The following is a 72,089-nucleotide window of genomic DNA, read 5'->3' on the forward strand; positions in this document are numbered from 1 at the left end:
CAGAGCACGCGCAGTTGGCGCACTGGACAGTCTACAGGACCTGTCCAGTGCACCACCGGACAGCCCAGAGGCCCCACCTGTCAGAGCTCCAACGGTCGAACCCCAACGGCTGGCTGACGTGGCTGGCGCACCGGACTGTCCGGTGCGCCATGCGACAGCAGCCTTCCAACAGCCATATTTTGGTGGTTGGGGCTATAAATACCTCAACCACCCCACATTCAATGTCATCCAAGTTTCCAACCTTCAATACATTACAAGAGCTATAGCATTCAATTCTAGACACTCCAAAGAGATCAAATCCTCTCCCAAGTCCGGAATCACTCCAAATCAAATAGTGACTAGAGAGAGCGACATTTGTGTTCATTTGAGCTCTTGCGCTTGGATCGCTTCTTTTCTTTCTCATTCTTCTTGTGATCAAACTCAATTGTAACCAAGGCAAGAGACACCAATTGTGTGGTGGTCCTTGCGGGAACTTTGTGTTCCGTTTGATTGAGAAGAGAAGCTCACTCGGTCTAAGTGACTGTTTGAGAGAGGGAAAGGGTTGAAAGAGACCCGGTCTTTGTGACCACCTCAACGGGGAGTAGGTTTGCAAGAACCGAACCTCGGTAAAACAAATCATCGTGTCTCGCTCTTTATTTGCTCATGATTTGTTTTGCGCCCTCTCTCTCGGACTCGTTTATATTTCTAACGCTAACCCGGCTTGTGGTTGTGCTTAAGTTTATAAATTTCAGATTCGCCCTATTCACCCCCCCCCCCCTCTAGGCGACTTTCAATCAACTCATGAGAGTAATACAATAAATTGCCTCAGATTTGTATGAATAAACACCTCATTTGACCATACATGGGAGAACATAGGGCAGGTGGACAAATCATATTAAAGGATAGAGTATGTTTGGTTGTCTGACCCAAAATAAAACATAGATAGGAAGAAAACCAAGAGCAAGAAAAACAAAGCAGTAAGTCAACCTCCCATGAGTGGTCATCAGTCAAATATATTTCATCACAGGAAAAATTCACAAAATGAGCAAGGAAAACAAAGCAACAAGTCATACTCCCTTGATTGATCATCATTATAAAACATATCATCATAGGCAAGTAAAGGCAACAGTTAAATATAAAATCATCACAGACCGGTAGAAAAGTCTCAGAATTATTAATTATCATCCACAGTTCCAGATTCAGTGTCATAGGCATAGAGCAAAGTATTAGGCATAGATCAAAGTATTACGCATAAAGCAAGGTATTAGGCATCATAGACATAAGACTGGTCTGCTCAAATCTTTGCAAGGTGCTGCCTTAGCCAAAGCACACGGTGTTTAGGCTCCATCTTCACAAAGCCATCACCTTGCCTTTTGTTGTCCAATAGGTAGGTAAGGCAAGTCATCAAGTCCTCATCAGTGAAACCTGGAATACTCATGCAAATTTGATACAGATCAGAGTGGACATCTGTGGTCTGGACTACAACAGGTGCTTGGACAGCTTCAGCCAATTTGTTCACAACTCTAGTAAGTCCTGTCATAATCCCCAGCTCTTCATCACTGAGTCTCCTTTTCTTTCCATATGATCCATAGGAACTACCAGCACCACTATGAGAAGGGCTGGCACCAGCAGAACCAGAAGCAGTAGTACCAACAAGACATGGTTCTTCAGATGCACTAGCACCTTCAGTGATATCCGAGATGGTGCCAAGGGGCTCATTTGAGGCCATGGCATACCTGCCAGTAGCCTGCCCAGCTCCAAATATAATTTGCATCTGCACATAGTTTTCAATTGGCACATTGAGGAATCAGCATCCTTTGGGTTGTCTTTTGTATGGCCCAGCAGGTGTTCATCATCAAGGATGATTGTGAATGTATTATCATCCCAATGAGCACCACTTAGGTCCTTGAGCCTACAAACCCTGATCCATTTTTGACGCCACTTCCTCAAATGATTGTAGACCTGGGTGCCTGTGACTTCTTGGCCACTGAATTCAGTCAATGCCTTGGCAACAGAGTTGACATGTACCTCCTTGAACCCTTTATCCGTTTTTACTCCTTGTCCAACCAAGTCTGCAAACTTCCTCAGGATAAAGGCTGACATCACAGGGGTCCAGCGCATGGCAGTCCTTGAGGTACTACCAGCAGCAACTTGCTCAACTTCCATAGTCTATATACAATTGATAGGACATTTATAGAATTGAAGTCATAAGAAGAGGTAATGAAATGGCATCATAGCATAGGACCAGTTTTCTCAGCATATAAAAAATAATTAAGCTTCAAAGCAGAAAGTACAATGTTTCTCAGATTGTAAGGCTGATAACAAAAAACATCACTGCAGATCACAATTTCTCTCAGCATATAAAAATGATACAGTTTCAAGACAACAAACAAAAAACATCACTACAGATCACAATTTCTCTCATCATATAAAAATAATTAAGTTCCATCACTGCAGAGTACAATGTTTCTCAGATTGTAAGGCCGATAAAAAAACATTATTGTAGAGTACAATGTTTCTTAGAATAAAACCACAAAGAAATTACACACAGCTAGACCCCCTATATCGCCACATTTGAGTTGATATAGCATCTCTTTGTTGGGTCAAAGTTTGGTTATCATGAACTACATCAATGGCACCTTCCACATTGGCAATGTTTGTAGCCCAAGTGTTTTCCGAAGGAAAATGTGAATCCAGCCCATATCTAAGAATCCAGTTGTGAAGGATGGTGCATGCTAACACAAGCTTAACTTGTGTCGGATATGGATGAAAAGGCTTGTTGTATAGAATCTTGAATCTATTCTTCAAGGCACCGAAAGCTCTCTCAATTGTTACTCGGAGGGAAGAATGCCTTCGATTGAAGAGTTCTCTTGGATTGAGTGGATGATTTCCTCCACCAAATTCTCTTAGATGATATCTTGTGCTACGGTATGGAGGTAGAAATCCAGGTCTAATAGCATAACCAGCGTCAACTAAATAGAATTTTCCTAGTTCAAAGAATTCTAGTTAGTTTGATTGTGAAGTAATTTAAAAGCATATTCAAACATGTTATGGAATTACCTGGTGGCACAATGAGGCCATCAGATCTTTCCAATGCATCCGATAGAATCAAGGCATCATGAGCTGAACCTTCCCAGCCAGCAAGAACATATGTAAATCTCAAATCAAAATCAACAGCTGCTAGAACATTTTGTGTCGTTGTATGCTTTCTACCCATGAAGGCTGCTCTCATTGAACTAGGAACCCTAGCCAATACATGTGTGCCATCAATGGCACCAACGCAATCCTAAATGTTTAAGTTAAAATGATTAAAACAAAGACCTCGTGAAATTAAATGGTTAATGTGCAATCCTAAATGGAATGGAAAGTACATTGAAGTATGGGTACCATCTTCTACTAACATGAATTTTGGGATGGACAGAGGTGGGAGGAGGGGTGATCATCTCAGTGCGTAGCTCACCAATTGCACTTACACACCTCGTGAAAATATCTACTAATGTCTCAGTAGATCTTCGGAAGGTGAATTTGAGAACCCTAAACCTTTGATTATGACCAACATGTAGAAACATTGCAACTTGTTCTTCTACAAAACTGTGAATACTATCCCTTAGCAAGTGTCGAGACCGAAACAAACCACAAAGCTCAAAGAAAGGGACCTTAGACATTCTAAGCAGCTCCATACATTGGATATCATCAGATTCATAGATAAATCTAAGATTTGCCTACCTCTCAATGTCCTTTTGAAACATTGGACCATATGTGACATGAGGATGAAAGAGTCTACGCCTAAGGCATGCAAACAACCAACAAGATATAGCAACAACCAATGACGATGCTCTCAACTTCAGCAAATGACGATTTGGACCCAACATATCTGAATAAATAAGATAAGGGAAAAAATTGTTGAATGAGAAAAAATTGTACTCTGCTCAGACTAAAAAAACAAGCCAGGGTTGCTACATCTAATGATGTTCCTCCAAACTGGCTTGGTAACATCAATGAAAAATTGTACTCTGCTCAGATTAAAAAAACATCACTGAGAAATTGAGATATGCTCAGATTGAACCAAAAAACATCACTGAAAAATTGTGGTCTGCTCAGATTGAAAAAAAAACATCACTGAAAAATTGTGGTCTGCTCAAATTTACAGAAAACATCACTGAAATCTAGTCCTAAGCTCAGACTTTAAATAAATTCATCACTGAAAATGATCAGAATAAAAGAAGAGAGTTATGGAGGTAGCAGCATAATATAATGCATTAACTACCTGCATAGTATAAAAAGAAGATAGTTATGGAGGTAGCTGCATAATATAATGCATTAATCCATTAAATTAAACAAGACAAGAGGCTAAAGAGGGGGAGAAGAAAGGAGGAACAAAAGGTAAGATTGTTGTAAGGGAAGAGGAAAACAGGAATAGATGAAGGTAAGAGGGGGAGAAGAAAAGAGGAACAACTAGCTACTTAATATAATAGACAGATTATGCTAGTTGCATAATCCATTAAATTAAACAAGACAAGACAAGCATGACAAACATGTTAAATTTAGTTAAGTCAATAAATAAACATGGCAAAACATGGACCAAGCAATTGAGAGATGGCTTAACTGAAAATTTGAAAGCACGTCACTGAAAAGCACATCACTGAAAAACTATGCAGGTAGTTCAGTTAATTCAGTTAAGTCAAGAATATTGAAAAGTTCAATTAAGTTCAGGTAGTCAAGAATATTGAAAGCATATCACTGAAAAGTTCAGTTAAGCACATCACTAAAAAAATTCAGGTTAGAACATATGCAAAACATGGCAAAACATGGACCAAGCAATTATATACTAATATTGAAAGATGGCTTAACTGAAAATTGAAAACACATCACTGAAAAACTATGCAGGTAGTTCAGTTAAGTCAGTTATATACTAATCAGATCATTGAAAGCACATCACTGAAAAGTTCAGTTAAGCACATCACTAAAAAAATTAGGTTATTAAGGTATACTATGCAGAAAGAACATATGCAAAACATGGCAATACATGGACCAAGCAATTATATACTAATATTGAAAGATGGCTTAACTGAAAATTGAAAGCACATCACTGAAAAACTATGCAGGTAGTTCAGTTAAGTCAGTTATATACTAATCAGATCATTGAAAGCACATCACTCAAAATTGAAAGCACATCATTGAAAGCAATCAGATATATACTAATCAGATCTAGAATTTTACGAGGAAACTACAACAGCAAGACAAGAGTTTGGTACTAGACAGCACATCATCAAGACAAGTATACTAATCAAATATATAAACAAAGACAAGAATTTTACGAGGAATCTACAACAGCAAGACAAGAGTTTGGTACTAGACATCAGATCAGCAAGACAAGTATACTAATCAGATATATAAACAAAGACAAGAATTTTACGAGGAATCCTCCAAATTCTAGACAGCATATCAGTAATCGGGGGCCTAGGAGGACAAACGAGAAGATCTAGAGGGGTACTAACCTGAGAAGAGGGAGACGACACAGCTAGGGTTCACTCGCAGCTGAGAACCGATCGAGGTCGTAGGAGAGCGATCTAACCTGAGGAGAGGGAGACCACACAACTAGGGTTCACCTGCGGTTGAGAACCGATCGAGGTCGTAGGAGAGTGATCCTTGCGAAGCAGATGAAATCAAATGAGAAGATAAAGCAGATGAAAGTAGATAAGCAACCAAGAAAGGGGCTAACCTCTCGTCGCCGACAGCGAAGCAGATGAACCTGAGAGGCGAGAGCAAAGCAGATCGACAGAGAAGCAGATCGAGCTCGTCCGCAGGCGCGGTGTCGTCACCACGGGTCGAGAGAGATGACGGCGGCGAGCCCATGAGCACGACGACTGCAAGTGAACCCAAGAGGCGAGAGCAAGTCGAGAGGCGAGAGCGAGTGAACCCTAGAGAGAGGCAAGAGCCACGGCGGCGGCTACGAGTGGCGAGAGCAAAGAACCCTAGCACTTTCACCAGGCGAGCGCGGGCCAGGCTCACCCGCGAAGGAAAAAACTTGTGTTCCAAATGGGCCTGACCACAAAATGAGATATAGTTCACCTCAACCAGGCTGCCAAGCTGGGCCAGGATACCAAACATGTCGACCTTTTCAAATGGGCCTGGTCGTGCACTAGACCAGGCAACCAAACATATCCAAATTGACCGAGCCAAGTCAGGCTCAACTCGTTTCCAACCCTAGTGACACTTATTTTGGAACTATATAGCGGCACTTATATTGGATTATTTTACGACTGTGGGAGTACATGCTTGCATCTTACATGTATATCATTTTTTTCAAACACAATAGCATCCTTCTTTGAAATAATGCTAAACATAACATCTTGCAATACACGGTGCCTCCTAATAAACATCCTCAAGCTATCTACTACGCTGAAGAATACATCTTCCCTGGATTTTGTTGTCATGGTTCATTGACAAAATTTTCTCCTGGACTTTTTCCGAAGTTCCATAATTCATAAAGCTCACCTCTTAACCAACCAAGAATAACAATAACCCCTGGCATAAAAAACAAGATGCATCATTAAACACAATGTAGGGTAGAATGAAACTAGGATTCTGGAACACGTCCATACTTACCCAATGTACATGGCACAAGGTACAACAACGCAGGTTGACCATGCCCGTCCATCAAGAACAGCGCAAGATACGTAATGAAAAGGCCTACATGGAGAAAATATGTAATTCACCATGTATTTTTTTGCAACAATGCAACTATTTCTCTATAGTCAAATAACATGTTCACAATGCACCTATAGCAACATGAACTTAGTTTGTGCTGGTTATAGAGATCAGAAAAAAGATTGCTTAGAACAAAATGACATGAACTCGTACAAAATGCCCAACGAGGTAACGATCAATGACATGATGACTCAATCAACAAGTGGCTCTGGATCAAATGTTAACCAATATATTAGTATAACAATAGCCAGTTCATGTTGGTTCAAGGAACAAATGTTTAACCAAAAGGTTCAAAACATTTAGACACCCATACGTTACCCACATGTCGAGAAACTTGGAAATTTTCAATTTTGTTATCTAATTCAGCTACATATTAAGGCTTAAGGTTTGATTCAGGCTAGCTGATAATATTTCTGGAAGGGCTACCCATAATCCATTCTTGAATCTAAAATAGTAGGGCTGCCAGTGGGACGGGCAGTCAACCCGCACACCACAGCTGTCTGCTTCGTCGGTTTGCAGGTTTTGCAGCCACGGCTGGAATTTACACAGATGATCGCGTCAATCCAGTAGGCCTGGCTGGAATTTACTTAGCAGGCACTATTGGAGCCCGCTACGTCCATCTGCAAGCCGCTACACGTGGCAGACCCCTCTGACATGGACACAGGCACCCGGCGCCACTGCCTCGGCAAGACTCGATTATTGTTGTAGACAAGTACCTCATGCTGCTGCAATGCTCCCTGCCACCAACCCTGAGCAAGAGAACGCGCTACCTGCACGAGCTGCTCTGCCCCGCAGCCACACAGGGAGGCCACCCATGTGTTCTTGGGCTGCCGCAGCGAAGCCCCCATTCTTCTGCTACGCACTTACCTCCTCAATCATGTTTGCTTCCTCGTCTTGCTCCTCTATGGCATCCCCACAGGACACACCGCCGCCGACGTTACAAAACATGGGCGACACTGCCTCTACACACGCGGTCGCTCACCGTCACCATTGTATGGCTCATCTAGTCAGCCTCCATCAAGTTATGGCTCGACGAGTTCACCGTGAAGGACGACGTCCATACCAAATACGACCAGCCAGCAGGTGCCAGGTCGCATCGCTTGTCCTCTATCAGCATAGCGATCTAGCGCAGACTTGAAGTGGGCCTTGCAGTTGCAGGTATGACTGGTGTTTCATGACACCACTGATCACCCACTGGGCTTTGCAGGTCAGCCTGCTCCAAACCGCAATAGCTATGATGGCTGGCTGCATTGCCGAATAGGACTTTCTTGCGGGGCGGGCAAAGAGGTGTTGGTCGGCACCGCTTGCATTCCCGCTAAGGCCTTATTTGGATAATCTCGTATTCACCTCAATCCATGTGTATACCTCAATCCACATCAATACACATGGATTGAGGTGAATACAAGAGTATCCAAACAAGGCCTAAATAGTAGTATTCTTGTAGTCTGTAGATCTGGAGGAGATTATTTGACCAAATATTACCAACAATATTTTTGAAAGGTGCAAAGGGCTCCCAATAAATATTGCCATACTTGAACCTAAACAGTAGCATTCCATTAGAAAGGAGGTATAGTTTGTTCCAATACTAACTAAACTGAAAAGATCTAAATGTTGGAAACCCTAGCCCTAATTAAGGTAGGCATTAGTATATATATAGAGGAGGTACATGGTCTGGACCAAAGCCCGTTACAGCAGAGACACGCACAGTCTAACACTCTCCGCAGTCACAACTCTAGCTATGCCCGCGGACGAAGGTGGTGATGTGCGGGATTGGTGGAGAGGTAGACCATGTTAACGTTATCATAGCAAACAAGGGTAGCGCGAGCGGGAGGGCGATTAAGCTCGTAGAGTAGCTGACAGAGCCAAGAAGCCTTGGGCACAGCGTGGTACTTGGCCTCAGGGTTGGAGTGGGAGACGACGAACTGCCAGGACCAGGAGATAAGGTTGGTGCCCAATAACACGGTATAGCTTGAGGTGGACCAGTGCGTGTTGGGGCAACCGACTCAACTAGCCTGGCGTGTAGACAACAAGCTTAGAAGCTGGAGAGGGCCAAAGAATAGGTCGTGGTCGAGGGTGTCGTGGAGGTAGCGACGTATGCGCTTCGCAGCAGTAAGGTGTGGCTCTTGCGGAGTGTGCATGTGAAGGCACACCTACTAGATAGCGTCGGCGATGTCGAGTCAAAAGGTGAGGTACTGGAGAGCCCCAGCTGCTCTCCAGCGAGGCTCCGGTAGGCTGTCACGTCCCCGACCGGGGCGCCTGTCATTGTTGGAGACCTTCGATTCGGTGTCAACAGACATGGATCAAGGCTTGCAATCAGAAATGTCAGCCCGCTGCAGAATGTCAATGGTGTATTGGTGCTGATTTAAGAAGAGGCCCTGTGGACGACGCTCCACAATGACCCCGAAGAAGTGGAGAGAGCCCAAGTCCTTCATAGCAAACTCGCGTTGTATGGAGGCGATCGTGCACTGGAGAAGGGAGAAACTGTACACTGTGAGCACGATGTCGTCTGCGTGGAGCGAGAGGTAGACAGTGTCGTCACTGCGTTCAAGGATAAGTAGGGACGTGTTCCACTTGGCCTCGACGAAACCGTGGGAGGCCAAGTAGGAAAGCGACTGTAACAGGCCCATGAAGCCTACTTAAGGCCATACAAGGAGCGGCTAAGCTTGCACACCATACCAGGGTCGACAAACCTGGCGAGCAAGCTGCAGTACACCATCCTGGTCAGAGTGTTGTGAAGAAAGGCATTCTTAACGTTCAGCTAGTGGACGCTCGATCCCCAGAGAGTGCTAGGGAGAGGATGGTCCGGATGGTGGCGGTCCTCACGATGGGACTAAAGGTCTTGTCGTAATCCACTCCAGGACGTTGAGTGAAGCCCAAAGGACCCAACGGGCCTTGTACTGATCCAAGGTATCATCGTCCTTGAGCTTGTGCCGGAGGATATGTGCCAGGGGGACACGGCACTAGGTCCCACGTGTGGTTAGCCAGCAGGGCCTCATATTCCTCCTCCATAGCACGGCGCTAGTCGGGGTCGGCAAGCTTGCTACGAACCGAGGATGGTACAGGCGAGGGAGACGAAGTGGTGAGGCTATGAGCACCAGCCGATAGACAGGACGAAGAACATCGGGTGACCGTCGTGTGACCATAGGGTAGACGTGGAGAGGATCATGGTGGATGGCGACAGGGTAGTACACGACAGGGTCGGCAAGCTTGCTACGAACCGAGGATGGTACAGGCGAGGGAGACGAAGTGGTGAGGCTATGAGCACCAGCCGATAGACAGGACAAAGAACATCGGGTGACCGTCGTGTGACCATAGGGTAGACGTGGAGAGGGTCATGGTGGATGGCGACAGGGTAGTACACCGGCGGCGGGTCACGAGAGAGGACAAGTGCACTGGGCCGCACACGTTGCTGGTAGACACAAGCGGGCGGCAAAGTGAGTCGTAGGCGTCCCGAAAAGTGGGGTCGCGTGGCATGGGCGTAGGTGACAGGGCTGAGTGTGGCACAGTCAGAAGCGACGGGGCTGCATGTGGCGCGGTCGGAAGCGACAGGGCCATGTGTCGCACGGTCGAAAGTGGCGGGGCCGCACGTGGCGTGGACGATGGTGGTAGGAACAAAGGTAAAGGAAGAGGTGTGATATCCTAGCTCGGGTGGATTGTGTGATATCCTGGCCTAAGGCTTAATAGAATTAATAGAGTACTCATATCAACAAGGTGCATCTAATTTTTCGAAAGCCTATCTCGAACAAACCTCTGAGTTAAGCGTGCTTGGCATAGAGCAATCTTGGGATGTGTGACTGACCGGAAAGTCTTCTCAGGTGCGTATGAGTGGGGACAAAGTTGCACATAAAAGACTCATATTGGCATGTCGGGATGGTCTATGATCCTAGAGGACTATCAGAAGTATCGCCGGTCCGGGAATGGACGAGGATTTGTAACACCCAAAATCCACTTTTGAGATTTATAAAAGTTTCTTCAAAAGATGAGATAAAATGGCTACTAGTAATAATTTCCTTCCTTTATAAAGTATATCTCTCTAAATTAAATGAATAATAAGAAGAATAAGTAAGAATTTGGTATTCAAACTCAGATCCAAAACTTAAAGCTAAAAGTTGGAGCGACAAATAAAAAGAGAGACTTTCAATCCATTTATTATTTCCTTTTAAATAAAACACTCTTTAAAAAAACATTTGGAATAAAGTAATTCATGGTAAAAAATTATATACTGACTTGTCCTCTAGTAAATGAGTAATTAGTATTAATTTTTGAATATATATCTCTAATAGGGCTACACATTCAAAATCACCTTTTCTTAAAAGGAAACATGTGAAAGGGCCTCTAGTCGAGTTGGTTAGGTGGTCTGAGTAGCACTCCTCAGGTCCTGGGTTCGACTCCCCGTGGGAGCGAATTTCAGACTGTGGTTAAAAAAATCCCCCCGTCTGTCCCACGCCAAAGCATGGGTTCTAAGGCTCAGCCCCGGTCGTGGTCGTTCTCACATGGGCTTCGATGTCGCTGTGTATGGGTGGGGCAGGGGTTCGAGGATTTTCTCGGCCTGTGTGAGAAGGTCTTCTTATTAATACAATACTCGGGGGCTGTCTTACCCCCCGCAGGTCGAGTTTTTAAAAGGAAACATTTATGTGCATTTCATACTTAAAAGCATTTGTGCTTAACAAATAAGATAATAAATGAATAGACCTATACTTACATCATGATGGGTCTCTTGTTTTGTAGCATTTATATTTTAACTGCTAGCTCATATTTGAATTGGTTTGAAAATAGAAAACAAAATAAAAACAGAAATAAGAAATAAGAGGAGAAAAGAAGAAAGCAATCCTGCCTTATGTGGACCGAAACCACCCATAGCCATCTGCTCAGCCCACTCCGGCCTTCCTTCGCGCGGCCCATCACAAGATGGTAGCTCGCCCGCTATCGCACTGACTGGCGGAGCCCGCACGCCAGCCCATGCTCCCCCTACGGCGCCGACACACAGGTCCCATTGGCTGGCCTCACCCTCAGGCACTGCTCACGGCATTGACTAGTGGGGCACCAAGGTAAGCACCTCCATTGGTTTCTACGAAAATCTGTTGCAAAAGAAACGTGTGGATCCCGGGCAGACCCCCCCTCATTGCGACCCAACAAGCTCGCACCCAGCCTCCTTCCGCCCGGGGTATAAAACCAAGTCGCAGGCACCTCCCCTCCCATCTCGTCTTCATAGACCAGCGCCGAGCGTCATGGCCGAGAGAGAATTAATAGAGTATCCTGACCCCTGAGATGGTGATATCCTGGCCCAAGACTTAATAGAATTAATAGAGTATCCATACCAACAAGGTGCATCTTCTTTTTCGGAAGCCTGTCTCGAAAGAACCTCCAAGTTAAGCATGCTTGGCTTGGAGCAATTTGGGATGGGTGACCGACCGGAAGTTTTCTCAGGTGCGCATGAATGAGGACAAAGTGCGCACAAAAGACTTGTGTTGGTCTGTGGTGACGATATATGATCGCGCATGAATGAGGACAAAGCGCGCACAAAAGACTTGTGTTGGTCTGTGGTGACGATATATGATCCTAGAGAGCTGCCAGGAGTAAGTACTGCTAGTCCAGGGATTGGACGGGGTGTTACAGAATGGAACGTCCTTGAATGATTAATTAGGAAAGCTAGTGGAGGACTACCTTACCCGAAAGGGGCAACCGTGGTATGAGCTGCCGGTATAGAGAGGTTCTCGGGTCAATCATGTTAAGATGGCTTTTCGGATGAGAGATTCCTATATCGCCCCCTTCTCGCAGAAACCGTAGCGGGTTTTCTCAAGCTAGTGGAACTTTGTAAATGCCTCATAGTAGGATCCTGCCTCGTCTCCTCAGTAGAGATGAATGGAAAGTTGTGATCCCTTGACAAATGGGTAACACGACTTGTGGGTAAATATGCGCAACCTCTGCAAAGTGTAAAACTGGTATATCAGTCGTGCTCACGGTCAAGAGCGGTTCGGACCCTCACATGAGTAATATGGAATTTTTTTCTTAAACGCGCAGGAGAGCTGCGCATCATTAAATTTAGAGAAGAAAACAGTCCAAAATGGACCAAAGTACAATGCCAAAATAGGCAAAACACAAAACCACCAACTTCTGCTGCGCACAAAACTGCAGCCTCCATAAATGCGCCTGGAAACAGCAGCACGCAATAGGAGACCGAACAGCAAAAAGTGCCAGCAGACCACACATACCTGCTCTTCACTAATCACCCAAAAGAACCCTTGACCTAAAAATTCCAGCACCAGGAACCAAAGCCTCAAGATGCCTAGCACCGGCAAGCCTCCAGAATTCAACTTCATCCAGAAAATTGCCTTTATGCCAATAATTGAAGGACTGACACCATCAAAAACCACCTTATTACGATGAAGACATAAACACCAAGCCCCCAAGATGATGATACTGTTAAAGCCTCTTCTTTTAGATTTGTGCACTTGCTTACTTACTTTCGCCCACCAGTCAGCAAAACTGGACTCATTAGAGTCAGGAGAAAGATTAGCCATCCCCAACGAAGAAAGAATGTAATACCAAAACTGCCGCGAAAAAACGCAAGTGCAAAGGAGGTGTTGGATATTTTCTGGCTCTTGATCACACAACGGACAGACCTCAAGATGATCTAACCCTCTTTTCTGCAGTCTATCAGCAGTCCAACATTTATTCCTTATTGCCAACCAAATAAAAAATTTGCATTTGGGTGGAGCCCAAGACTTCCACAGCCTCTTCCACGGTTCAAAAGTAATCGAACCCAAGAAAAAAGCCTTATAACATGATTTAGAAGAGAACTGTCCAGAGGAAGAATGAATCCACACATGTCTATCAGCCTCCTGAGTCAGCACCACTCCCCTCAATGTGTCCCAAAGGTTCAGATATTGCTGCAGCCCAGACAAATTAAGAGGGGTCACAATGTCGCTGACCCACTGCCAGTTCTCAAGAGCATGGGCCACTGTCCTGGAAGAAAGGGCCCTTTTTCCAACATTAGCCACCACGGCAGGGGCAAAATCCTGGATACGAGACCCATCCACCCACCGATCTGTCCAGTAATATGGAATTAAATTTAACCTAATATGGAATTAAATTTAACCTGTCATACATTACATTGAATTGTGGGATTTATTCATCATTGATCAATTATTTAATTGGGTTGATATGCACTTATACATAGTAATAGCTAATAAAATTTTGACCAACTTATTTAAAAGCGATGCTCAGCCTTAACCATTTTCCTTAGTAAGTCTTACACTACACATGAGCCCCCACCGTAAGTGAGCATACACATTATTCCCCACACTTGTTAACCGATGACCGTATAGGAGCTCACCCTTGCTATAATCACACCAAGTCAAGAACAGGTACCGCTGGAGGAGCATGAAGGATGATGCGATGAGTTTGGAGAGATCTAGGCCAGTCAACTATGGTTGCGGAGGATCGTTGTCGTCATATATATATTTACTTAGCTATTTTGTACAGAACTTCTATTATATAATAAAGATGTGACATTGATTTCTATATCATGAGTCATCATATGTGTGAGACTTGATCCTAGCACACATTTGAGACGCACCCAGGTTTGCCCTTAAATCCGAGTGTGACAAGAGGGATGGCCATAGGTCAAGAGGCAAGGAGCCGGCAAGGAAAAGACATCGTCGATGAAGAGCACATGACGGGAGATGATGACGAGGTGGGTTAGGAGATCGAGGCACCGATATCCCTTGTGCTCAGAGGAGTACCCAAGGAAAATACAGCGAGTGGGCTAGGGCGCAACTTTGTGGGGAGCGTGGTGGAGGTGTTGGGGTAGCAAGCACACCCAAATTAGAAAAATGCTAGTACACCTACACCTAGTAGCTGACGAGAAGAGAAGCCTGGAAGAGAAGGCAACACAGCATATTGGTGGTAGTGCGAATCATGTGCACGGCCTGGCTGTTCTAAAGGGAGGTGTAGGGACATGAGAGCCGCAACTAAATACCATGAGAAAGGAATAAGGAACGGGAGGTGGAATGGTCGACTCGCGGCCGTTGTCGCATTGGAGAGCACGGATAGTGTGGCCGAACTGGGTGGAGACCCAAGCAAAGAAGTGTGAGAGCGTGGTGAAAGTACCAGATTTCAAACACAATGGGAAAGTCCAAAGAAAATAAGAGAACATTCAGAATCAACAAATAATATTTATACCTTGAGAGGCTAAAAACAAGTCATGTCCATAGATCACAGTGTGCAAGATCAAAAGCATGGATAGCCCGGGAGGACGAAATGGAGGAAGATGATCATGGCGGCCTAACTGATAAGCATGACACAGACTATTAAAATGGCCCCTACTATAAGAGATGACAACTGCTAGAGCTTGGACATGACATCGGACCTAATATGTCCGAGACAATGATGCTAGATGATGAACGAAGTAGTTGCAACCAAGGCATGCGGAAAGGACGTGGCAGTGGAGAAAGCAGATAGCCGGAGTGTGTACAGCAGCCCCGAGCTATCACATCGAACGAGAAGGGTCCTGGTAGCCAGATCCTTCACAGATAAACCCAAAGGGAACAAACTCCATAGAACGAGTTGTCGATGGTGAACCGTTGAACAGAAAGAGGATTTCAATGATGTTGGGAGCAACAAGAACGTGTTTGAGGTGAAACGGCCCTGGAAGAACCGAGTCACTCAATGAGATAACGAGGAGGGTGGAACTGTTCCCCAGAATAATAAGGGACGAAAAAGATGGGTGAAGGGGATGGGAGTGAGATAGCGTGTCGACATCAGGTGTGGTGTGGCAAGAGGCTCCGGAGTCCGCCACCCAATCCGACAGGGTGGGTGGTGGTGTCAGCGCCATGGTGCTAAACGAGCCAGCGAGTGACGGCCGATCCTCGTCATCACCCCACGGGGACCAAGTGTGGCGAGGTGGGGGTCCCCATGAGTGGAAGGAGAGGCGGAGGCGACGACTGGTGCTGAAGGGGCACTTAAGGTGGAGGGGCATTGTAGTGAAGTGTGGTCATCAGAGTTGGCTATGGAGGATGCGTTGAGGAAGCACCCATGCCTGGGCCCGACCACATGGAGATGGTCCCAGTCCATGGGTTGTAGAAGGACGACTACACGGGACCGCCACGCCAGGAGGGCCACCACCCTTGTGGGGTTGGCGACCGCCTCTAGAGCTAGGAGCCTGATGAGAAACTCAAAAAGGAGTGGAGGTATGAGGGCGCAAAGGAGTCCCCCCGGTGACAATGGACAAGGGGGGGTGGCAAGCGCGGTGGACGCAGCGTCAAGGGTGAGCTCCTGGGGAAGTAGCTCGTTGTGGACGTCGTGGAATGACAGGAAGGGCATAGAGCGCTTTAACGAAGGCCTTCAAGTGGTTGTAGCGCCGACTGAGACCACATAGAAGGTTGAGGACAAGTGTGCGATCGGAGACAGGCTCGCCAAGAACCCAGAGATAGTCAATCATGCTCTACATCTTGCGACAGTACTCGATGACAGAGAGGTCACCCTGGATCTTAGAAGAAGAGAATAAAAGGGGAGTCAAGGTGGAGAGCGTGAGCCTCCCAGTTGCTGAGGAACTAGGTCTCGAGGGCAACCTAGGCCTAGTGAGTGGTGCCCCCCCCCCATTTGTGGACAACGTCCTAGAGCTCGACGACGAGGGTGCCAAAAAGCCACAACAGGGCCACGTTGTCCATTTGGTGCCGAGACGAGAGCAGGTGGGTAGCGTCTTCAACAAGAATGTGGTCGCGCCAGGGGGCGTAGTGTGGGGATGTGAGGTCGAGGATGACGAAAACAAGCGCGGTGGACTACATGTTCTGGACACCCACCGCCTAAACTTGGAGGTTAGCAATGACTACGGCCTCATACTCCGAGGGAAGGGGAACCACAGAAGAGGGGGGCGCCGAGGCCAGTGTGATCGAGCAGCTGACGCTTCGCCTCGGCGAGTTGCCTGGCGAGAGTATCAACCGCAGTGCACTCGTGCTCCCATGTCAGAGCAGCAAGCCACGATGGCCTTGGCCATCAAGATAGCCACAACAAGGGTGGACTGGGCCACAGCAACCTCAGAAGAGGACACGATAGGCGACGGAGATATGAAGCGGGTGCTCTGGGCTTTGAAGGGGTACGAGCAGAGGCCAGTAGTTGCGCCGAGGCTAGCCAATCCACTAGCAAGAACCCAATGGAGATCTCCGGTGGCAGTCGAGCTGGGCGCGGCTGTGAGAAGTGAGGCCCGACAGCAAGGAGGTTAGCGACGGTGGATTGTGTGACAAGGGAAGTCACGACCGGAGGAGGGAGGCCACCCGCCGGTGGAGGCCCGAAGGGCGACGCTCCCTGGAGATCTCGCCGGCGCTAGGGGCGCCAATAGTGAAGGCGACCTCGGGTCCAGTGGTCGGGGTAGGCAGCGCATGGGGCCATGCTGGGGAGGCCACGTCGAGGAGGGTAGGCGGCATAGCGTTGAGGAGGGTGGACGGCTCTGCACACGCAGTAGCTGGGGCGGCGCCTGCGCCCGCAACGAGAGGATGGGCTACGGCGGCTGGGGCGTCGCTTGCGCCCGCAGCAAGAGGACGGGCGGGTGGGTCCACCACGACGGCACTCCAGTGACGAGATAGAGGGGAGGGAGAGGAGTGGAGAGGGAAGGGGAAGGTCGTCGCCATCCATGGTTGCAGCAGCCGGCGGGTAGGGAGAGGGAAACAGCGGCTAGGAGAGGAGGAATAGAGAAAAGGAAAACTGACTAGATACCATGTTCGAAACCCTAACCCTAATTAAGGTAGGCATTAGTATATGCTACCTCCGTTCTCGAATATTTGTCGCCTGCTAGTTCATTTTTGAACTAAACCGCAACAAACAAAAAATAATGGAGTATAATGAGAGCAAAATAGCCTTCAGCTGAGTTGGTTAGGTGGTCTGAGTAGCACTCCTCGGGTCCTGGGTTCAACTCCCATGAGAGCAAATTTTAGGCTATGGTTACAAAAATCCTCTCGTTTGTCACACGCCAAAGCATAGGTCTAAGGCCCGGTTCCGGTCACGGTCATCTTCTCACATGGGCTACGGTACCGCTATGTATGGGTGGGGTAGAGGTTCGAGATTTTCTCGACCTGCTTGAGAAAGTCTTCTTAATATAATGCCTAGGGGGCTATCTTACCCCCCACAGGTCGAGTATATATATTGAGGTACATGGGCTGGGTCAAAGCCTGCTACAGCAGAGACGCACATTAGTCTAACACTAAAATCTACAAATAATATGGTTTGAACTGATCCTAAAATGGTTTTGGGAGCTTGTCCATTAACCGAAATTCATTCTTTTGCTGGAACCTGAATATAATCCACCACCATGAATATCATTAGAAAAATAATTGTTGCGTCAAATTGCATAGTTGAATAATGAACAAAAGCTATACCACAATAGAAAAATAACACAAATTATCTCAAATGCAAGCACATACCAACTGCATATCCCACAATTAGCCAGAGAAAATATCCACTCAAGACACCCTTTCTGTTTGCTCTGTCAAATCTGTTCAGCGTAATATCAAAGAAATGTGAAACAACAACAAATGCCAAAAAGATATTGGAAAAAGTAGACATTACAAGGTTGGTGAATAATTACTACACTGAAGGCAAAACTCACTAACCCCAAGTTACAAGCATAATGATTGTTAATTAGAGCAGTAGTCCCCACATTTACTAAAACTGGAAAAGACAAATCCAGATAAGGAAAGAAAATAAAGAATAGTCATCTAATAATCCTGGATGTAGTCGCTCTACTTCCCTTAAAATCCTAGGTGGTTTAACCGATAAACTAATTTGCTTCTTAACACCACCATTGCATTTAGCAGGACACGAATCAGGGTCTGGTTGTGATAGACAACCAGCGCACAACTATATTGTTCTATACGTGAAGCCTTAGTGGAACTAATGGATCACAAGGAAGTAAATAATGTATATGGCAAAATCACATACCTATAGCTGAATCCAACAAGCAATCCAGGGAAGATAATGTCACCAAAGCCTATCATATCATAACCACCCCATGGATCAAAGAAGCGGGGTATCCTTAGGAGCATAGGAATTGATTCCCCAGTGTTATCACCACGAGCAACCTGAGTAATTTCCAAAGCATGAATACAGCAAGAATAATCAGGACTCAATGGGTAGAAGGTAAAGCAAATGTTGGCTGGTCAAGTTCCCTGTATATGTAATTAGGTTGACAATTAGATGAATGGGCAAGTGATAACCATGCAATTATATTATGCACACATATTGTTAGACTCCTGTTTAGGGTTAGGTTAGGGTTTCCCTGTGTTTACCTAATTACCCCTATTGTAATGGGCTTGGCCCACATAACTCTTCTATATAATATACTCCCAATCTAGGATTAGGGTTAGGGTTTCACATATTCCAACTTGGTATCTAGCTAGGTTTCTCTCTCCTCCCTCTCACAGTCGCTTGTCGGTCCAAAAAAGGGTAGACGCTCAGATATCAACACCGTGCTGAAGAAGTCCCGAGATTTGCTAGGAACCTTAAGGGCATGTTCGGTTATACCAATCCAAAAGGGGATTGGAGGGGATTAAATCCCCTCCTAGTCGAAAATGACTAGGAGGGGATTTAAACCTCTCCAATCCTCTTCTATATTGGTGTAACCGAACAAGCCCTAATGGGGAACGAAGCCCAAGGAAGATCTGGATCGGTTTTTTGAAGCCAAAGCCATCGCATACGTAAAGCCCAACATAATTCCTTAAGATTGGAGATTCCAAATCCCCCAAAATGTAGAGGTCTGCAAACCCTTCCCCAAGCAACGAGACAATGCCCTCCTTTTGCGTCTTTTCGACCTCTCCAAAGGAAGCCTCTGCGGATCTTATCAATGACCTTGAGGGCACTTTGAGGAACATCAATTGCCATTGCCAAATAAACCAACGCACCAGTGAGGACATGTTGGACTTGCACTCTCCTTCCGGCTCTAGTCATCAACTCAGCCTTCCATCCTAGAAGTTGGTCCACTATCTTGTCCACAATTGGTTGTGCTTGCTCCTTTGTAATTTTGCGGAGAGAGAGAGAGGTAATCCCAAGTATCGACAAGGGAAGGAAGCAAACTCGCAATGCAACCATTCATGGGCCACCGCCACATCCTCTTCAGAACATTGGATAGGAAACACACTAGATTTCTGATTATTTTTATGCAGACCTGAGGCTGCTCCAAATAAGCCTAGAATTTCCAAGGTAGCAGCAATATCAGAACTAGAAGGATGCAAGAAGATAGCCACATCATCAGCATATAGAGAGATCCGATTATATCTATGTCTGCTAGATAGCTCCTGCAGCAAACCATCCTCCTCGGCTTTAGATAAGAGATAGCCCAAGACATCCATAACTATAATAAAGAGCATGGGGAAAGGGGATCCCCCTGACGTAACCCCCGCTTGTGCACGATAACATCTCCTAGTAAACCATTGAGCATGACTTGAGTCGTGGATGAGGCCAATAGCCCACAGGTAACCTCCCTCCAAATCAGCCCAAAGCCTAACTTCTGCAGAACCTCAATAAGGGCCAAGAGACCGAATCAAATGCCTTGGTAATGTCAAGCTTGAGAAATAATCTAGCCTTTTTTTGTTGATGGAAGGCTCTAGCAGTTTGCTGCACAAGCATGAAGTTTTCCTGGATAAAACGTCCTTTAATGAAGGCATTCTGGTTTCATGAGATCATATTATTTAGCCTTTTGGCCAGTCTCGAAGCCAACAACTTGGTACAGAGCTTGGCAAAACTGTGCACAAGACTAACTGGTCTGAAATCTTTGACTTGATCAGTCCCTTCTTTCGTAACAGAATAATGTAAGCTATGTTCACTATTCAGTTTTCCAAGATTGCTAAACTTACGGGACCCAAATGGCTGAAACAGCCCCCATAACATCCCTCTTGATACTCCAGCAAGATTTATAAAAACGCCCATTAAAACCATCTGGACCAGGTGCCTTGTCGGAAGGCAGCATTTTAATGGTATCCCAGACCTCCTGCTCTGTGAATGGGGCATCGAGCTCAGAAAGGTCAAAAGATGGCATGCCAATTTCATCGAGATTGATAGTTTGATCCCAGTCCAAACAAGAGCCCATGAGATTGGAGTAGAACTGATGAATCAGGGAGGCTTTATCTTCATGACCAGTGACGATTCTATCGCCATCAACTAATTTAGCCACAAAGTTCTTTCTTTTTCGATGACGGGCATGCAAGTGAAACAGCTTGGTATTAGCATCACCTTCCTTGAGCCAAGAAATCCTCGATCTTAAACATGCTATAGATCGCTTGATGGATGACAACCCCAAAATATGCTTCTTTAGTCTAGATTTAAGCCAGTTCTCTGCTGGTGTTAACTGTCTTTCATCTTGTGCAACCTCAAATTTATGAAGAACCTCCCGCGCTAGTGCCAACTGGGACTGAACATGACCAACCTGCTTGGCACTCCAAGCATGGAGACCCCTGGCAGTAGCCTTTAGCTTCAAATTCAAGGTTTGAAAAGGGCAATCTGAAGTTGGAACCGAGCCCCAAGCCGACTGAACAACATCGTAGAAACCCTCTAGCTTAGTCCAAAACGCCGCATATCGAACCTATTGTCCTGAACCTGAAGGCCCAAAAGAAGCGGACAATGATCAGTCTTCAGAAGTTGCGCTTTGAAGCAGGACATTGGGAAAGAGCCCCTCCCAATCAACTGTACAGAAAACCCTATCCAGTTTCACCAACACCGGAGCAGCTTGCTGATTTGACCATGTAAATTTGCGGCCATGAAGAGGGTATTTCCTTCAACGCGAGATCATCAATCAGTCTTCTCAAACGGGGCCTATTTAAGTTGGAAGTATTCTTATCTGAAGCTTTATAAATAAGGTTGAAATCCCCTGCCACTATCCAAGGGCCATCACAAACTGCCCTAATCTCTATAAGCTCTTGGAGGAATAAAAAAATTCCCCATTATTTTGTGGCCCATAAACACATGTGAGCCACCAAGTATTCTCTTCAAAAGTAAAAAATTGGACGGAGATACTATTATTATCCACTCTTTTTTGACCAATGGGGATCAAGTGTCTTTTCCACGCTACCAGCACCCCGCCCCTTGCACCTACTGAAGGTAGAGAAATCCAATCACTGAAATCAGCGCCAAGCATAGACAACAATTTCCACCTATAGACCTACCCCATTTTAGTTTCTTGCGGACAGATTAAGGGCTTGTTTGGTTCAGCTTTTTCTGACCTGCTTTTCTGAAAATCTGGCTGTGGGGAGAATCTGACTGTGGGGAGAATCTGAGTATCATTATAATTACGTGTGGAGGAAGATAAAGTTGTTCATAGGGCTCAGGATCTAGAAAGTGACGGATTCCTACTATTACAACGACTCAACCGATTATGTGTTTATGTTGATTTTGGATGGTTTTTGCCCCAACGAATTTTATAGAAGTTGGCTGAAAAGCTGGGCGTTTGGCAGTCCGCAGCAGCTTTTGGTGGCCAGAAGCTGCCAGAAGCCGAAACAAACAGGGATATCAACCTTGGCAAAAGACACTAACTCTCTGACTGAATTTTGTCGTGCAGAGGAATTCAACCCTCTAACATTCCAAAACAAAATTTTTGATGGATCCATTGGACAGAACAAAGAGAAAGAAAACTACGTGCAGGAGCCAAAACTCACTGGGAGCTGACCACAACAGGAACAGACCACCCAAATAAGGCAGCCAAGGCCTCAACCTGAAACTTTAGCATAATCTTCCATAGCTTTTTGACTGCAAGCATCGGCATCAAAGATCTCCTTCAAATACTTCATAGCTTTATTGACCGTCCTACTCTCCAAATCCTGCAACTTGAATTCAGCATCAGCACCTGCCACCCTCCGACTTCTGCGAGGGGGAGCAGCATCACAAGCTCCGCCAGCATTATTCCTGGTAGGCCCAGTGCTTGTCGGAGTTGGTAGAATGTGAGAAATACGCTTGTACACTTTTCTAAAGGACATTTGTTTCTCACTCTGGTTGGTGTGGTCAAGCACGTTGTGGTCAGAACTGGATGGATCGGACACCTCAGCTGCGCCCAATGTTTGCTCTGAAACATCAACCGGGAGATGGAGTGTAGAGCCATGTAGTTCACCCTCCTAGGCAGCCGGTAACTCTGTCAGAACAATGGAATTTTTTCGAAGATGACGCCGAGAGTATACATGAAGATGTCGTGAAGGAACTAGGCTAGTAACACTCAGGGAGCCAGCAACCTGACGGATTTGCGCTGTAATTTGCACCGGAGTCGAGGCCACCCCGGAGGGAGCCTCAAGGCCCGCACGGTGAATTTCACAAGAATCAGAGCACATCATCCCTGCAGGTTCCCCCTAGCCAATTGAAACTATGTCTGCCCAAAACACTAAAGAGAAGAGACGTCATCATGTTCCACCCTGTGCACCGGAGCCAAGGCCTCCCCTGGGGAAACCTCAAGGCCCGCACAGTGCACGCAGCATGGATTGTAGCACAGATCTCCCGAATAATCCTCGTGGCCGATGCAATTAAGAACCGCCTGCTCGGGAACATCGTCATGGATTTGTTCACCAATGTGCACCGGAGCCGAGGCGTCCGCGGAGGGATCCTCAAGGCCCGCACAGTGCATGCTTTTTGTACCATAACAAAGACTTCCCACAATAGCCTCACTATCCGACTGCTCCGAAGCTGAGCCCTGTGGTCTCAGCCTCTCCTTGACCGGACAACGCTGTCCAAGCCCACCGATGCTCAAAAATTTGTCTTCTTCACGAGATCCACCCTGAGGTGAACGCGGCTGAGGTCGACGTCGAGACTCGGACCCATCCTCATGGTCACGAGACCCCGACTGTGGGGCCAAGACCAAGGGAGCTGAAGCAGCTGAAGAAGACATAGTCAATCTGATCTTTACTTGGTAAACCAATGAGATAGCTCCTTGCGGACCCACATCGGGCGCCTGCAACGGTTCCATAATCTAGAGCTCACGAGATTCTGGAATCAAGGTTGTATCCATGCACCAAGCAGAGCACCTAAAAACAGCAAGGTCTCTAAGATCTGAAGTAGCCGAGAGCACCTTGTAAACCCAAGCAAACGGGTTGATTAAGTGTTCCACCGTGGTCGTCTCCCAAACATGCACTGGAATGACCTCTAATTCCAATTCTATTATCCGAGGAAGAACTCCACCCGTTGAGTTGAAAAACCTAGACCAACGCTTGCATACCCCCGTGAAGGTTACGGCCCGCAGAATGGACCACCTCTCCTCAAGTCACTGAGTCAACCCCTTAGAGGGGAGAAACAACAGGAAACTGCTCGGGGATAAACGACGAAGAACAAGGGAATCCTCAGGAATCTCCAGCCTTGGCGACAGCAACGATGTCACCTCCACATCTAGAACAACAGTCTGGTTACTGATCACTGAGACAACCACTACCATGCAAAGGTCTTCCTCATCACTAGTCATAGCATGATTCCAACCCAGAAAGCATGGGGAATGTACTCCTGGAGCAACAATGGCCACTTGATCAGTCGGGTCCTACCCGGGCCGTTGAGACTTTTCCTGGTCCCGGCGCTCATCATCACTGGGGGGGGGGGGGGGGGGGGGGGTTACGTCATTTGCGAGAGTGGCGACGACGAGAGCGTCCCTGATTAGTGGCTCCATCCACCCCCATCAAGTGATCATCAGACAAACTTCCATGTCCCCCTGCTGCAACTGCCTATCGGCTCCCCTACCCGGAACCTGCATACACTTGTTCCTCCACACCTTCAAGGACGTAGCTGGATGTCCGGCGTGTCCCGACTGGCGCTGATCACTAGACATTGGGGGTATCTCTGCTCCAGACGGATTGTGAAGGCCCTTGAGACTGCTGGCGATGGAGACGTGACCAGACAAAAGACCTGCCAGGCCAGGAACCCCCCCCCCCCCCAAGACGAGACCACACCGATGCCCTGGGAGCAGGAGCAATCGCAAGAGTGCGATCAGGAGCCTCTGGGCAGAGGGACGCCTATGTCCAAACCGCAGGCATGAGAAACACCTTGTCTTCAAACGGCAATGTCGAACCCAGTGATTCGGGGAAAGGCAGTTGAAGCACCTACTGGAGACAACACTAGACGCCTGACTTTGGAACTTGGTTGCCTTCAAACGTAGCCTCTTCGAACACTAGGCCTTCGCAGGTCTCTGAACCTCGAGCGACGAATGGAATCCCGTTGGAAACTCTCCGAACGGCTGTGCCTGAGCCGCAGACTTAATAGCCAAACCGCCCGGCGATGGAGGCCGGGACAGCTGCACCACGTCGCGGAAGGAAGGCCTAGAGGTAACACCGCCGACAGGGCCAAGCGAGCTACCACCAGCGGAGCTGTCAGCTCGCCAACGCTCGAACTTGGACCTCCCTCCAGACTTGGCCTGCGCCGCACACTGAGAAGGAGAAGGTGACGGAAGGGAAATGGACGCAGAAGCTGACGCCTGCAGTGCAGGGGAAGGTGAAGAGGAGAGGGCGGCGGCGAACCCTCGGGAGGTGGCCACCGGGCCTAGAGTGGGCACAGGTGTGAGGTTTTGGGGAGCGCAGGCGTCGGGAGGGGAGGGAAAAGGACGCGGGAGAGCCATTAATGCTTGTTACTTGATCATTGAATCACTTGAGAAGGTTGAGAGAGACCTAGTCCGGTGGAACACGTCAACGGGAACATAGGTTCTTCGGAGCCAAACCTCGGGTAAGAAATTGTTGTGTCTTATGGTCTTTACTTTCTGCAATTTCTTCTTCATCTCTCTCACTCTAAGTTTTTGCTATATCTTCACTTGTGATATTGCTCTTGTATTAATTACGCAATCAAGAAGAGCATCAAGTGCAAGAACTTCCCTCTTCCCTTACTTTATTTGATCTAGATTTTGAGCTAACATCTAATTTGGGATTCAAGTTTGTTTTAAGTTGTGAAAATATAGGTGTTGCCTATTCACCCCTTATAGGCAACTATCACATGCGGTACTAAATAATTACCATTTCAATAAGCTTCATTGAAAGAACTTTTTCTCGAACTACGTAGGAGAGTTGCGTGTCATTTCATTAAGAAAAGAAAACAAGGGTAAGGCTAAAAAAAGCCTAACCCGAAAAACACAAGAAAATCCCATTACAATCCACACCCAATAGGAAGGAACTGCTTCATTGAAAGAACTGATACACTTATTGCAATCATGACGCTTTCATGGAATATAAAAGGTGTTCAAAGGCTATGTTCATAGTTGTTAAGGCGGTAAGGTAGCCAACCCCCTTTTTACCTTTTAAGGGGTAAGGCGTAAGGCGAGGCGACGCCTTACTAATAGGAATATATAGGAATATAGTCTTAAATATGTAGGGATAATAGTAGCAAATAGGAGTACAAGTTCAACGTAAACCAACATAATAGACTTAAAACCCAACATAACTAATAGATAGTAGTAGAATGTTAGGAAAAAAGAAACACATAACTAATAGATTTACTGGTTTAATAGAGAAGTAAAAAGAAAAGAAAAAAATAAAAGAGATCAAGGACACATGGGCCACCGGCCTACTATTTTCCGGCCCAGCCAGCCCACTACTACCCTCCATCGTATTTGTATCCCACCCTGCAGCCGCCAAAAGAGGAGGGAGGAGGGGAGCCGCCGCCAGAGAGGAGAGGTCATCGGCCGGCCACCTGAGAGAGAGAGGACGCACAGCCATGGAAGAAGGGGACGTCGCCGGCCGGCCGGCCGCCCAAGCAGCGTGCGACGCCGCCGCGACCTCTTCCCCATGCACCGCCGCCGCCTCCTCCACTCGCCTTACTCTTGCTGCAAGGCGACAGGACGCCTTGCTTCTCCCGGTCGCCTTAACGCTTAAGCGTCACTAAGTGATGCCTTAACAACTATGTCTATGTTACATATCAACCTGTCGTACTAAAAAATTACCATTTACATAAGCTTCACTGTAAGAATTGATACACTTACTGCAATCATGACGCTTTCATGGAATATAAGAGGTGAAATGAACACCCAAAAGATGTCATACACAAATGCAGCACTAAGAAGTGCCGATGCAACCTGCCAAAATACAGTCTGAGATTTTTATGGTGCAAATAAGATCACTAGAACTCTTACTTGATTAACATCAGCAAACTGCTGCAAATAGAATGCCAATACCTTGATATTTGGTAAACGTGCCATCTGAAGCACAGTTATCATCAAACAGATACCCTGGGAGAAATAAGCAGCCAATAACATATAGTTAGTTTTGCAAAGGTCAAAGCAGTATGATTTCAAATTGAAAATGCCAAGCATTTAATAAGAAAATTATTAAACTGGTCCAACCATAAAGGGTAGGCACAAATGAGATCCTCCTCTTTAGACAAATTATCCAACAGTTTATAAAGTACTAAAATAACATCCTTTTGAGCTTGCACACATGCATGATATCAAGCTTGGAAATATGGTATTCCATCCTAATTCAAATAAATGTGGAAACATTTTGCTTTGCATGTCCATATCTAATGTACAGATGATATTTGGATTTCTTAGTCAGAAATGTGCAAATTGCACCAAAGGTGGATCAAGGCTGCAGATTTTGAGCTAGAAGCTAAATTTGTCTTCGACTCGTCATATTCTAGGGCAAAAGGTACATGTAGCCACCCACAGAAGGACATATGAAAGGAAGCTATGTTATACTTACCAACATGCCTAAGCATCCTGCAACCTCAAACTGATTCATATAGATTTACGTTAGAATTACAACATCATGCTTATGTTTATTGCACATGATAGTTTTGTACAGTTGTGACCAATCAGGTAATTTGACCTTTGGGGCTAATAGTATTTTGTAGAAAATTCAAACCCATTCTTATATATATTTACGACAATGTGCTTTGAGCAAAATGTTTTGGAAGGAGACACCTCACTGGCATGATGAAAATTATACATGGAAATCTCATCACTTCTGACTAAACTGAATTCAAGAACTGGATTAGCAATGGCCTTAGAAGTTAGAACTGACAATACATTATTTCGACTCTGGTGTTCGAGAAAAAAAACGTCTATATCATGTCATTCTACCATGTGAATATGAACTTTTGCTTGATGGTATACTGCAGTTCATAACATGCCACCATAGTTATTAAGAGCATCTCCAACAAAGATCCTAAATGAGGTCCTATTTTGAAATATAGGGCCTAATAGAATAAAATAGCTTCCAACAGTGGTCATAAACTCATAATTTACAAAATTTCATTGAATTGATACAGGACCCGTGGGCTAGACTCCTAGATATAAGACCTCACCGGAAGGGCCCTATCCACTCTCGCACCAACCAAATAGTTCCATGACAGTTTGAACCTTGTACTGGCGTGCATACTGTTGTTGGCGGGAAAATGCAAGGGCGTTTGTGTGTGGCGAGGGGGCGCAAGGCGGGAACAGAGAACCGAAACCTGGGAAGTTGCTAATGCCTGGTTTTGAGGCTCGGTTGTTGGAGAAGAGATTTGTTTGTGGATCCTAAACAAAACAAATTAGATCGTAATACATTATTTAGGGCTCATGTTTAGGACTCCTTGGAGTTGCTCTAAGGCGGTAAGGCAAGTTGTGGTGAGCCACCCCTTTCAATCGCTTAGGCAGTGATAAGGCAAGGAAAGGCGACGCCATACCAATCTAACAAATTGCAAAACAAACAGTGTGGCTGAGAAAGAAAGTGGGAGAGGGGAAAAAACAGGATGGAGTAAGAAGGGGCTGACCCAGCCCATGTTACCCTCCCTTGTCGTGACCTACATGGATACATCAAACATCATCTGCCTAGTGTGAGTGCTCCCTCCATCCATCGGCGCAGCATGCTTCTCTCTCTCTCTCTCTCTCTCTCTCTCTCTCTCTCTCTCTCTCTCTCTCTCTCTCTCTCTCTCTCTCTCTCTCTCTCAATCTCCAAATGCACTGCTACACAAAACTTCTTCCTGCTTCTTCCTCACTGCTCTACACCCTCAAATCAACCATTTCTGCAGTCCCCCTCGTTCTTCCTCAGCTATCCCTTCCTATATTTCGCTGACTTTTGGTCATGGCGACAGGGACGCCCAGATTGCCAGCAGCCCAGCACACCTTATTGCCTAGACAAAGCCTTAATAACCATGCATGCCACCAAAGAGTAGTATGGAAACTATCATGCAACTAGAGATGTCAATGGGGACCCGATACCCGCCAACCCATGGGGAATTCCCCTATTAGGGTACGGGTATGGGACAAAAAATGTATCCATGGGTATGGATATGGGACAAAATCTCCACCCATTGGGTAAACGGGTATGGGTTTGGGAAGCAATAATCCGAACCCGATTACCCATGGGTATTTCATACGTGTACACATGTCATGTTTATATGAATGAGTTGAGGCCGAGCCGACCACCAAGCCCAGCACGGCAGCGCACCACGCCCCAGGTCCTAGCCCAATAAGGCAACACGGCAAGGCAACTAGCAGACTAGCAAAAAACAAAACTCTAAAATAACCAGTCATATGCTACGCCCTGCCCAGACGACGATGACGACCATGGATTCTCAGGCGGCAACGAACTCAGATGGTGACCATGGAAGGTGAGCAAACTTCATTTCTCCATTTCTTCTATCGGTCCCGAAGTACTTATTTTTTTGATGGATGGATGAATGTATCATGGTTCATGGATGAGTGCTTGCCGATGTGGTGATGTCTGAAATCTAGATTGTTTGTGCTACCTGTTAGTACCTAGTTATCTCTTAATTGGGGATGGGGACCCATTGGGGACCCGAAACCCGAATGGGGATGGGTATGGGATGAGTTTTGTACCCATGATGGGTATGGGTATGGGGATGAGGATGAATCAAACATGATGGGGATGGGTATGGGATGCTATAACCCGGTGGGGAATTCCCCATTGACATCTCTACATGCAACCCCAAAAGAAAAGAACATAATAGAGGAACAAAACAAAAGAATGGTTGTAAGTTAAGATTATCTTACCAGAACGTCTTGGCCTATCCAAGCAAATGAAGCATGGCGATACACAGCCCAGAGAATTGCAAACACCGCACAAAATGGTACAATTCCAACAGATAAGATCAAGACCTCCCCCAAAACAGGGAGTTGTACAGTCTTTTGTCCACAGTCCTTAAAAATCCTGTTATATGAAGTATATAGGATGATGGTATAGAAGTAAAGGGAGCACTGACTGAATTGCTTTATCAAAATTGATAGATTTGGTACCTAGCTAGAAGCGTGACCAAGCAAGCATGCATACCCTGCAAGATAATATCACCATTAACCTCAGTGCTGAACTCCCCAACAAAAGGGAAAAATACATATCAATATGCACTAGTACAAGATAGAAGAATTACTGTGCCCGAAAGGAGGGAATACCTCAATACCACCAATGCAGAATAGTACAATTAGCACCCAAACGAACCAAGATGACATGAAGTAGAACAGGAGGAGGAGGAAAACTGAAGCTACTATAATAAAAATAAAAGCACCCTTCGCGCTGATCTCGAAGACCTCTTTATCTTCTCTGTATTTTGTTCCCGTGTCAGGTCCATCCTGTTTAATATGAAAGGATAAATTTGTCATGAGAGGGCATATGCAGTGGTTACACAAGGGGCATTTGTAAGCACAAAAGACATGGTTGAGAACAAGATGTGTTTTTCAGTTTTGAGTTAAATGCATTAGCGGCGCATGAACTTGTCAAGAGATGCCACTTACGTCCACGAACTTTAAAAATGCATTTTTAGGACCTTGTCTTGTTAACTGGCACAACGCAGTGGTCAGTATGGTCCAGAAATAGACCTGTGATGCACCATTTTTACAAGTTTAGGGATGTGTGGTACATCACTTAATAAGTTCAAGGATCTAAAAATATATTTTCAAAGTTCGTGGACCAAAGTGGCATCCCTTGACAAGTTCAGAGGCTACCGATGCATTTAACTCTTCAGTTTTTTATGTTCACCTGCAAAAGTATAAGGGTTTATGAAAAAGTACAAATGATGATTAACAAGAATGCAATTGGTTCACATCAAAATCTAAAATTCATAACAAACGCCATTTCATGTCACAATATCATTGCTCAAGGCAACATTTCCAGATGAAAGCACAAGAGTAAACCATGATGCATGGCTTCTAGTTTGTATGTCTTATTTAGCCCATGCCTATGTTCATACATGATCCATTTGGATAGCAGCACATCAATCAATAGTTATTAAAGCGCTAAGGCGACATAAGGCGATCGACCCCCTTTTTACCTTATAGGCGGTGTAAACCGTAAGGCGAGGCGAGGCCTTAATTATATAGATTAATATAAAAAAACTAGACCAAATATTATTTATATTTCACTAATTTGAAATTAACAAGCAAGCTAGCACAACTATAAGGCCTAGTAGGCCCATTTCAGCCTAGTAGAAGAGAGAAACAGGAAAACAGAAAAAGAAAGAAGTTAATAGCTACAACCAGTAAGCCCAGACCAACACCAATTTTAGGCTTAAAACATCACCAGTAACCAAACAAATATCTCCCAGTTGCAGCAGCCAGCAGTTATCTCCCTCCCCTGCAGCTCTCCTTCTCTTTATTCCTCACCCATAGCTCTCCTTTTCTCTCTCAGTCTATCCCTTCCCCTGCAGCTCTCCTCTCTCTCCCTCCTCTGCTGGCTGGCCGGAACCATGCATCGGGCCCTACGCGCCCTAGGCGGCATCCTACGTCCACGTCCACGTCCACGTGCAGGCGCGCGCTGGGGCTCTGCTGCTCCCGCCGGATCAGGCTGCCGAGCGAGCGCTCGAACCGGAGCTTCCTGGAGCCCTGCCGCAACGGCCGCGTCCATCGGAGGGGAGAGGGCCAGGGCAGAGGGGTGGCCGGCGGCTAGGAAGGGAGCCGCCCCGGGAGGGAGGGATGAGCCTCCCGAGGCGGCGGCTGGACCTGGGCAGCTGTCTGGCGGCTGTACGGTGTGGGTGGTGGCTGAGGGAGGTGGGAGAGGAGAAACCCTAACCTAGTCCTCTAATACCATGTAGAATAATGAAGTGGTTAATGTATTGATAATAGATGGGGTACAATATATAGACTCACAACCCTAACCCTAATGGGCCGGCAGCCCCACAGTGGTGCCCCCCACACACACACAGTCTAACAGCCACTACTCCCTGTGTCGCGACCTGCGCGCCGCCGCCTCCTACGCCTTACTCTCACGGGCATGTCCAAGCTCGCCTTACACGCCTTAATAACCTTACCTCATTTGTACATGTTGGGTACCCATTATCCATATTCAAACCCTTACCCATTTCATTTGGTTAGGGTATGGGTAAACTTTTTTTAATCCAATAGAAAGGGTATGGTATGGGCCATTGGGTGTGAATTATCAATGGGCAAGTCTTCAGCTCAATTAAGGTGTGTGCGAGTTCTTATTTTTATTTTAAGATCGAGTTTTTGACGTGGGGCCACATTTGAATATAGCCACACGAGTCTATACGAAGAAGCCATCTATCATACCGAGTCATCTATCATCTAAAAAAATCAATCAATTCTGATAGTTTCTAAGTGTAAACATGAGGTTTTAAATTTTAGGGTACATGTATCCCTCATATAGATCTAGTCTAGTAAATCCGCACAAGGTTACAGTCTTCAGTCAATTTCACTAAAATTTTAAGGTGTAAATGCAAGGTTTTCATTCCAAGGGTCAGCTTTAACATGGAGCTCACATGTATATGTACAAATAGTAATAGAAGCCAGTAGTTCAACTCAAAGCAATGAATATGCATATTGATTATTATCCAATGGGTACGGATAATATTGGGGAGGATCTGATATGTGGGTAGGGTTGGTGGTCCTAAGCATTCTGCTCTAGCCCGTCCCACCTTGTATCTGAGGTTGACCTGTTTGTTCTTCTTTCTTCGTAATGAAAATGACTTGCAGCTCTCATGTGAATTCTAAAAAAATATTGGGGACAGGGATCATGACGAAATGGATTTGGACATGGACAAGCATGGATTCATCCATACCCTCCCTAGTGGCAGGTATAACATCACTATGTACCTTGCATACAACCCACTCATGCAAAATACTAAATTCAAGCTCCTTCACCTAAGATTGTACTAATGTCCCTTTGATATTAAGCTTATAAATGTCCAATGCGCTGAAGCAATGGGAATGAATGCATTGGAGTGCATACATATAAATACAAACATGAAATGCCATTCACTTTGGGTAGGCACAAATCCAAACCTTTCTGGTCAGCTGATTATAACGCTCATCAACCTGTTCACATGTAACAAATTCAGTCCAGAGTGAAGCACAGACTATGGTGCCTACAGCCATTATCCATAAGAAGCATGCTGAAAGGTCCACAGTTGGTCGATTTGGTGAATATAGCTGCACTTCCACTGAGACAATAGAAAATAAATATTTCTCATTATCACGCATACTCTGGTGTAGCATAATTAATTCAAAAGGAACATATAACTTAGGTTAGTCATCATTTCTACAGGATCATCTGCCACAAACAGCTGTGCCAATTTTGGAAGTAACAGAAATCACTCAAGAGCATCAAACCCATAAACAAATATTATTTTTCTGGAATACGCAGGAGAGCTGCGCATCTTTGCATTAAAAGAAGAAAGGGGGAGAGAACCCCATTACACCACAGACATTACACCCCAACACTAGAAACTGACTAATGATCACCGACTAACACGGAGAAAACACGACCCACAGCTATTTTAAGCCAGCAACTCTTCGACCTAGAGGAAAGACAGGGCCTTGGCTCCAGTCATGGACCAGAGCATCGCCTCTTCCCTAGCCACCCTAAGGGCTGTGACCAAGCTAGGATTACATCCATCAAAGACACATCTATTCATATGCTTCCATATGGTCCAAGCACCTAGGATTACTAAAGAATTGAAATCCTTCCTCAGAAGATCAGATGCCCGAGAGCCGAGAGCTGCTAGACTTCCACCACGACTCGAAGGAATCCTCGTGAGCTGTACACAGCTCCTGCAGCCCCACTGAACTAAGGAAATCAAACCAGAACTGCTTGGCAAAAACACATTTGACCAACAAGTGATTTATAGTTTCAGCCTCTTGGTGGCACAAGGGGCAGTGCTCTGGCCGGTCTAGCCCTCTTTTTCTGAGCCTATCAGCTGTCCAACACCTATTATGCTCCACAAGCCAAATAAAGAACTTGCACTTCCCAGGAGCCCAAGATTTCCGCACTCGTTCTGCTGGTTCGAACTGAACTGAACCATGGAAGAGAGCTTCATAAGCAGAACTAGCTGTATAATCCCCTGAAGCACTAAATTTCCATATATGTCGATCCCTTACTCCAGGCCGAAGAACAACTACCTCAAGCACTTCACAAAGTTCCAAGAATTCAGCAATGACTCTGACTAAAATTGCCCCTTTTACATCGGAGATCCAATGCAGATTAGGGAGAGCGTCTTTGACCAATAGTATGTTGGCAAGACGCATGGGCACCATGTCAAACATTGCAGGAGCTATGTCCCTAATACATCTCCCATCCAACCATCTGTCCTTCCAAAAAAGGGTATTGGCTCCACACCGAGCTTAGTAGTAATGGCTACAGCAATCAGATTTTGTACCACCTTACAGACGTCAGTGGGGAAGTCCGTCCAAGGCCTACTGGGATATGTTTTCTGCAGCCATGGCCAACGAGCCCTCAAAGCCCAACCGAGGGTCTTTAAATCACTAATCCCAAGACCACCCAGCTCCTTGGGACGGGTAACCTTAGGCCAAGCCAGGAGGCAATGACCACCACGGAACTCTTTCCTGCTCCTCCAAAGGAAGCCCTTCCACAGTTTATCGATTGCTTTGATGGCCCAGACAGGAAGGTCAAGTGCCAAAGCTGCATAAATCATCTTTGTCGTCATGATGAACTGCACATGAATAGCTCTACCAACCCTGGTCATGAGCTCAGTTTTCCATCCTGGCAGAAGGCTGGCCACCCTATCAACAATGGCCTGAACCTGGTCCCTTGTGAGTTTCTTGGGAGACAAAGGCAAACCGAGGTACTTACAGAGAAATTCTGAAATATTATATGGCAGCAAGTCCTGTAAGCAATTCACCTCTTCTTCCCCACAGCAGATTGGGAACACACTACTCTTCTGGATGTTAGTCCTTAGACCTGAAGCTGAACCAAAAAGATGAAGAATATCCATAACCACACTAATGTCTGAGGCAGTAGGGCTTAGAAATAACACTGCGTCATCCGCGTACAGCGAGATACGATGCTGCATATTCCTTGTAGAGAGAGGTTGAAGAAGCCCTTCCTCAGAGGCTCGCTGCACGAGCAGATTCAAGACATCCATTACAAGAATAAACAACATAGGTGATAGAGGATCACCCTGTCTCAGCCCTCGTTGATGCCCAATACATTCCCCGGGCAGACCATTTAGTAAAATCTTGGTAGAAGAGGTAGCTAACAGCCCGCTTATTATATCACACCAGATCTGTCCAAAACCAAGTTTTTTCAAGACCTCGATAAGGAAGGCCCACGATACCGAGTCGAAAGCCTTTGAAATGTCTAGCTTGAGAAGGATACGAGCCTGCTTCTGGCAATGTAAGAATCTGGTCGTCTGCTGGTCTAGCATGAAGTTGTCAACAATTAATCGTTTCTTAATAAAAGCGATTTGATTGGGGGAAACCATATTTTGCAGCCGGACTGCTAACCTGTTAGCCAACAATTTAGACAACAACTTCGTGAAACTATGAACCAGATTGATTGGGCAGAAATCTCACACTAGTGGCCCCCTCAACCTTGGGCGGAAGTGTAATAAAAGCTGAATTCAGCGGACCCAAGTTTCTGAAATCTCTAGCCCAAATGCAGTAGACTGCCACCGAAATCAGCCTTGATCACAGACCAACAATTTTTGTAAAGTCTGCCAGTGAACCCGTCAGGACCTGGGGATTTGTCCGAAGGAAGGGACTTAATTGTATCCCAAACTTCCTCCTCCAAGACAGGCTCATCAAGGGTATCAAGGTCACAAGATAGCATCCCCAGAGCTTCCAGATCAACAGTAACATCCTTACTTCTGCAGTTCCATGGAGCCCTTGATAAAAATCAAAGAAGGCTGGTGCCTTGCCTTCATGGGCAGTCCAGATTTGCCCATCCTCTGAGTGTACCGCTGCAATGAAATTCTTTTTCTTCCTGAACCTTGTTTGTGCATGAAAAAGAGAGGTATTGGCATCACCTTCTTTGAGCCACCCAATCCACAATTTCAGCCTTGCCATGGTACGAGAGAGAGAGGACAGGGCAAGAAAGTGCTTCTTGAGCAGGTTTCAGAGCCACAGTTCACCAGGAGATAAGGAATGATTGTCCTGCGCCACCTCCAATTGATGTAGGAGCTCCCTAGCCATCTCAAGCTGCAGCTTAATCCTCCCAACTTTTTTGTCATTCCAGTTCTGCAGACTCCTAGCCGTTGTCTTTAATTTCTTGGCCAAAGTGATGAGTCGGCATGGCCCTGCTAGAACAGACACCCAAGATTGAACTACCACATCATGAAATCCCTCCATCCTAGGCCAAAAAGCTTGGAAATGAAACCTCCCTTTTCCTCTGCTGAAATCATGAAACCCAAGCAGCAAAGGGCAATGGTCGTAGTCATCCGTGGCTGAACTCTGAAGAGAATCTGAGAATTGCTCCTCCCAATCTGTTGTGCAGAAAACCCTATCCAATTTGACCAGGGTAGGATTAGAGTGCCCGTTCGACCATGTATATTTCCGGCCAATCAACGGGATTTCATTAAGAGACAAATCATGGCACGGTCCATGTTATTGTTATTCTTCTCTTCCTCTCTTAAGATCAGATTGAAATCTCCGAGCACAAGCCACGGCCCAGTACAGAGAGCTCTAATTTCTCTAAGAGATTGCAAAAACTGAATCTTCTCATGGTTCCCTTGCGGACCATACACACATGTAAGCCACCGTGGTGAGCCAGTGCTAGAATGAAAGTTCACAGAGACGCTATGTTCATCCACCCTACTGCCCGCACAAACACCAATGCTATTTTTCCAAGCCACCAAGATGCCGCCACTAGCACCAACAGAAGGTAGAAATATAAAATTGTCAAAAGCTGGTCCTAGCATCCGCAATAAAAGGAATGGAGAGACATCCACCATTTTAGTTTCTTGAAGACAGAACACATCAAATCGAGCAGAATCCACCAAAGTGCGAACTACATCCTGTCTACCCATTAAGGCCTCGTACATTCCAAATTAGAATTTTTGAAGAATCCATAGGGAAAGAAAAAGAACGATGACCAGCAAGAAACCCAATAAATCAGTAGATTAATCTGCCCTGTAGCAGCTCCTTAGGCATAGACCAGCCGAATAGCTCTGCCATGGACGTGATCTGCACCTCTGACAGCCCTTTCCTGAAAATTATGGCATACTCATCAAGATCTTCTGGCCTGATAGTCTCAGTTTCTCCAGCAATCACAATACCAAGCTCCTTCAAAGTACGCTTCTTGCCCTGCTTCCGGTGGAGGAGGTGGCAGTCGCTCCACTCCTACTCCGGCGACCCTTCTGCTACGTCGAGGCAGCACCTTAGTGGCTGGAGCTTTGCCTTGTCGCGGCCTTCTGACCGGCGCCCTCAGAATCCCGCCTGCTGGTCTGATCAGCTTATCAATGAACTCTTTTGAACCCGAAGGAGGAGGCAAGGATGCATCTACCAGCTGTCTTGGCTGACTGTCCTTCCTCCTTTGTCGAAAGTAAGTGATAATGGGGCTTCGACCAAACATTGTTATCAAGAAGTGGTTCTATGCTGATTCTCTGGGAGCTCAAAAAAGTAGCTTGTCCTAATTCACTCCATGCACAATGAACTAGAGAGCTGGGAGATGGGAGCTGAAAAAAGTAGCAAAGCCTAATTCGCTCCACAAATAGATGCATAGAGTTTAACCTAGAGAAACATTGTCAGTCAAACAACCACTTCACTCAGAGAATCAACTTCCACAGAATCTGGAGCAAGAGGAGATCTACCAAACAGGCCCTGAGCTGCTGAGAGTAAGGGACTGAGGGCTCAAGGGGTGGCTCCAATTAGGGTTCCAAAGTGGGTTGAAACATATAAGCCCAAGTGGCCCAAGCCATTCCAGATGCAGCCCATATCATCAGCTGCCCAGCCCAGCCCCTTTCTGTTTTTGGTCAACCACCACGTAGTTGCTCGGCTAATCATGATAGTCCATGACTAATCAGATGACCAAAAAATTATTCGGTCTAATCGGGTCGTAGCACCTGGTCGAATCCAAGGTAGCAATTAGGATGTCTAATCATGACTAGTCGGATGACTTGATAACACTGGATGGTTATAATCAGGGTGTAGATCCAATAAGTAGTCTAGGCTCATCTATGACTAATTTTTCCCTTTTAATGATTGGCCACCAAGACACCTAGCACAAGTCCCCACCATATCAACAACTAGGGGCTAGGGGCTACCCCACTGTCCACATCGTGCATACAGAAATTTACCTTTGTAAAAGATCAGTGGATGATCACAGTGGATAATCACAGATGAACAGGAGACGAGAGTCAAACCCGATATTAATAGTACCAAACTACAGACGACTATCTTACTTAAAAAGATAAAATAGAAATTACTTGTAATATTGTGCATGTTAGGCATTATCTAATTTTAAGTTGTTGCCCCGTCACAAGTACTACCTTATAATATTATTACTAAATCATATATCAGGTTTGTCTGGCATACAATATGTTCACCAAACATTATTTTTTGTTCTTTAAGTTGGCAATACATATCTGATGCAAAATAACTATGGAATAGATGCAAATAGCACATAGCGATTGTTTAGATACGAATTTGCTCCCTCGGGCCCAAAAAGGATGCAGTTATAGAGTAGTGTTAAGTCAAACAAGTTGAAGTTTGACCGAATTTATATAAAAATAAACTAATATCTATCATACTTATTAAGTATCATTAGATTCATAATTAACCATCGTTTATAGTATACCTAATTGGATTCATACATGTTAATAATTTCTATAAACATACTCAAACTTAATATAATTTGACATTGACCAGACCTAGAATTGCATCCTTTTGGGATGGAGATACTATTGAACACTGCCACTAGAGCGATGTAGAAGGAAAAAATACCATGCTACACTTTACAAAAAAAAATTGACTTATGGGACGTAAGACAACCCTTGGGTATTGTGTATAAGATAAAACCTTCTCGCACAGGTCAAAAAAAACCTCGAATCCATGCCCCACCCATACACGGCAACATCGTAGCCCATGTGAGAACAATTGAGGCCTTATCTCGGCATCATAGCCCCGAGGTCGGGACCTTAGACCTGTGCTTTGGCATGCGACACCCGAGGGGATTTTTTAACCTCAGCCTGAAATTCGCTCCCACAGAGAGTCGAACTTAGCTTCTCAGGGGGTGCTAATCAGACCACCTAACCAACTCGGCTAGAAGCCATTTCTCTACACTTTATAACAAAAGAAACAATAATTTAGGAATAACTTGCCACTTGCTCCATGATGCAATAAGTTCTTCAGCTTCTTTCCTGCTGACTGTGGTATCATGACAACAGGTATTGTCACATTAATGGAGGTGTCATTCTCACCGCAAACCATCTTGTAAAGCTCTAGAAACATGAGACAGGTTACTTTCTGCACAAAAAAACTTGCATGTATATTTGAAATATCAAACTATTTGAACAGAAAAATGATAATGCATGACACATTCTCATTATACCTTCATTATCATTGATAACTAGTAAACCGGTCGAACCACTGGCCTGAGCAATATTTGCTTTTTCCGTGAAAGCACATTCCCCACGTGTTGCTATAGCAACTGAACTTGTTAACTACAATGACAAGGATTAACTTAGAACAAACTTATGGAATACATGCTTTCTCCATTAGGATTATGCTGATAGCACGACCATGGGAAATAAAACACCTTTGTATGTAAGCCTACTACTGATGGTGTTAAAGTGAAACCTTTGATGTCAAGTTGGAGCAACAGTCAATTGGATTTGAGAGGACAGCAAATGACTTTTTTGCTTCATGAATATCTCTTGGCAAGGGAGCTCCAAATTTTGCACTTAGGCCAACAAAAGTTGTACCTTCAGTCCCATTCACCCAATTCTTCACCTTGACCTGGAATAAAGCTGGAACATAAGAAAGAGAGAAAAGGTATTTCGGGCATTTGACAGGAAACGGGATCAGAGTTATTTTTGCCAAAATTATCTCAAATTAGCACTAGTTATCGAGCTAAAATTAGCCTAAATTAGCTAGGGTTACCACTTACCACATATTAACCCCATGTTTGGATGGGCTAGAGCTAAAAAATAGGTGGCTAACAATTAGTCCTATACTGATTGCAGCGATGGACTGTAAATTATATCCTCTACAGGAATATTTAGTGCCCCTCTAAAAAGATTCCAACCTCTAAACACTAAACTTTTGCAACAGTAACCCGTAAACCATCCTAGAAAGTGCCCCAGCCTCCTAGACTCGTCCCGTGCCGTGCCAGGGACGTTGCGTCCACCGTCTGCGCCACGCCAGTCCAGGATTTGGAGGAGGAGACAGCGCCTGCACATTTGGAGGAGAGGTCCCTGAGAGGTCTCTGGCCTGGAAATGTACAGGATACTGCTGCAGCCTCACTTTTGCTGTCAAACCCGTATTGTACCAGGCCAGGACGGTTTACAGGCGTTGCAATCAGTCTTATGCCTGCAAACAGGCCCTTCTATGGTACATCCACAAATTCCTCTACACGACCACATCATCAGACAGATCGCAGCATCGCACCTCTACCTACCAACTATAGGACTCCAGGAACTCCAAAACTAACTGCTACCGGCAGTGACCTAATTAATGAAGAAGGACCGCGAATCGAGTCAGCAAGGGGCAGGGCAAATCCATTACCAGCTGGAACTTGTTGGAGCAGCCGGGTGTCCGTGAAGTCCCAGCGTCGTCGTCGCTGGAGGCGTCGTCCGCCGCGGCGCCGCCAGCGAGGAGCACCACAAGGACGGCGGCGGCGAAGGGGAAGACCGACGCGCGGTTATCGCTCGCCATGGCGACGGGGGGAGAGGGGGTGCTTTGCGGTGGCCAGACGGAAGTGTGATGCGAAATATCATCGTCGTGGCTACATGGGAATATGGGCCGGCCTTTTTTTTGGCAGCACGACCACGGCCTGAAAATAGAGCCTAAAGCACGGCCCAACACAAAATAATATGGATCGGGTCTCAAATTCCGGCCCATCAAACCCCGTCATGGCCCGCATAGATAGACTGGGCTTAGGTCGGCACAGCCTAATTATGTTCAATCTGTTTAATTTATTTAATTTATTAAGATATCGAATTTATATTGTTGTTATATTAGGAGTTTATGCGGTTAAATGATGCTAGAATTGTTTAGAATCTTTAATTTAGTAAGTTATGAACTTTATATGGTTGTAATATTTTGATTTTATATGGTCAAATATACGGACTGGGCTTGGGCCGGCTGTAACACTATAAAAATCATCAACTAAAAATAATGCATTTAGTTATTAATGGTAATTATAGTAATAAATTTTTCATTCAAGTGTTTGTTATTTATTTGCATTTGAAATAATTTTTGTTTGCTCATGATTGATTTTGGATATTTAATAGCATTTCTTCTTACATGAAAATCCATGTAAATAATATAATAATTATTGGTCCAAAAATAAATATTCTAGTTATAAATAATTTTGGTATAATTATTATGATTTTTGAATTATTTATAAATATATGTATTTACATTTGTAATTAGAAAAGAAAAAATCTAAAACTATAACCCTAACCCTAACGACCCCACTAGGGGCCCAATAGCCGCGCTGCGCCCTCCCCCTGCCTAACCAGCCGTCACCGCCAGGAATCCCCTCTCCCCTTCCTCTCCCTGCCGCGTGGGCCCACTGGCCAGGGTCCCGCGCGCGTCTCCTTCCCCGCGCTCGAGCCGTCGCCGCCAGAACCTGACCCCGCGTCGGAGCCGCCCCGTGCCCGACCGCGCGCCACCCCGCGTCCGTTCGTCTCCTCGGCGTAATGGAGCATCAACACGACCGTTTCTTCCTACCCCACTCTCTCCCCATTGATGTCGCCGCCATTAATGGCCTTGAAGAACCACCGCCCGCCTCTCTCTCTCCCCGATGACCTCTCCTCTCCCCTCCCTCTCTCTATAAAAGGGACACGGTCGAGCTCCTCCCTTTCCCTCCCTACACGAGCTCGCTCCATTCTCTCTCTCACTCTTCTCGCCATTCGAGCCACCGTCGCCGACCACCGGAGCGCCGCCTCGCCTCCGCCCGTGGAGCTTGTCGGACCATCCACCTGCACCGCGCCCTCGCCACGCTCGTGCCCTGCTCGCCGGAGCTGCGCCACCCGTCGTACCGAGCCTTCGCCTAGACGCGCGCCCAAGCCCCGTCCGCCGTTCATCGCAAGGTTGAAGACGACCCGAGATAATTTTATGTATTTTCGAAATCACTTTTTGATTCAGTTTGTAAATTTTATAACTATTGTGCTGTAATATGAGAATGTTGTGATTCGGAGTTCATGCGTATGTGCACTATGGATTTTTGGTAGATATATGCGATAAATTAGTGCATCGTTATTAGTCATGTTATTTGTTTACGATGACTTCTAGAATGTTGGTTTAAAGAGAAATGTGACAAAAATTGGTAGACACATGTTGGTGATAAAACACTAGATAGGTAATTTTATAGTTAATTTTGTTCACAATGAATTTTTGAAATTATTTAGAAGGTTATAATCATAAATTCATTCTAATAGATAATAGAAGCTTTTCTTAACATGGAATTAGTAAATGGTATAGAATTCATGGCAATATAAACATTTAGGTCATTAGATGATTTATCTCTGATTATTATTAGTGATACTTTCTTTTAGAAAGAAAATATAAAACTAAAAGAATATCACTAGTCGTAACAAAAATTGGTTTTTACTAGCCAAAATAAATTTGTCCATAAGTGTAGCATTTAACTTCTTAGGATTAGTAAAATACTTGTTTATGTCAAAATAACCATGTTTATGTTATAAAAAGTCCAACTAGTGATTTATATTGATTCTTAAAATATTAATGTTAGTAGAGTCATGAATGAACCATTTTTAGCTATACGCATAAATTCTACTTAGAAATAAAAAGGAACTATTGTTAGTAATAAAGAAAATAATTAGCCTTTATTTTCATAAAGAATGTTAATACATATTAATACTAGATAAAACTAGGGATGAAAACGGTCGGGAACGGTCGGTAAAATACCTCTACCGTTTTCATTTTCATATTTAACTTGCGGGACGAAAACGAAAACGGGATATATCGGTAACGAAAACGAACGGGATAAATACGGTAAGCGAAAACCGATACGATCCGGTCGGGTTAAAGCCGAAATCGGACGGGAACCGATATTTTTGTTCGGTAAAATCACACCATGAAAACATATATTCAAAACTTAAAAACAAATATAAAAAATTGTAAACACAAGTCTTAATTAAACATAGAAAAAAGCCATATAAATCTGGAGCACACATAGTTTAATGTAGCACATAAGTGATAAATCTTGAGCTCTTGGCTAACATAAGAAGCCATATAAGTTTACTAGCACACATGACATAATATAAAGTACGCCCAACAGAAGTACGCACCAATAGAATTATGCACCACAGAATTAAAACAGCAACAGTAAAAAGCAAGGCAACAAGCAGCTCATGCACCAAAACGTGGTGGAGAACGGCTGGGAGCTAGCAGCTAGTGTCTAACACGGCAGGACTACAGGACGGCTCGCATGGTGTAGCGAGGCAATTCTCTGTGGAGGGAGCAGCAGCCAGCAGTGGATCCGTGGAGGACAGCAGCAGCAGAGGGAGTCGTGGCCTGTGGAGGTGGAGCGAGCTGCCTGCCGATCGCCGAGCCGTCGCGGACGTCTGGTCGCCTGGTCGCCTGGGCAGCCAGCTGGAGCAGCGGCGATCGACCGACCGCCGACCGGAGACCGGACCGGGCTGGCGTGGCGTCCGACACTCTGGCGAGCTGGGAGCCTGGGAAGCTGCGATGGCACTCTGGCCTGGCGACTGGTGAGGCGAGCTGAGAGAGGCAAAGCCGCACAGAGCAGGAGGGCGGACGGCGGCGCGCCGGCGCCTGGGAGTGACGGGCTGACGACACTACGGCAGCGAGCTGGGAGAGAGGAGTGCGGAAGGCGGCGCCTGGGAGCAGAACAGCGCGTTAGGTTTTTCTTAGATGGGCTGGGCCTCAAAGTGATGCCTATAGCTGTCTATATTGAAGTGATCCCGAATTACAAAATACGGTAACAAAACGGGATCATCCCGATTAAAACGGGATCCCGGTTAAACGGTCGGTAAAACAGCTCTACCGTTTCTGTTTCCGTTTACCGTTTTGTATATCCCGTTTTCGTTTTTTACGTCGGGTTCGAAAACGATCGGGACAAAACTAACAAAATCGGTTATACGATAACGGTCGGTACGGGATTTTCCCATCCTACTTTCATCCCTAGATAAAACTATTATTATAGCCACATACTCATAATTTCATCAATAATAGTCATAATGAATTAATAAGCATTTACGTTTTAAGACGTATTTATGAGTGTGATAAGTGTGATGTATTGTCACACCCGGTTTTAGAAGGCAAACCGAATGCGAACCATGTACGTGCCAGGATCAGCAATTCACGTACACAACAGTTACATAACTGGACATCATCACACAGTGCTCAAATAATAACATAAAAGATAGTAATAGTTTGATTACATCATGATGTCCGATACATCCACATAGTCATTAATAGTTATCAAAATGCGGAAAAAGAAACGTAGATACACACGGCCTTCACAGGCAGCCGAGTGGGGGGGTTTGCCGCTAACCCACGCCTAAAACTCATCGTACTCTTGGAACTCCTGGAAGTCTTCCACCATGACTTCATCTTCTCCTGAGCAGTGATTGCAACGTGGACAACCTGGGGGGTTGGTGTGTAAAGCAAGGGTGAGTACACATCAACATACTCAGCAATATGTCCCGTTTGCTGTAGTGGACTATCTTTATGTGGGGTTAAGTCAAGCAGTAGCTTTTAGTTGGTCAGGTTATTATTACTAGTAGAAACTAGAAAGCCAGGTTTTAGCATTAACCCAAGTTGTTAACCCAAAGTACCCTTTTCAAACGGAAAGAATACCACTTACCATTACCAAAAGCATAATCATAACCATCATCCTCATCACCACCTGTAAACCAAACATCTCTGATCAAAAGTATCTCTGATCAATGGAGCTCCCTTGGCCGCTCATAACCGCGAGCATGGCTGATATATCAGTTTCATAACACTCTGCAGAGGTTGCGCACTTTACCCACAAGCCATGATTCCCTCTTGCCTCGGGCCGATCAAACCCGTAAACACTACCAAGGTGAATAGGCAGGGTTTCACTACGTAGCCTTTACAAAGATTCCCTGAGGCTGTAGCCGCCCGTTAGGTTTCCTAAATGTACAACACTCCTCCCCAAGGGGCAAACCAACCTTGGCAGAGCGAGCCACATGCACCGAGCCCCATTGACGGCACGACGGCGAAGCGGACTACACATCAGTTCCTCTAATTATTTAGCTAAGGGCGTCCCATTCCACCCTCATGGTTGCACTGTTTCCCCGGGCGGTCATCCAACGAACCAGTCCTTACGGAGAGGCACTCGAGAAATAGCTCGAGTCCCCTTAAATGTCACAGTACCATCATCATAATCAAAAGGGAAAACAGCGTAACATAGATAATCTCATCATGTTTATTGATTAATGTGAAGCACTAGCATATGGCTAAACCAAAATAACCCAACCAAAATAGGTAGACAAGGACAAGATAAACAAAAGTTAGTCAATCTTTAGGTATAAACTGTGTAAATGCGGGGAGTGAATTATAAAATGAGTAGGACATAGATGGGTCAAGGGACACTTGCCTCCACCAACCAGCTGCTGCTCAGGGTCTTCTCCTGCGATCTCTTCGGACTCCGCAACCAGACCGTTATCTATGCGATTGCAAACATATATCCATATCCTTGAATTAGGAAATAAACAGTACACCATACAAGAGAGCAGATCAATTGAACATGCACATGACATATGATTTGCATTCATAATTACGAGAAAGAGAAAAAGGAATCACAACGGCTAAACTATAGTCGAGAAGTGAAAGTCGCCTAGAGGGGGGGGTGAATAGAGCGAATCTGAAATTTAGCAACTTAAGCACAACTACAAGCCGGGTTAGCGTTAGAAATAAATGCGAGTCCGAGAGAGGGCGCAAAACAAATTGTAAGCGAATAAGAAGTGAGACACAAGGATTTGTTTTACCGAGGTTCGGTTCTCGCAAACCTACTCCTCGTTGAGGTGGTCACAAAGACCGGGTCTCTTTCAACCCTTTCCCTCTCTCAAACGGTCCCTCGGACCGAGTGAGCTTCTCTTCTCAATTAAACGGGAACCAAACTTCCCCGCAAGGACCACCACACAATTGGTGTCTCTTGCCTTGGTTACAATTGAGTTGATCGCAAGAAAGAATGAAAGAAAGAAGCAATCCAAGTGCAAGAGCTCAAAAGAACACAACAAATCTCTCTCTCTAATCACTAGAGCTTTGTGTGGAGTTGGGAGAGGATTTGATCTATTTGGTTGTGTCTAGAATTGAATGCTAGAGCTCTTGTAAGTAGTTGTAAGGTGGAAAACTTGGATGCCATTGAATGTGGGGTGGTTGGGGTATTTATAGCCCCAACCACCAAAATATGGCTGTTAGGAGGCTGCAGTCGCATGGCGCACCGGACAGTCTGGTGCGCCAGCCACGTCAGCAGACCGTTGGGGTTCAACCGTTGGAGCTCTGTCTTGTGGGCCCGCCTGGCTGTCCGGTGGTGCACCGGACAGGCCCTGTAGGCTGTCCGGTGTGCCACCCGCGCGTGCTCTACTCCTCTGCGCACGCAGACGCGCATTTAATGCGTTGCAGTCGACCGTTGTGCGCGAAGTAGCCGTTGCTCCGCTGTCACACCGGACAGTCCGGTGTGCACCGGACACTATCCGGTGACTCACCTGACAGTCCGGTGAATTATAGCGGAGCGGATTCCCGAAGCTGGCGAGTTCAGAGTCGCTCTCCCTTGGGGCACCGGACACTGTCCGGTGGTACACCGGACAGTCCGGTGAATTATAGCGGAGCGCCTCTGAGAATTCCCGAAGGTGATGAGTTCAGCTTGGAGTTCCCTGGTGCACCGGACACTGTCCGGTGGCACACCGGACAGTCCGGTACGCTAGACCAGGGTGCCTTCCGGGTTGTCTTTTGCTCTCTTGTTTGAACCCTTTTCTTGGTCTTTTTATTGGCTTATTGTGAACCTTAGGCACCTATAGAACTTATAGACTAGAACAAACTAGTTAGTCCAATTATTTGTGTTGGGCAATTCAACCACCAAAATCAATTAGGAAATAGGTGTAAGCCTAATTCCCTTTCAAGAAGTATTACGTGCAGTCTTTACGATTAATTATTATAACCTTCAATTCCACCTAGTCATACTAATAGGTATTAATCACATGCACTAACAGAGTTACAATTATTTCCAGTTGGCCGACATTAACTAAAGTCGTCATTACGTGAGATAATTAATGTGATCAATTATAAGTGGAGTTCAACTACATAAAATAAGCAACACGATCAATGCGGACGATATACACGGGGGGGGGGGGGGGTAGACGTGCATGTCGCATGCGCGGCGGGGCACTACGCGTCGCGCCGGACGAGCAGGCCCCGCGTCGAGGCCAAGCCACGGGTAGGGGGCCGCGCCACGCAGGGACCGCGTCGCGGAGGGGCGCCACGACCGTGCCGGGGCCGCGCTACGCAAGGACCGCGTGCGCAGGGGTGCCACGGCCACGTCGGGCCGCCATGGCCACGCGCCAGGGGCAGCACCGCGCTGGGACAGGGGCAGGGGGTCGCGATGAGCCGCCTGTGGGCACGCGAGCCAGGGCAGGGGGCCGCGCGCCTGGCTGCGAGCCACGCAACGCCACGGGCGCCACGGGCGCGCACCTGGTCGCGAGCTGCCGCGAGCACGTCGGGCGCAAGCGGGCACACCGGGGCCGTGCCGCACGCCAGGCTGCGCCAGGGCGGGCGGACCGAGCCGGGGGCAGGCACGCCGCACGCGTGCAGGGCAGGGGCCGGGGAAGAAGGGGACGAGGAAGAGAGAGACGGGGGGGCTCACCGTGGGGGGGGGGGGGGACGGGCGACGGGGACGAACATCGTCGAGGGGCAGGGGTGGCTCCGAGCGGCGTGGGCGAGGTGGAGGAGAGAGGGGCGAGTTGCGTGGGGGGAGAGAGAGAGAAAACAAGCGTCGGTGTAGAGGAGATGAACAGGGGCATGGGGTGGGGGGCTTATAGGTGGGGCCTACCAGGCGACGGCGGCGCTGGGGCAACTGCCCACGAGCGCACCGCGCGGTGAACGCGGGGGAGGCGGTTGCAGGGGGTGGCTGGGCCGCGGGGAGGGAATGCCGACCCAAGAGAGGGGGGAGGGCAGGCCGCGCGCCAGGTTGGGCCGCGTGGGAGGGGCGCGTGAAAGTGCATTCATCCCTTTTGTGAGTTTTGGTGATTTGGATAACAACACATTTAAAGGTCTAACGAGTTTGCTAAGTGTTGAACAGGAAATTCAGTATGATGAACATACTTGAATAGTGTATAATGATCAGTGAACGAAGGTTCAACACGAGGTTAAATAACCAATGAGACAATGCAAATGGATATTATATGATCTCTATATTGGTTTGAATATATGGACAAGACCCGAGAAATCACTACATACATATGATCAAAATAGAGGATGAAGTGATTAAGAGGATTGGTCAAGCCAAAGTGAATAAGATATGAGGAATCATGAATTGGCTTGACCATATTACTATCAGTCCATATATGCTTCTATGAGAATCAAACTAGAGCTTGATTAATCTTAACAGTTATATCTAGAAGACATTCAAGCAAGGTTCACAATATTGAAGAAATGATTCTCTCAATGGATGCTCAATATGATGTGACTCAAGAATGGTTTGATAGGGTGAAGATAGCAAGGAAAGGGCTTCGAGGAACTAGGCGAAGGTGAAGGCCAAGCGACGGCTTGTAGACCGAGGTACCATGGCTAAGGTGAAGAAGAGAGTACTTGCACTAAGTCGATGAACTAATCAGCTATGAAGAGTTATAACATGTTGATGCATCAGTAAGGTGACTTGAAGCCATGATTTGAACTCATATAAGGTGATATGGTACAAGTCATAGGGTTTGATTTGAGTTTGCTTCAAAAGGTGAGACAAAGATGTTTGTGATCCTTATGAAGCAATGCCATGGAGAAAACACACATGAGACACCAATGACTCAAGGAGTTTACTTCATTTTATTTTATTTAACTTGAGTATAGGAATCGTCGTACTATAAAGGGGGATCCAAAAGAAGGTTGGTGTTTGCCAAAGCTCAAACCTCTCTATTCAAAAGCTATTTTTGAAAAGCAAAAATCTCTTTAACGTTCTATGGTTGACCGTGGTTAGGGTTGAGAAACCTAGAGTGTTCTTGCTGAAAAGCAGCTGAACTTCTTCAACTGCAGCTGAGGTTTCCAGCTGAACTTGACTTCAGCTGAGTTGAGCTTCTTAAGCTGCAGCTGAGCTTTTCAGCTGAGCTGAACTTCAGCTGAGTTGAGCTTTCTCAACTTCAGCTGAACTCAACTTCAGCTGTGAACCTCTTTGACCATACACCAGCTGAACTTGCCTCCGGGCAGTTGAGCTGGGGTTTTCTCTCCTAAACTCACTGGTCAAGACCGGTTGACCTGGTCCTGAGGGGCAGTTCAGCTGGTCTCTGACCCCTCTGACCTCTGATCTACAGTCTGCCAGTCAGACTGGCAAACAGGTCGCCAGGAGCTGTCAGGGGCGGTTCAACCGCCCCCTTGGGCGGTTCAACCGGTGTTGGTCAACTTTGACCAGTCTGCGGTCAGTCTGCGCGTCAGTCTGCCAGTCAGACTGGCAGACAGGCTGCCAGGCCTGCCAGGGGCGGTTCAACCGCCCTAGGGGGCGGTTCAACCGGTCTCAGGCAGAAAAATCTGCCCAAACGACTAGTTTTGAGCTCCACCTATATATACTCACTCCTACCTCTCACCCCACAGCAGTGAGCACGATTTGAACTCCATTTCTAACCCAAGAAACACCTCCCTCTCTCTCTCACACATATCTCTTGCCTCTCCCATTTCAAATCTTTGGAGAGAAATCTTTGAGTGAGCTTGAGAGCTGCGGTTTTGTGCTTCATCTCTAAATCTCTCTTGCTCTTCTTCTTGATTCGAGCTTTGGTACTACATCGAGTTCTTTGTGGATTCATTACTCTTGGAGCTTCTAGCTCCTAGACGACTAGGTGTTTCTTGTGAGTCTCCAAATCTTGTGGAAGACCACAAGAAAGTTTGTATTACCCGCTCGTTTGAGCAAAGATTAGTGTGTGAGCTTGACCTTTGTGGTAGGCAAAGGGAGGATTAGGGTTGAAAGAGACCCGGCTCTTTGTGGGCGCCTCAACGAGGAAGTAGGGCACCTTGGTGGTGTGACCGAACCTCGGGATAAATCTTGTGTCTCTTGTGTTCTTGCTCATTGTGTTTGTTTGTGTTCTTCGTTCTCTCACCATTGTGTGGAAGATTTGTTTATATCTTTTTGGTGTGTGGATTTTGAGAAGTGTCCTTCTCAGGTCTACTACTTTGAACCCTGTGGATCATTTAGAACATCTCATTTCCAAAGTTAACTGGGTGAATTTCGAGATCAATTTAGTTTTACCCAGTTTGCTTCTAGTTTTTTGTTGAAAAAGTTTTAACTTGCCTATTCACCCCCCTCTAGGCAACTTTCAATTGGTATCAGAGCCTAATCCTCATTCTAACGCTTAACCGCGTGAGGAAAAGATCATGTCAGGGGGACTAAGAAATGAAAGTGCTTCTAAGCTTGAAAAAGTTGAGATTGCCTCGACTTCATCTTTTGGTGCAGATGTTGATCCTAGGGCAATAGATCTTTCCATGAGAATCGCCGAAAGGATGTTCCTCAAAATGAAGGAAGATGAGGTGAAGAACAAAATTGAAGAAGAAAATGATCGATGGAGACCAAACGACGAATCCACCTCTTCACAAGGTTCGTCTTTCAAATCCACTTCTCATATGTGCTTTATTGCTAATGGGAGTGACAGTGAAAGCGAAAGTGAGGATGAGGAGGAGCAAGAAAGTGATAGTGAAGATGAGGATGATCTTCAGCAATTCTTCGCTCAGCTAAGCAAGAAACATCGGATGAGCTTGCTCAAACTCATGAAAAGAGCGGAAGAACAAAAAGAAATGCTTCATAAGCAAGAAGACTTCCTCATCAGAAAAATCGAAGATTTAGAAAAGTTGACCAAAGAGCATGAGAAGCTAAAGTGCTCTCATGATGATTTGGTCCAAAGGTATGAAGACATTGCAATTGAGCAAATTAAAGTTGTTAATCATTCATCATATATTGCTCAATTAGAAAGTAAAAATGATATGCTCAAGAACATAATAGAAAAGCTAAAAATTGAAAATCTAGCTTTACAAGAAAAACATGATATGCTTGTGTGCTCTCATAATAAATTGATGGATTCACATATCATGTTAGAAATGGCTCATGAGGTTGTGTTAACTAATTTGAAATCATACCAACCTCACATATGCACATGTACTCAAGTAAAAACTATATTATCATGTGCTAACAAATGTTGCTCTCAAGAAAGCCAATCTTCCATTGAGCTAGAAATTTCAGGAATTAGTGATATTTCTATCACACAAGAAAATAAAGAGCTCAAGGAAGAAGTTGGAATGCTAAGAAGGAGCTTAACTCGTTTGAAGGGAAAGTGTCATGCTCAACCTTCTCAAGATAACCGTGATAATATGGTGAAAAAGCTTGAGAAGGGGACAACCGTAGCATGCACAAAACCCCTTCAAAAGAATACCAAGCTTTCCAAGAAGAGCATGAGCAAAATCCATGGTGAGAAAATTAATGCTCATATGATTTGCTCTAACAATGTACCTATGTGCTTCAACAAAGAAAGATCAAAGAGAAGCGATAGGAGGTGCTATGGATGCAAGGAGAAGGGCCATGAAATTGATTCATGCCCCCACATGAAGAATCAAGACCTTGCACGATCAACAAAGATGACCATCAAAAAGGATGAAAGCAAAAGGCAAATGCATTGCAAGGACAAGCATCACATTTGCTACAATTGCCGTGAAAAAGGTCATCTATTCAAGGTTTATCCAAAGGGTAAAACTCCTAAGCCTAACTCGTCAATACATTCAAATATGCTTAGGAGACCCAAATTTGACTCTTGTGCTAAAAAGGTGATGAGTTCACCACATTCTAGGACCAAGGCTATTTGGGTGCCTAAGTCCTTATTGGCTAACCTTGATGGACCTATCATGAGATGAGTACCAAAATATACTTAATAAGTTTTGCAGATACCCAGAGATGATATGAAGCTTTGGGGGTGCTTGAGCGGTTTAACTCAATTCTTATCTCAAGCTATCAATCTTACATTGTCTATTCTTTAAGATTGACCCAAAGATGAATTGAGTTGTTATATCACTAACTGCATATTCATCTCTAGCAAGAACTTGTGTTGTAGGGAATAAGGATTAACATTTGTGGGAATCAAGCAAAAGGCCTACAACCAAGTGATATCCAAAGGATGGTAACAATTAATTCTTAAATGCACATTGCTTTTAATTGGTATATTCCTTTGTGTCTTTTGTAGACACATAGGAAAAATGAAGCACTTGAGAATGAACTTAAAAGATTTTACCTTGCTTTGGAAAGGATCTAATTATATGGTAGATTGCAAGTTCATATTTTTATATTGTGACAATCTACATGCTTTAAATTGATTGTATGTATCTTGTGGCATATTTCAAGTTAATCATCATATTATTGCCATGACCTAGACATAAAGATTATTATCCCATGTTCTTAAATGAATAGAGTGCTAAGTAAGAAATTCAAATTCTTATAGCACTTACCAAATGGGGAATTCTCTATATGACTAGAGTTGTGAGACTAATGTTTCTATCTAAGTGTTTATGTAGTCTCACAACATGAGAATGTGTTTCCCAAATGGAGTGTGCCATTCAACATTCAAAGAAGATCGAACCAATACTATGTGATGTATTCATTCTTGTTTAAATTGGTTTTGAGTCTTCTCCATTAATCACTCACCATGCTATGAATTAAACTTGCCATGTAAACTTAATTAAATAATCATGCTACTTTCATCTTTTTTACAATTGATGTTATGCATGATGCTTGTTAGGGTAATTTAGTTCATATCATGAGGTTTCCTTGTTTTAGTAACCTTCTTGTCATTCATATACTAGAGGTTGCTAAATAGGAAACTATTGCTTGTGTTACTAATACAATCTCTTTTAAGATATTTCATGGAAATTCATAAGTATAGATTGTGCTCTTTCAATTGGTAAAATCACAAGCTTTAAAGGTTAATCTTCACCTAAAAGGAAGATTAGGAATGCTCAAGGCAAAGGTATGGAACAAATTGCTTCAATTAGTAGTTGATCAATAGTAGTTCCTTCCAAGTGGCATTCTTTCAATTGGTAATAATATATTCTATGGAAAGGAATGTCAATATGAAGGTTAAATTCCTTTTGGCTTAAATTTGTAAATTAATGCATATTGTGAATTCACTGCTCCATGTGCATTAACTTAAAAGGAATTTAATTTATGCCTTTACGCCTCATAAATGATGATTTGTTTGCCATTCATATATAGATATCATCATTCATTAAATACTTCCTTGTACTACTAATACCTCTTTTCAAAGTGTTTTGTCGACTAGTTTTAAAAGGAAAAGAGATAACAAAGAAGGAAGTCTCCACAAATGATGAAAAGAAGAATACTAAGGTGACACCACCACAGATAGTAAGATCTATCAAATTGGTATAATAAATGGTACATTCTATATGGTGGTAAGTATTCTTAGACATAAGTTAATTCATTGCAAATTTGTCATGCCTTGACCATGATATGTAATATACTCCTCATGAGACTCTTAACTGAATTGAAAGTGCATGTGGCAAGTCATTCAAATACTTGATGCACATATCTAGTGGGAGAACATTATATATCTTGTGTCATAGAGAATAAGTTTCACTTGAGTAAGCTATACTAAGACAATCCAAAATGGTAAATTTGTATCTCATTCATATGGATTGTAATCTTTGTTTTCTAAATAGCTACTCTTGATGCAGTTTAAAATTCCCTTATCGTTAAATCTAAAAGTGCATAAGAATCCTTTTTGTTGATATTCATCACATACATATGCACTAACATGGATATGATTTTTAAACTGTAAAAGGTACAATTAGTGATCCATACTCTCTAAATTTTGGAAACCCATATTTTGATATCTTAGAAATCTACTTCAATCGGTATCCATATGCTTCACATTGAATTGGATCACTAAGTTGTAAATTCCATGCATAACTTGTCTTTATGATATGAATGCTTGTGCAACTAACCTTGATAAGGTAGGTGCACCCAAGGTCAAGCTAGGTTCATCATCAAGAAGGCAACACAATGATGTATCAAGAAAAGGAGAAAAGGCTCCTATTCTTAACTCTTGCTCTTATCTGTGAGTTAACATATTAACTTGGAACCATAATAAGATGGTTGTCAAGTATATGTGGATGCCTACATAAAGAGAAAGGCCACAATAAGGAATGTGTGGGTACCCAAGGCTCTTACTACTAATCTTAAAGGACCTAATTAAAATTAGGTACCAAAATACGAAGCTTAAACTTGTTTTGCAGGATCACTCCTTCAATGGATCAAGTTGGGTGCTCGATAATGAATATATAAATCATATTTGGAGATAGTAGCAAGGGTGGTAACAACTGAATCTCAAGTGCATATTATTTTCAAATCTTATCTCTTTTGTGACTTGTGTAGCCACTAAGGGAAAAGAAGCACTTGAGGATATACATCAGTTATTGATTATGAAATAAAGGTCCAATTGGAAGATAAATGAATATTATCATATGGTCAACAAATCCAAAACTATGTGATGTACTCTCTCTCCCTCTCTAGTTAATTTGGATTTGATTCTTCTATATTAGACACTCACCATAATATGGATTAAGTCAGCCCTTTAGACTTCATTGAATAACCATGCATATTATCCATATCATTCAAAATATATTGTGCTTAAGGGCTCAAGGGAAATTTAGTCCATATTATGAGGTTTCTCTGTTTTTAGCAACACGCTTGTCTTTCGCATATAAAGGGTTGCTAAATAAGAAACTAGTGCTTGTGCTACTAATGCCATCTCTTGTGTTGAGTTTATCCATAGAAAATCTATGTTAAGAGATGGTGCTTGTTTTAAATTGGATAAATCACAAGCCTAAGGATACTATTCAACTAAAGTAAGATGAAGTTGATAAGAGGCCAAGGTATGAAAACTTCCTCTCCTTCAGTTGTTTTAGTATTCTATTCTTAGTGGGATGTACCATAATATAGATTAATTTCATTGCAATATAAAATGTTCAATAGTGCATATAACTTTGACATCAACCATATATGTGCACTAATTTAAAATAATTTAATCTACCCTTTTGGGTTCTAAGAATGATGATTCATTTGCCATCCGCATATAAGGATCATCATTTGTGAAACCCTCCTTTGTGTTTCTAATGCTCTCTTTTCTAAGTGTTTCAATAAGGTCCTTCCAAGCGCTTTCAAGATGGATTCAAAATCTATGGATATAAGAGTCTTGGTTGTTTCAATCATTGAGTTTTAATTGATCGAATCAAGAAAAGACGAAAGAAGTTCAAGATCACTTGGTTGGATGAAATCGTAAAGAGAAAAGAGATCACAGTGATTCAAGAAGGGAGTTATACTTTTTTGTCAACCAAATAATAAAGATGTAGTGACATATTTATATGATATCTTCATTATGAGGTTTTGAGGTTCATATTAGCATGATTTACCCTTCAGGATTTCAATTGATATACTTTCAATTCTTAAACTTTCAATTGGTTTAATTTTCATCATCTATGTAAAGCATGTTATGTTAAACCAAGATATAGTGCAAACATCTCCTTTAACCTCGTATTGTTGATGTGCATAAGTGTACTTTGTGTACTCTTGCATGCACAAATTAAGGGAGAGTTTAGCCTATATCTTGTGAGACTAATGAATTCTTTCAAGTTCATGTTGTGTAGTCTCACACCTTGGAGAACATCAAATGAGGATGAATGGTTCCATAGAAATGAAGAATTTCTCTTGATTGTTTGAAGAGGATAAGTTTCTCTTTGAAATGTCAAGCCTATCAAAAGCTAAGATGGAAATTCATGATTATAATGGAGACCATGTGGCGTAGAACAAAGGTGTGTCACTCCATGAACTATTGTATTACAATTGTGTATCTAGGCTCTTACATGCTAGTGTGTGCATGTATATGCAATATCTTAAGTCACGCCATAAGGTTGCACTTGTGGTGACGATTAAAGAATCTCTAGATATTTGATTAATACCTCTTGTGGTGATGTCATAAGTTTGTCTTAAGTCATCTTAGTGAGGTATGAGTCAAACATGCTAACTTCTCAAGAATCTTGGCTTAAAATATTGCATATCATGTCTATTAGTATACCTTTTGGATTATGAGCAATTCCTTCAATTGGTACAATTTCACATTTTCATACTTTATTTGTACCAAGGTTCAAATTATAGAACTTAATCTCCTGGCCTCACAAGTCCAAGTGCATAAGCTAAATAAGTACTCATCACTTGTATGCACACATTTAGGGGGAGAATGGTCTATAATTTGAATCTTTGAGACTAACTTCATTTCCAAGTCTATTATGTGTGTAGTCTCAAATTAGAAAGGAATTTTCGGGCAAAGACAATCACTTCCACTGCAAATTTGATGGGTATCAAAAATTCTTTGCTCCAATAAATGTATCTTTTATACATTTCATAAGGGAATGAGTTTCTCTTTTATATGCTACTCCAACGTCATCTAAAATTGGTAAATATGTATCACATCCTTTTGGATTGCAAATGTCTGAAGTAGCATAGCTTATAAATTCTCCTGTCTAGAACTTAATTGATTAAATAGTGCACATGTTTCTTATGTTGCATGATTATGTTCAATTGATACTCCTTTTATGCCAATGGTACTTTAAGTTGCAAATAAGTACTCTTAACAGATATCAATTGAATTCATATATATATGTGTGCACTAAAACTTGAGGAGAACTTAGTGTAATATGCTATTAGTGATCTATTTATCTATCAAATTGTATCAATTGGTGTTTTTCAATTGATATTTTTCATACATGATCACTAGTTGCATAATCCATACTTGTGCAATTTTCATGTTGCCTTTTGTTGTGATAAGAAAATGCTAGGTGACATCTAGACTCCAGGTATCAAGATTTATCTTTCAGTTAGTATGACAATCTTCATTTGATATCTTGGACCTATGTCACAATTATGCCAACAAGAGCTTGCAAATGAATTCTAAATCCAACACAAGTCTGGAAACCCCTTGAAAAGGTAAAACGCAAAGGTACATCACTTATGACACTTATCCATTACCGTTGTGCCATCTAAGGATCCCTTTCATGATAGTGTGTTCACATCTCGCTTAATCATAATTTCTATCCTTTATATTCTTTGTATCCTTTTTGGAGATTTATGACAAAGGGGGAGAAATTGTGCATTAAAGCTTACCTTTAGTCTTATGTAACTAAGTGTTAGAAGACTTTTAAAAAGGGGAGAAATAATTAACAAAAAGGGGAAGTCATAAGAAAAACATAAGATGAAGAAAGTTGATAAGTGCATTCCATGTCATGAGCATCACGTTTATTTTATGACACACTGCACCCTATGAATAGTATGATATAAGTTGTCTATACTTTGACCTAAATATGTGCTTTTGGCATTTGAGTACAAAAGTGTTATTTTCTGAAATGCACATATATAGGGGGAGGAAACTATATCATAGGATTTAAAATCTTATTTATCAAATCTTATGTAAGCTTTAAATGTGTTGTCATCAATCACCAAAAAGGGGGAGATTGAAAGTGCATTCATCCCTTTTGTGAGTTTTGGTGATTTGGATAACAACACATTTAAAGGTCTAACGAGTTTGCTAAGTGTTGAACAGGAAATTCAGTATGATGAACATACTTGAATAGTGTATAATGATCAGTGAACGAAGGTTCAACACGAGGTTAAATAACCAATGAGACAATGCAAATGGATATTATATGATCTCTATATTGGTTTGAATATATGGACAAGACCCGAGAAATCACTACATACATATGATCAAAATAGAGGATGAAGTGATTAAGAGGATTGGTCAAGCCAAAGTGAATAAGATATGAGGAATCATGAATTGGCTTGACCATATTACTATCAGTCCATATATGCTTCTATGAGAATCAAACTAGAGCTTGATTAATCTTAACAGTTATATCTAGAAGACATTCAAGCAAGGTTCACAATATTGAAGAAATGATTCTCTCAATGGATGCTCAATATGATGTGACTCAAGAATGGCTTGATAGGGTGAAGATAGCAAGGAAAGGGCTTCGAGGAACTAGGCGAAGGTGAAGGCCAAGCGACGGCTTGTAGACCGAGGTACCATGGCTAAGGTGAAGAAGAGAGTACTTGCACTAAGTCGATGAACTAATCAGCTATGAAGAGTTATAACATGTTGATGCATCAGTAAGGTGACTTGAAGCCATGATTTGAACTCATATAAGGTGATATGGTACAAGTCATAGGGTTTGATTTGAGTTTGCTTCAAAAGGTGAGACAAAGATGTTTGTGATCCTTATGAAGCAATGCCATGGAGAAAACACACATGAGACACCAATGACTCAAGGAGTTTACTTCATTTTATTTTATTTAACTTGAGTATAGGAATCGTCGTACTATAAAGGGGGATCCAAAAGAAGGTTGGTGTTTGCCAAAGCTCAAACCTCTCTATTCAAAAGCTATTTTTGAAAAGCAAAAATCTCTTTAACGTTCTATGGTTGACCGTGGTTAGGGTTGAGAAACCTAGAGTGTTCTTGCTGAAAAGCAGCTGAACTTCTTCAACTGCAGCTGAGGTTTCCAGCTGAACTTGACTTCAGCTGAGTTGAGCTTCTTCAGCTGCAGCTCAGCTTTTCAGCTGAGCTGAACTTCAGCTGAGTTGAGCTTTCTCAACTTCAGCTGAACTCAACTTCAGTTGTGAACCTCTTTGACCATACACCAGCTGAACTTGCCTCCGGGCAGTTGAGCTGGGGTTTTCTCTCCTAAACTCACTGGTCAAGACCGGTTGAACTGGTCCTGAGGGGCAGTTCAGCTGGTCTCTGACCCCTCTGACCTCTGATCTACAGTCCGCCAGTCAGACTGGCAAACAGGTCGCCAGGAGCTGTCAGGGGCGGTTCAACCGCCCCCTTGGGCGGTTCAACCGGTGTTGGTCAACTTTGACCAGTCTGCGGTCAGTCTGCGCGTCAGTCTGCCAGTCAGACTGGCAGACAGGCTGCCAGGCCTGCCAGGGGCGGTTCAACCGCCCTAGGGGGCGGTTCAACCGGTCTCAGGCAGAAAAATCTGCCCAAATGACTAGTTTTGAGCTCCACCTATATATACTCACTCCTACCTCTCACCCCACAGCAGTGAGCACGATTTGAACTCCATTTCTAACCCAAGAAACACCTCCCTCTCTCTCTCACACACATCTCTTGCCTCTCCCATTTCAAATCTTTGGAGAGAAATCTTTGAGTGAGCTTGAGAGCTGCGGTTTTGTGCTTCATCTCTAAATCTCTCTTGCTCTTCTTCTTGATTCGAGCTTTGGTACTACATCGAGTTCTTTGTGGATTCATTACTCTTGGAGCTTCTAGCTCCTAGACGACTAGGTGTTTCTTGTGAGTCTCCAAATCTTGTGGAAGACCACAAGAAAGTTTGTATTACCCGCTTGTTTGAGCAAAGATTAGTGTGTGAGCTTGACCTTTGTGGTAGGCAAAGGGAGGATTAGGGTTGTAAGAGACCCGACTCTTTGTGGGCGCCTCAACGAGGAAGTAGGGCACCATGGTGGTGTGACCGAACCTCGGGATAAATCTTGTGTCTCTTGTGTTCTTGCTCATTGTGTTTGTTTGTGTTCTTCGTTCTCTCACCATTGTGTGGAAGATTTGTTTATATCTTTTTGGTGTGTGGATTTTGAGAAGTGTCCTTCTCAGGTCTACTACTTTGAACCCTGTGGATCATTTAGAACATCTCATTTCCAAAGTTAACTGAGTGAATTTCGAGATCAATTCAGTTTTACCCAGTTTGCTTCTAGTTTTTTGTTGAAAAAGTTTTAACTTGCCTATTCACCCCCCTCTAGGCAACTTTCAGCGCGCCAGGCGGGCCGCCAGAAGGAGAAAAAGGGGAAGGAAGGGTTTGGTTTTTCCCCTATTTTCCCTTTTTAATCTATTTTCTAATTTGTGTTTTAGCTCTAGTTCTTCACCGAAATGCATGTTTCACAAATTCACTCAACAAACAAAATATATACATGGTCCGGCATGATGCAACAACCAAAATAATTAACCCTAGGGTTTACTTACACAAGATGTCGAGCTAATTCTCGCTAGAACTTTGAAAAAGAACAAGGCATAGCGAGAAGAAAGAAAAAGGAAAGGTAACGCCCGAATTTGGTGAGTGCTGGAGAAAGGAAAAATTTTAACTCTTAAATTCGGGGCGTTACATGTATGAATGTGAATGTAATGGTGAATGATTACCCCTGTACTGGTGTATGTTTATTTATTTGGCGTACCTATTTTTTTGTATGTGTGATACACAAATCGATGCGAGAAGTGGACTGTGAGGTAGACGAGCCTAACACGTTCGAGGACGACCCGCAGGACACGTTCGAGCAAAGTAAGTGGATTCTCCCTCTGCATATTCTATTTGTACTCAATTAATGCATATAATAATGTTTACTTTTTGGATATGTTGCATAATTTGATGGGATTTGCCTAATTAAGGATTTCCTAGATTTACCAACTTTATTCCTTGATTACCCTGGGAAAATACTATGCTTTGCAAATTTGTGCTACCACTCAACTTGATAATTTTGATGTCACTCATTATTTGATATTAATGTTCCGGAAATGAAATTGGCATTATGGTGTTAACCCGATGGTTAAACAAGATTATTTCATACTAATTAGAACATGGAGTGACCACTTAGGATAACAGTGCAACCACGAGTGTTATCATGGCTCTAGCTTTAGTAATTAGCTTTATATGCTTAGTACCTAGCAACCTTATCTGAAATATGGGCAAGAGGGGGAGCGACAGTGGTGGCAGCTCACGTTAACATGGGGACATATTCTTGCCTAAGGTACCTCGCCTAGAGGGCCTCCACACCGACTTGGAAACCTTAGCGGGTTGCTTTCTATTAAGTGTATTTTGTGAAAGCCTCATAATGGATCCCTAGTCATTCACCTCGGCAGTGTTTACGGGTCCGATCAACCCAGGCTAGATGGGATACATGGCTTATGGGTAAAGTTGTACCACCTCTGCAGAGTGTAAAACTGATATGTCAGCCGTGCTCACGGTTAAGAGCAACCTGGACCCTCACATGATAATTAAACTTAAAGATGGACAATAAATCGATATCTAATGATCTGCCAATGGTTTGCTTAAGTGGTTTCACTTAAGTGTTTTTGATATACTCTTATACTTTTGTTTAAATAGGATACTTGGGATACACACTTATTAGTACGACAAGTGTTATTAATAAAATATTATACAACTAAAATGCTTACTACTCAACCTTAGCCTCACCTTGTTAAACTTGCATTAATTTTTCCCCCACTTGCTGAGCCCCGACCATAAGTGAGCTCACCCTTGCTAATATTTTGATCAGAGGGTGATGAAGAAGATCTTGATGGAGACTTCGATGAATACTAAGTCTAACGATGTGCCGGTCATCTTCCTGTGGGAGATTGCCCATGTTATTTCCGCTTTACTTTGATGATACATTTTAAGATACTATTATCTAGATGATGTAATAAAGACAATTCTACTCTCTTTACTCCTTTATTGCATTGTCTTTTGATATATTACACTTGTGACGTCAACATATGTGTGGAAAATGGATCTTGGCACACATATGCTATGCATTCGGTTTTGCCCCCAGAACCGGGCGTGACACCTGCACGACCCAACAAAGGCATGACGTGGTTTAGAGCCGGACTGGGCCACTGTTTTTACACTTCGGGCTAGCACGACACGACCCAAAAGTTTTTTGGGCTTTCCTGGACCGAGCCCGTTTGGCACGAAGCACGATAGGCTTGGGCCAGGCCGGGCCGGCCCAATTTCCAGCACTAGCTACAGGTATCCTCCCTTTCGATAATGGAACAGCCAGCAGCATAAAGTCTATATGGCCATGCAGTGTGAATCTTATATCTATGTCTAATTAAGTACTCCCTCCGTTCATAAATATATGACATCGTTGATTTTTTTTATAAAACTTTAAACACTCGTCTTATTCAAAAAATAATAAATTATCATTTCTTTGATTTATTTTATCACTTAAGATAGTTTGTGCTAGACTTAAAATTTTACATTTTGAATAAATATTTTGAATAAAACGAGCGGTCAAAATTTTCGAAAAAAGTGAACGGTGTCATATATTTGTGAATAGTGTAGTATGTGATCGTGCATTGCAACAGGAATATATAATACCACGATAACTTATATATAAATGTATGTTATACTGTTATGAGAAAAATGTTTCGTGGTATATATGTGATCCTAGTTGTTGAGGCCTTCGTCATTCGAAGGTCCTCAAAAACACATAGTTAACATTATTTTCCGATACATCTCTAAGTGTTGCAGGTGCTTCGGTAATAGCCACCTTCGGAACAAATCAGGAAAAAGATGAAGGCATTAGCTTCGGCATAACAATACGGGAAGACAAAGATAGAATTCAAACGAGGCCAGAAGAAGGTGTTTACAAGATTCTAATGAAAAGATGATAGAGATAGAAGACAATAATACCCTTGTGTCACTTATAAACCATTAATACAAGCTTTGTGGACATACTTGTAATTTCGTATGAAGTTGTATCTCTCCCCTATAAATAAAGAAAATGTGTCATGCATTGCTAACATCCCCGACTTTTTTGTTTTTTGATCCTTTTTAGAAAAGTTTTTCACAAGTATGCTCTTTTCAGTTTGAAGACTCTTACCTCGGCGCCATCACTATTGACGCTGAGATTACACGGCTCGACGCCAATATAGATGGCGTCGAGATGTCACATAGAACGCTGATATGGTGCCTACGTGGCAGGGAGGTCGGCGTCATTATTGTTGGCGCCGACCCTTGGGCACACTTTGTACGGTAGTGACGACTTGCCTCTCACTGCGTCCGCTTGCCTTGCATGTGTTATATATACTGATACACATTCTCTGGTACTGCACTCCACCATGCTAAAGAGCGTCGCAATCAGAGGGTAGAATAAAACCTCTACACACCACATATTTTCCAAGACTTCCACGCAGCTGATGTATCCCCAAGAGTTGTATTCCAGAGAAAATCACGTGTTGCGTTGTTAAACAATTCGCGGACAGTATCATGTCTGCGCAAGCAAGCAAAGCAGGAGTCCCACCGGCGCAACTCTGTGCAAGGATAGCAAACTAGTCATGGATGGATCACCGGCAAAGCATGCCAAGATCATGCAATCTTCAGTCCTCAGTTCTCTGGCCATTGTAGTATGGGTCGCAACAGTTACTGTACATCCAACGTTTGTAGATACTCCAATGATACATTAGTATACTACACACCATCAGGATACTACTCCCAACATGCGGCGTGCGTGCGTGCCTAACTAGGATACCAGGATGGGTGGACGCAAGGCAAGCAGACGCGACAAGAGGTAAGTTGTCGCTGCCATACAAAGCATACCAGGGGTCGGCGCTAATAATGGTGGTGCTGACCTCCCTGCCACGTAGGCGCCAAATCAGCGTTCTGCGTGAGATCTCGGCGCCATCTATATTGGTGCCGAGGTAAGGGTCCATTTTTTGAATTTAAACTGAAAAGGGTATATTTATGAAAAACTTTCCTAAAAAGGGTTAAAAAGCAAAAAAAAAAGACAGCTAACATCCTCCACAACTTTAGCCTCAGGTTGCTACCATCCTCCACAACTTTAGCCTCAGCTTGCAATCGAGCTCTCTCTATAATAGAAATTCTATCACACAACTGTTGTCAGCTAAAAATGATTATATTGCATCTCACCTTCTCTTTATACCCTCTCAAATTATATCATTAAAGCTGCTTCTTAAAAGGGCAACTCAGATTTGCTTGTTAGAGAAGAGTTACTTCTCAGATACAACCCCCTAAAATTTTTATATATCAACCTATAAGAGTGTAAGGAAAATGGACCCGACCCATTTGATTAATCATTTTGGTGTTTGATGATTAACATAACCTGTGTACTAATGTATTTGCTAGTGTTTGTAGTTCACAGGATGCAAAAGTGACTTGGATTGAGGTACTGAGGAAGCAACACCTCAAAGAAGATATTTTAAGACCCATAGGAAGACATTACAAAGCTATATTGAAGACACTTTATACATGCTAAGAGTCCAACACATCAAGAAGTAGAAGTGGGATGCAAAGCCACAAAACGAAAGTGAAGTTTTAACAAAGTTGAGAGAAAGGGCTGTCTGAATTGGAAGTGTTTCATGACATCAAATATACTCAAATTTATATGGCTTCAACTCTAAGATGTAGAGAATTTTATAAGCTTTCCAAAAAGTCCAAGATCATCAAAATCGGAGTTCGAAGCTAAAAGTTATGCCCACCATACAAAGTTGGGAGTGTTGGAAAAACTGCAGCAGCACAGGAGTTGTTTGCACCGGACTGTCTGAAAGAGAAATGTGCTCTTGGGCCATTTCTAGTTGTTTTGGTGATTATATGCTCAACACATTACTATGGACTAACATCTTGAAGTATGAGCATAAGCACATGTATTATGAATGGCAAATTGAGAGACATATGTGTGTATATTGCAAGTTCCATTGTATGAAAGGAACAAGGTATGATTCTAGTACTTAGTAAATTGTTTTAGTTACTAACTATGTTTATCTAAGTGCTAGAAAACTTCTCAAGTTGAATCATTTCGGAAAAATGGTGTTTGGCTAAGAGTAGCCAAACTGGTGCCAGTTTGGGAGCACCGGACTGTCCGGTGTGCACCGGACAGTGTTCAGTGCCTAGGCTACCAGCTGGCGAACATGGCGCTCTCGGGAATTCATCGAGACACCACGACTATAATTAACCGGACTGTCCGATGTGCCTGTCGTGCATCTGGCCAACGGTCGACTGCGTAATCCACGCGACCACGTCAACCTGGCCAATGGTCACCAGGTTGCACTGGACTGTCCGGTGTGCCAAGTGACCAATGGCTGGCAACGGTCGACTCGGCTGATTAAGGAAGGGAATCGATGACTGTGCAGTGTCCGGTGTGCATCGGACAGTCCAGTGCACCCACGGACAGAAAGCAACCAGGGCCTTCCAAATGAAGACCAAACAACTCCTAGGTCCTTTGGGGCTATAAAATGACCCCATAGGCGCATGGAGCTGTACACAAGCTTAAAGTCGCCTAGAGGGGGGTGAATAGGGCGAACCTGAAATTTACAAAGTTAATCACAACTACAAACCGGGTTAGCGTTAGAAATATAATCGAGTCCGAGAGAGAGAGTGCAAAACAAATCGCAAGCGAATAAAGAGTGTGGCACGCGGATTTGTTTTACCGAGGTTCGGTTCTTGCAAACCTACTCCCCGTTGAGGTGGTCACAAAGACCGGGTCTCTTTCAACCCTTTCCCTCTCTCAAACGGTCACTCGGACTGAGTGAGCTTCTTCTTCTCAAACAATTGGAACACAAGGTTCCCGCAAGGACCACCACACAATTGGTGTCTCTTGCCTCAATTACAAGTGAGTTTGATCTCAAGAAAGATTGAGAAAGAAAAAGAAGCAATCCAAGCGCAAGAGCTCAAAAGAACACAACAAATCTCTCTCACTAGTCACTAAGGCTTTGTGTGGAATTGGGAGAGGATTTGATCACTTGAGTGTGTCTAGAATTGAATGCTAGAGCTCTTGTAAGTGGTTGGAAGGTGGAAAACTTGGATGACTTGAATGTGGGGTGGTTGGGGGTATTTATAACCCCAACCACCAAACTAGCCGTTTGGTGGAGGCTGCTGTCGCATGGCGCACCAGACAGTCCGGTGCGCCACCGAACAATGTCCGGTGCGCCAGCCATGTCACCAGACCGTTGGGTTCCGACCGTTGGAGCTCTGACGAGTGGGCCCGCCTGGCTGTCCGGTGGCGCACCGGACAAGTCCTGTAGACTGTCCGGTGTGCCACCCACGCGTGCTCTGCTCCTCTGCGCGCTCTGACGCGCATTTAATGCGTTGCAGTCGACCGTTGGCGCGAAGTAACCGTTGCTCCGCTGGCTCACCGGACAGTCCGGTGTGCACCGGACATGTCCGGTGAATTATAGCGGAGTGGAAATCCGAAGCTGGCGAGTTCAGAGTCGCTCTCCTCTGGAGCACCGGACACTGTCCGGTGTAGCACCGGACAGTCCGGTGAATTATAGCGAAGCGGCTCTAACAATTCCCGAAGGTGCGAAGTTTGGCTTGGAGTCCCCTGGTGCACCGGACACTGTCCGGTGGTACACCGGACACTGTCTGGTGGCACACCGGACAGTCCGGTGTGCCAGACCAGGGCAGCCTTCGGTTGTCCCTTGCTCTTTTGGTTCAACCCATTTCTTGGTCTTTTTATTGGCTAAGTGTGAACCTTTGGCACCTGTATAACTTATAGACTAGAGGAAACTAGTTAGTCCAATTATTTGTGTTGGGAAATTCAACCACCAAAATCAATTAGAAAATAGGTGTAAGCCTAATTCCCTTTCAACTTCCCCTTTTTGGTGATTGATGCCAACACAAACCAAAGCAAGTATTGAAGTGCATAATTGAACTAGTTTTGCATAATGTAAGTACAAAGGTTGCTTGGAATTGAGCCAATATAAATACTTATAGAATAGACATGGATTGTTTCTTTATTTTTAACATTTTGGACCACGCTTGCACCACTTGTTTTGTTTTTGCAAATTCTTTTGTAAATCCTTTTTAAAGTCTTTTTGCAGATAGCCAAGGGTAAATGAATAAGATTTTGCGAAGCATTTTCAAGATTTGAAATTTTCTCCCCCTGTTTCAAATGCTTTTCCTTTGACTAAACAAAACTCCCCCTAAATGAAATCTCCTCTTAGTGTTCAAGAGGGTTTTGAGATATCAGTTTTGAAAATACTACTTTCTCCCCTTTTGAACATAGTAAGATACCAATTTGAAATTTACCAATTGACAATCATTAGCTTTAAAATTAGGAAATTAGGTGGTGGTGCGGTCCTTTTGCTTTGGGCTCATGCTCTCTCCCCCTTTGTCATAAATCGCAAAAAACAGAATCATTAGAGCCCTTTGAACTACTTTTCTCACCTTTGGCAAATAAAACATATGAGTGAAGATTATACCAAAGCCGGAGAGTTGCTCGGAGCGACGACGAAGGATGAGTTATGGAGTGGAGTGGAAGCCTTTGTCTTCGCCGAAGACTCCAATTCCCTTTCAATACACCTATGACTTGGTTTGAAATTCACTTGAAAACACATTAGTCATAGCATATAGAAAAGAGACATGATCAAAGGTATATTAATGAGCTATATGTGCAAGACATCAAAAGAAATTCCTAGAATCAAGAATATTTAGCTCATGCCTAAGTTTGTTAAAGGTTTGTTCATCAAGTGGCTTGGTAAAGATATCGGCTAATTGATCCTTAGTGTTAATATATGCAATCTCGATATCTCCCTTTTGTTGGTGATCCCTTAGAAAATGATACCGAATGGCTATGTGTTTAGTGCGGCTATGCTCAACGGGATTATCCGCCATGCGAATTGCACTCTCATTATCACATAGAAGAGGAACTTTGGTTAATTTGTAACCATAGTCCCTAAGGGTTTGCCTCATCCAAAGTAGTTGCGCGCAACAATGGCCTGCGGCAATGTACTCGGCTTCGGCGGTAGAAAGAGCTATGGAATTTTGCTTCTTTGAAGCCCAAGACACCAAGGATCTTCCCAAGAGCTGGCAAGTCCCCGATGTGCTCTTTCTATTAATTTTACACCCCGCCCAATCGGCATCGGAATAACCAATTAAATCAAATGTGGATCCCCTAGGATACCAAAGCCCAAACTTAGAAGTATAAACTAAATATCTCAAGATTCGTTTTACGGCCGTAAGGTGAGCTTCCTTAGGGTCGGCTTGGAATCTTGCACACATGCATACGGAAAGCATAATATCCGGTCGAGATGCACATAAATAGAGTAAAGAGCCTATCATCGACCGGTATACCTTTTGATCCACGGACTTACCTTCCGTGTCGAGGTCGAGATGCCCATTGGTTCCCATGGGTGTCTTGATGGGTTTGGCATCCTTCATCCCAAACTTGCTTAGAATATCTTGAGTATACTTCGTTTGGCTTAGGAAGGTGCCCTCTTGGAGTTGCTTCACTTGAAATCCCAAGAAATACTTCAACTCCCCCATCATTGACATCTCGAATTTTTGTGTCATGATCCTACTAAACTCTTCACATGTAGATTCGTTAGTAGACCCAAATATGATATCATCAACATAAATTTGGCATACAAACAAATCATTTTCAAGTGTTTTGGTAAAGAGTGTAGGATCGGCCTTTCCGACTTTGAATCCATTAGTGATAAGGAAATCTCTAAGGCATTCATACCATGCTCTTGGGGCTTGCTTGAGCCCATAAAGCGCCTTAGAGAGTTTATAAACATGGTTAGGGTACTCACTATCTTCAAAGCCGGGAGGTTGCTCAACATAGACCTCTTCCTTGATTGGTCCATTGAGGAAGGCACTCTTCACGTCCATTTGATAAAGCTTGAAGCCATGGTAAGTAGCATAGGCCAATAATATACGAATTGACTCAAGCCTAGCTATGGGTGCATAGGTTTCACCGAAATCCAAACCTTCGACTTGGGAGTATCCCTTGGCCACAAGTCGAGCTTTGTTCCTTGTCACCACACCATGCTCTTCTTGCTTGTTGCGGAAGACCCACTTGGTTCCTACAACATTTTGATTAGGACGTGGAACCAAATGCCATACCTCATTCCTAGTGAAGTTGTTGAGCTCCTCTTGCATCGCCACCACCCAATCCGAATCTTGTAGTGCTTCCTCTACCCTGTGTGGCTCAATAGAGGAAACAAAAGAGTAATGCTCACAAAAATGTGCAACACAAGATCTAGTAGTTACCCCCTTATGAATGTCGCCGAGGATGGTGTCGACGAGGTGATCTCGTTGGATTGCTTGGTGGACTCTTGGGTGTGGCGGCCTTGGTTCTTCATCCTCCTTGTCTTGATCATTTGCATCTCCCCCTTGATCATTGTCATCATCTTGAGGTGGCTCATCTCTTTGATCTTCTCCTTCATCAACTTGAGCCTCATCCTCATTTTGAGTTGGTGGAGATGCTTGCGTGGAGGAGGATGGTTGATCTTGTGCATTTGGAGGCTCTTCGGATTCTTTAGGACACACATCCCCAATGGACATGTTCCTTAGCGCGATGCACGGAGCCTCTTCATCACCTATCTCATCAAGATCAACTTGCTCTACTTGAGAGCCGTTAGTCTCATCAAACACAACGTCACAAGAAACTTCAACTTGTCCAGAGGACTTGTTAAAGACTCTATATGCCCTTGTGTTTGAATCATATCCTAGTAAAAAGCCTTCTACAGTCTTAGGAGCAAATTTAGATTTTCTACTTCTTTTAACAAGTATAAAGCATTTGCTACCAAAGACTCTAAAGTATGAAATATTGGGCTTTTTACCGGTTAGGAGTTCGTATGATGTCTTCTTGAGGATTCAGTGTAGATATAATCGGTTGATGGCGTAGCAGGCAGTGTTGACCGCCTCGGCCCAAAACCGATCCGAAGTCTTGTACTGATCAAGCATGGTTCTTGCCATGTCTAATAGAGTTCTATTCTTCCTCTCCACTACACCATTTTGTTGTGGCGTGTAGGGAGAAGAGAACTCATGCTTGATGCCCTCCTCCTCAAGGAAGCCTTCAATTTGAGAGTTCTTGAACTCCGTCCCGTTGTCGCTTCTTATTTTCTTGATCCTTAAGCCGAACTCATTTTGAGCCCGTCTCAAGAATCCCTTTAAGGTTTCTTGGGTATGAGATTTTTCCTGCAAAAAGAACACCCAAGTGAAGCGAGAATAATCATCCACAATAACTAGACAGTACTTACTCCCGCCGATGCTTATATAAGCTATCGGGCCGAATAGGTCCATGTGTAGGAGTTCCAGTGGCCTGTCAGTCGTCATGATATTCTTGTGCGGATGATGAGCACCAACTTGCTTCCCTGCTTGGCATGCGCTACAAATCCTGTCTTTCTCAAAATGAACATTTGTTAATCCTAAAATGTGCTCTCCCTTTAGAAGCTTATGAAGATTCTTCATCCCAACATGGGCTAGTCGGCGATGCCAGAGCCAACCCATGTTAGTCTTAGCAATTAAGCAAGTGTCGAGTTCAGCTCTATCAAAATCTACCAAATATAGCTGACCCTCTAACACTCCCTTAAATGCTACTGAATCATCACTTCTTCTAAAGACAGTGACACCTACATCAGTAAATAGACAGTTGTAGCCCATTTGACATAATTGAGAAACGGAAAGCAAATTGTAATATAGGGAATCTACAAGAAAAACATTGGAAATTGAATGGTCAGGAGATATAGCAATTTTACCCAATCCTTTGACCAAACCTTGGTTTCCATCCCCGAATGTGATAGCTCGTTGGGGATCTTGGTTTTTCTCATAGGAGGAGAACATTTTCTTCTCCCCTGTCATGTGGTTTGTGCACCCGCTGTCGATGATCCAACTTGAGCCCCCGGATGCATAAACCTACAAAACATGTTTAGTTCTTGACTTTAGGTACCCAAATGGTTTTGGGTCCTTTGGCATTAGACACAAGAACTTTGGGTACCCAGACACAAGTTTTTGATCCCTTGTGTTTGCCCCCAACATACTTGGCAACTACCTTGCCGGATTTGTTAGTTAAAACATAAGATGCATCAAAAGTTTTAAATGAAATGTCATGATCATTTGATGCACTAGGAGTTTTCTTCTTAGGCAACTTAGCACGGGTTGGTTGCCTAGAACTAGATGTCTCACCCTTATACATAAAAGCATGGTTAGGGCCAGAGTGAGACTTCCTAGAATGAATTCTCCTAACTTTGCTCTCAGGATAACCGACAGGGTACAAAATGTAACCCTCGTTATCTTGAGGCATGGGAGCCTTGCCCTTAACAAAGTTGGACAATTTCTTAGGAGGGGCATTAAGTTTGACATTGCCTTCCTGTTGAAAGCCAATGTCATCCTTAATGCCAGGGCGTCTCCCTTTATAGAGCATACTACGAGCAAATTTAAATTTTTCATTTTCAAGTTCATGCTCGGCAATTTTAGCATCTAATTTAGCGATATGATCATTTTGTTGTTTAATTAAAGCCATGTGATCATGTATAGCATTAATATCAATATCTCTACATCTAGTGCAAATAGAAGTATGTTCAACGGTAGATGTAGAGGGTTTGCAAGATTTCAATTCTACAACCTTAGCATGCAATATATCATTTTTACTTCTAAGGTCGGAAATGGAAGCATTGCAAACATCTAATTCCTTAGCCTTAGCAAGTAATTTTTCATTCTCAATCCTAAGGCTAGCAAGAGAGATGTTTAATTCTTCAATCTTAGCAAGCAAATCATTATTATCATTTCTAAGATTGGGAATTGAAACATCACAAACATTTGATTCAACCTTAGCAATTAAGCTAGCATTTTCATTTCTAAGGTTGTCAATAGTTTCATGGCAAGTGCTTAGCTCACTAGATAGTTTTTCACATTTTCTACTTCTAGAGCGTAAGCATTTTTGATCTTAACATGCTTCTTATTTTCTTTAATAAGGAAGTCCTCTTGGGTGTCCAAGAGGTCATCCTTTTCATGGATAGCACTAATCAATTCATTTAATTTCTCTTTTTGTTGCATGTTTAAGTTGGCAAAAAGAGTACGTAAATTATCTTCCTCATCACTAGCATTATCATCGCTAGAGGACTCATATCTAGTGGAGGATTTGGATTTAACCTTCTCCTTTTTGTCGTCCTTCGCCATGAGGCACTTATGGCCGACGTTGGGGAAGAGAAGACCTTTGTTGATGGCGATGTTGGCGGCGTCCTCACCGGAGGAGGAGTCGGAGGAGCTCTCGTCCGAGTCCCATTCGCGGCATATGTGGGCGTCGCCACCCTTCTTCTTGTAGTATTTCTTCTTTTTCTTTCT

At 44.0% G+C, this 72,089-nt stretch overlaps 1 protein-coding gene across 2 annotated transcripts; it reads right to left on the reverse strand.

Annotated features, from left to right (window-relative positions):
* Nucleotides 1–6,196: 6,196 nt before the first annotated feature.
* Nucleotides 6,197–40,763, reverse strand: LOC100217036 (Signal peptide peptidase-like 3). 2 transcript variants are annotated; one of them, XM_020547481.2, is made up of 14 exons: nt 40,526–40,763; nt 39,599–39,757; nt 39,351–39,462; nt 39,121–39,240; nt 32,849–33,006; nt 30,008–30,184; nt 29,855–29,889; nt 29,612–29,768; nt 26,792–26,845; nt 26,600–26,707; nt 18,625–18,764; nt 18,108–18,178; nt 6,589–6,672; nt 6,197–6,507 (listed from the first exon to the last, which is right to left on the reverse strand). In XM_020547481.2, exons 1-14 carry the CDS (start codon nt 40,673–40,675, stop codon nt 6,413–6,415), a joined length of 1,620 nt encoding a protein of 539 aa, XP_020403070.1. In that variant the 5' UTR covers nt 40,676–40,763; the 3' UTR covers nt 6,197–6,412. The 2 variants fall into 2 exon arrangements, with proteins under 2 accessions (XP_020403070.1, NP_001346469.1); NM_001359540.1 differs by having other exon boundaries at nt 6,204–6,507; nt 26,600–26,692; nt 40,526–40,676.
* Nucleotides 40,764–72,089: the final 31,326 nt, after the last annotated feature.

The sequence above is a fragment of the Zea mays genome, chromosome 2, assembly GCF_902167145.1.
Source record: "Zea mays cultivar B73 chromosome 2, Zm-B73-REFERENCE-NAM-5.0, whole genome shotgun sequence".
NCBI lineage: Eukaryota > Viridiplantae > Streptophyta > Magnoliopsida > Poales > Poaceae > Zea > Zea mays.

Coding starts and splice junctions, on each gene's coding strand:
- LOC100217036 (XM_020547481.2), bottom strand. CDS start 40,675: ATGGCGAGCGATAACCGCGCGTCGGTCTTCCCCTTCGCCGCCGCCGTC. Junction 39,758..40,525: donor GCTCCAACAAGTTCCAGCTG/GTAATGGATTTG, acceptor GCTTTATTCCAG/GTCAAGGTGAAGAATTGGGT. Junction 18,179..18,624: donor CTTGTTGGATTCAGCTATAG/GTATGTGATTTT, acceptor TACGCTGAACAG/ATTTGACAGAGCAAACAGAA.